This window comes from Pristiophorus japonicus, unplaced genomic scaffold, assembly GCF_044704955.1.
Source record: "Pristiophorus japonicus isolate sPriJap1 unplaced genomic scaffold, sPriJap1.hap1 HAP1_SCAFFOLD_29, whole genome shotgun sequence".
NCBI classification, from domain to species: Eukaryota; Metazoa; Chordata; class Chondrichthyes; family Pristiophoridae; genus Pristiophorus; species Pristiophorus japonicus.
The window spans coordinates 2,304,227-2,376,315 of NW_027252668.1; the positions used below are offsets into that span (position 1 = coordinate 2,304,227).

General features: G+C 47.6%; 2 protein-coding genes across 4 annotated transcripts; one reads left to right on the plus strand and one right to left on the minus strand.

Annotated features, from left to right (window-relative positions):
• Positions 1–15,269: 15,269 nt before the first annotated feature.
• Positions 15,270–53,186, plus strand: LOC139248249 (zinc finger protein 271-like). Of its 3 annotated transcripts, none has more exons than XM_070872000.1 (3): positions 15,270–15,299; positions 44,699–44,785; positions 49,881–53,186. In XM_070872000.1, the coding sequence occupies exon 3, from the start codon at positions 49,988–49,990 to the stop codon at positions 51,359–51,361; it is 1,374 nt and encodes a 457-aa protein (XP_070728101.1). In that variant the 5' UTR covers positions 15,270–15,299; positions 44,699–44,785; positions 49,881–49,987; the 3' UTR covers positions 51,362–53,186. The 3 variants fall into 3 exon arrangements, with proteins under 3 accessions (XP_070728101.1, XP_070728102.1, XP_070728100.1); XM_070872001.1 differs by lacking the exon at positions 15,270–15,299 and adding an exon at positions 35,845–35,873; XM_070871999.1 differs by lacking the exon at positions 15,270–15,299 and adding an exon at positions 41,726–41,866.
• Positions 37,694–38,128, minus strand: LOC139248109 (histone H1-like). The gene has a single exon (XM_070871859.1). The coding sequence runs from the start codon at positions 38,126–38,128 to the stop codon at positions 37,694–37,696; it is 435 nt and encodes a 144-aa protein (XP_070727960.1).
• Positions 53,187–72,089: the final 18,903 nt, after the last annotated feature.

The window sequence follows — 72,089 nt, forward strand, 5'->3', positions numbered from 1 at the left end:
TATAAATATGTGAAGAGAAAAAGATTAGTAAAGACAAACGTAGATCCCTTGCAGTCAGATTCAGGTGAAATTATAATTGGGAACAAAATCAAAGCACATGGTATTGGGGGTAATATACTGACGTGGATAGGGAACTGGTTGGCAGACAGGAAGCAGAGAGTCAGGATAAACGGGTCCTTTTCAGAATGGCAGGCAGTGGGTCTAGTAAGGAAGAGGAACTGAGGGAAATCTTTATTAGTCGGGAAATTGTGTTGGGGAAATTGATGGGATTGAAGGCAGATAAATCCCCAGGGCCTGATGGCCTGCATCCTAGAGTACTTAAGGAGGTGGCCTTGGAAATAGCGGATGCATTGACAGTCATTTTCCAACATTCCATTGACTCTGGATCAGTTCCTATGGAGTGGAGGGTAGCCAATGTAACCCCACTTTTTAAAAAAGGAGGGAGAGAGAAAACAGGGAATTATAGACCGGTCAGCCTGACCTCAGTAGTGGGTAAAATGATGGAATCAATTATTAAGGATGTCATAGCAGTGCATCTGGAAAATGGTGACATGATAGGTCCAAGTCAGCATGGATTTGTGAAAGGGAAATCATGCTTGACAAATCTTCTGGAATTTTTTGAGGATGTTTCCAGTAAAGTGGACAAAGGAGAACCAGTTGATGTGGTATATTTGGACTTTCAGAAGGCTTTCGACAAGGTCCCACACAAGAGATTAATGTGCAAAGTTAAAGCACATGGGATTGGGGGTAGTGTGCTGACGTGGATTGAGAACTGGTTGTCAGACAGGAAGCAAAGAGTAGGAGTAAACGGGTACTTTTCAGAATGGCAGGCAGTGACTAGTGGAGTGCCGCAAGGTTCTGTGCTGGGGCCCCAGCTGTTTACATTGTACATTAATGATTTAGACGAGGGGATTAAATGCAGTATCTCCAAATTTGCGGATGATACTAAGTTGGGTGGCAGTGTGAGCTGCGAGGAGGATGCTATTAGGCTGCAGAGTGACTTGGATAGGTTAGGTGAGTGGGCAAATGCATGGCAGATGAAGTATAATGTGGATAAATGTGAGGTTATCCACTTTGGTGGTAAAAACAGAGAGGCAGACTATTATCTGAATGGTGACAGATTAGGAAAAGGGAAGGTGCAACGAGACCTGGGTGTCATGGTACATCAGTCATTGAAGGTTGGCATGCAGGTACAGCAGGCGGTTAAGAAAGCAAATGGCATGTTGGCCTTCATAGCGAGGGGATTTGAATACAGGGGCAGGGAGGTGTTGCTACAGTTGTACAGGGCCTTGGTGAGGCCACACCTGGAGTATTGTGTACAGTTTTGGTCTCCTAACTTGAGGAAGGACATTCTTGCTATTGAGGGAGTGCAGCGAAGGTTCACCAGACTGATTCCCGGGATGGCGGGACTGACCTATCAAGAAAGATTGGATCAATTGGGCTTGTATTCACTGGAGTTCAGAAGAATGAGAGGGGACCTCATAGAAACGTTTAAAATTCTGACGGGTTTAGACAGGTTAGATGCAGAAAGAATGTTCCCAATGTTGGGGAAGTCCAGAACCAGGGGTCACAGTCTGAGGATAAGGGGTAAGCCATTTAGGACCGAGATGAGGAGAAACTTCTTCACCCAGAGAGTGGTGAACCTGTGGAATTCTCTACCACAGAAAGTAGTTGAGGCCAATTCACTAAATATATTCAAAAGGGAGTTAGATGAAGTCCTTACTACTCGGGGGATCAAGGGTTATGGCGAGAAAGCAGGAAGGGGGTACTGAAGTTTCATGTTCAGCCATGAACTCATTGAATGGCGGTGCAGGCTAGAAGGGCTGAATGGCCTGCTCCTGCACCTATTTTCTATGTTTCTATGTTTCTATGAATGCCGCAGGGCTCAGTGATGGGACCTCAGCTCTTTACAATATACATTAATGATTTGGATGAAGGAATAGAGTGTAATATCTCCAACCTTCCGAAAGTACTAGGGGACAGTGGGTCTAGTGAGAAGGAGGAACTGAAGGATATCCTTATTAGGCGGGAAATTGTGTTAGGGAAATTGATGGGATTGAAGGCTGATAAATCCCCGGGTCCTGATAGTCTGCATCCCAGAGTGCTCAAGGAAGTGGCCCTAGAAATAGTGGATGCATTGGTGATCATTTTCCAACAGTCTATCGACTCTGGATCAGTTCCCATGGACTGGAGGGTAGCTAATGTAACACCACTTTTTAAAAAAGGAGGGAGAGAGAAAACGGGCAATTATAGGCTGGTTAGCTTGACATCAGTAGTGGGGAAAATGTTGGAATCGATCATGAAGGATGAAATAGCAGCGCATTTGGAAAGCGGTGACAGGATCGGACCAAGTCAGCATGGATTTATGAAAGGGAAATCATGCTTGACGAATCTTCTGGATTTTTTGAGGATGTAACTAGCAGAGTGGACAAGGGAGAACCAGTGGGTGTGGTGTATTTGGACTTTCAGAAGGCTTTTGACAAGGTCCCGCACAAGAGATTGGTGTGCAAAATCAAAGCACATGGTATTGGGGGTAATATACTGACGTGGATAGGGAACTGGTTGGCAGACAGGAAGCAGAGTGTCGGGATAAACGGGTCCTTTTCAGAATGGCAGACAGTGACTAGTCGAATGCCGCAGGGCTCAGTGCTGGGACCCCAGCTCTTTACAATATACATTAATGATTTGGATGAAGGAATTGAGTGTAAAATCTCCAAGTTTGCGGATGAGACTAAACTGGGTGGCGGTGTGAGCTGTGAGGAGGACGCTAAGAGGCTGCAGGGTGACTTGGACAAGTTAGGTGAGTGGGCAAATACATGGCAGATGCAGTATAATGTGGATAAATGTGAGGTTATCCATTTTGGGGGCAAAAACACAAAGGCAGAATATTATCTGAATGGCGGCAGACTAGGAAAAGGGGAGGTGCAACGAGACCTGGGTGTCATGGTTCATCAGTCACTGAAAATGGGCACGCAGGTACAGCAGGCGGTAAAGAAGGCAAATGGTATGTTGGCCTTCATAGCTAGGGGATTTGAATATAGAAGCAGGGAGGTCTTACTGCAGTTGTACAGGGCCTTAGTGAGGTCTCACCTGGAATATTGTGTTCAGTTTTGGTCTCCTAGTCTGAGGAAGGACATTCTTGCTATTGAGGGAGTGCAGCGAAGGTTCACCAGACTGATTCCAGGGATGGCTGGGCTGTCATATGAGGAGAGACTGGATCAACTGGGCCTTTATTCACTGGAGTTTAGAAGGATGAGAGGGGATCTCATAGAAACATATAAGATTCTGATGGGACTGGACAGGTTAGATGCGGGAAGAATGTTCCCGATGTTGGGGAAGTCCAGACATAGTCTTAGGATAAGGGGTAGGCCATTTAGGACTGAGATGAGGAGACATTTCTTCACTCAGCGAGTTGTTAACCTGTGGAATTCCCTGCCGCAGAGAGTTGTTGATGCCAGTTCATTGGATATATTCAAGAGGGAGTTAGATATGGCTCTTACGGTTAAGGGGATCAAGGGGTATGGAGAGAAAACAGGAAAGGGGTATGAAGGAATGATCAGCCATGATCTTATTGAATGGTGGTGCAGGCTCGAAGGGCCGAATGGCCTAATCCTGCACCTATTTTCTATGTTTCTATGTCCTATCCACTCTATCTCGGCCCCTCATAATTTAATACACCTCAATAAGTTCTCTCCTCAGCCTCCTCTGTTCCAAGGAAAACAAACCCATCCTATCCAATCATTTCTCATAATTAAAATTGTCCAGTCCAGACAACATCCTCGTAAAACTCTTCTGCACCCTCTCTAGTGCAATCACATATTTCCTGTAATGTGGTGACCAGAACTGCATGCAGTACTCCAGCTGCGGCCTAACCAGTGTTTTATACAGTTCAAGCATAACCTCCTTGCTCTTATATTCTATGCCCTCGACTAATTAAGGCAAGTATTCCACATGCCTTCTTAACCACCTTATCTACCTGGCCTGCTACCTTCAGGGAGCTGTGGACATGCTCTCCAAGGTCCCTCTGTTCCTCTATATTTCTCAGTGTCCTATCATTTAATCTGTATTCCCTTGCCTTGTTAGCCCTCCCCAAATGCATTACCTCACACTTACCCGGATTGAATTCCATTTGCCACTGTTCTGCCCACCTGACCAGTTCATTGATATCTTCCTGCAGTCTATAGCTTTCTTCTTCATTATCAACTACACGGCCAATTTTTGTATCATCTGCAAACTTCTTAATCATACCCCCTACATTCAAGTCTAAATCATTGATATATACCACAAAAAGCAAGGGATCTAGTACTGAGCCCTGTGGAAACCCACTGGATACAGCCTTCCAGTCACAAAAACACCCATCATCCATTATCCTTTGCTACATGCCTCTGAGCCAATTTTGCTTTGCCCTGGATCCCATGGGCTTTTAGAAACATAGAAACATAGAAAATAGGTGCAGGAGTAGGCCATTCGGCCCTTCGAGCCTGCACCACCATTCAATAAGATCATGGCTGATCATTCCTTCAGTACCCCTTTCCTGCTTTCTCTCCATACCCCTTGATCCCCTTAACCGTAAGAGCCATATCTAACTCCCTCTTGAATATATCCAGTGAACTGGCATCAACAACTCCCTGCGGCAGGGAATTCCACAGCTCAACAACTCTCTGAGTGAAGAAGTTTCTCCTCATCTCAGTCCTAAATGGCCTACCCCTTATCCTAAAAGACTATGTCCCCTGGTTCTGGACTTCCCCAACATCGGGAACATTCTTCCTGCATCTAACCTGTCCAGTCTCATCAGAATCTTATATGTTTCTATGAGATCCTCTCTCATCCTTCTAAACTCCAGTGAATAAAGGCCAAGTTGATCCAGTCTCTCCTCATATGACAGCCCAGCTATCCCTGGAATCAGTCTGGTGAACCTTTGCTGCACTCCCTCAATAGCAAGAAAGTCCTTCCTCAGATTAGGAGACCAAAACTGTACACAATATTCCAGGTGAGACCTCACTAAGGCCCTGTACAATTGCAGTAAGACCTCCCTGCTCCTATATTCAAATCCCCTATCTATGAAGGCCAACATACCATTTGCCTTCTTCACCGCCTGCTGTATCTGCTGCCAATGACCAGTCTACCATGTAGGACCTTATCAAAAGCTTTGCTGAATCCATATCCACTACATCAAAAGCACTGCCCTCATCGACTCTCCTGGTTACCGCCTCAAAAAAATTCAATCAAGTTAGTCAGACAGACCTTCCCTTAACAAATCCATACTGATCAATCCATGCCTTTGTAATTGAAGGTTAATCCTGTCCCTCAGGAGTTTTTCCAATAATATTCCCACCACCGAGGTGCGGCTGACTGACCTGTAATTACTCGGTCTGTCCCTTTCTCCTTTCTTACACAAAGGTACCACATTAGCAGCCTTGCAGTCCTCCGGCACCACACCTGTAGCCAGAGAGGATTGGAAAATGCTGGTCAAAGAATGTGCATTCCCTTGCCTTCTTAGCCCTCCCCCTCTGGTGTCCCCCCAAGGATCTATCCTCGGCCTCCTCCTATTTCTCACCAACATGCTGCCCCTTGGCGACATCATCCGACAACACCACCATTGCCCAATTGACTCTTGACGTTGGGTTTCAGACGCTGACATGGTGCAGTGTGAGATGTGTCGCTTGTCCCGAAGATGTATCGTGCTGTGACGTCTGTGGTATGGATGACTGTCGACAAAGGTCTCTGTGACGTGGGCTCCGCCTGTTGCCTCCCGAAATGGCCGTAGATCCCTGGACTGAGCTCTGGCCCAAGCTCTTCAAGGCCCCGTGGAAAGAAGCCTTCATCCGGGAAGAGAAGGTTCAATGGCGGGTGGCGGGGCAGGGTGGGCATATCCCGCTGAGATTCTATCGCCGCTGTTTGAATAATGGGCCGATCTCCGAAATAAAACTCATTGCATTTGTTCCCTTGTTTCTCTGTCTGTATGTGTGGAGTGTCTCGGGATGGGGTTTTCCTTGGGGAGTGGGGAGGGGGGAGCGGGACTTAGGGAGTTGTATGTGTGAGGGGATTGACCCTCGGAAAGAAAGACAAAGAAAGACTTGGATTTATATAGGGCCATTCACGACCACTGGATGTCTCAAAGCGCTTTACAACAAATGAAGTACCTTTGAAGCGTAGTCACTGTTGTAATGTGGGAAACGCGGCAGCCAATTTGCGCACAGCAAGCTCCCACAAACGGCAATGTGATAATGACCAGATCATGTGTTTTTTGTTATGTTGATTGAGGGATAAATATTGGCCGCAGGACACCAGGGATAACTCCCCTGCTCTTCTTCAAAATAGTGCCATGGGATCTTTTATGTCCACCTGAGAGAGCAGACAGGGCCTCAGTTAAATGTCTCATCCGAAAGACCACACCTCCGACAGAGCAGCACTCCCTCAGTATTGCCCCTCTGACAGTGCAGTGCTCCCTCAGTACTGCCCCTCCGACAGTGCAGCGCTCCCTCAGTATTGCCTCTCCGACAGTGCGGCGCCCCCTCAGTACTGCCCCTCCGACAATGCGGTGCTCCCTCAGTACTGCCCCTCCGACAGTGCGGTGCTCCCTCAGTACTCACCCTCCGACAGTGCAGTGCTCCCTCAGCACTGCCCCTCCGACAGTACAGCACTCCCTCAGTACTGCCCCTCCGACAGTGCAGCACTCCCTCAGTACTGCCCCTCCGACAGTGCGGCGCTCCCTCAGTACTGCCCCTCCGACAGTGCAGCACTCCCTCAGTACTGCCCCTCCGACAGTGCAGCGCTCCCTCAGTACTGCCCCTCCGACAGTGCGGCACTCCCTCAGTGCTGCCCCTCCGACAGTGCAGCACTCCCTCAGTACTGTCCCTCCGACAGTGCAGCACTCCCTCAGTACTGCCCCTCCGACAGTGCGGCGCTCCCTCAGTACTGCCCCTCCGACAGTGCGGCACTCCCTCAATACTGCCCCTCCGACAGTGCAGCGCTCCCTCAGTACTGCCTCTCCGACAGTGCGGCGCTCCCTCAGTACTCACCCTCCGACAGTGCGATGCTCCCTCAGTATTGTCCCTCCGACAGTGCGGTGCTCCCCCAGTACTGCACTGGGAGTGTCAGCCTAGGTTTTTTTGTGCTCAAGTCCCTGGAGTGGGACTTGAACCCACAACCTTCTGACTCAGGGCAAGAGTGCTGCCCACTGAGTGACAGCTGACAGTATGGGGATCAAGGGGAGGAGGGAAATGGGATGAGCAGATCGCTCGGGGAAATGTCTGAATGTGTGTGTTGGCGCATTCAGATAGGGGCTGGAATAATAGGCTGGTGTTACTTGACTAGCCATGATGTTATTGAATGGACGAACAGGCTCGAGGGGGCGAGTGACCCAGTTCGAAAACCAGCTCCTCCCACCCTCCCCCTCACTCCCCGTACCCTTTAATATCCCACCCAGTCTAACCCCACTCTCCCCCTCACCCCCTGTATCCTTAATATCTCACCCAGTCTCTCCCACTCTCTCCTTCACTCCCGGAGCCTTTTCATATCCCACCCGGTCTAATCCCAGCCTCCTGCTCCATGTGAGCTCAGTATAAACCAGGATCGTCATCAGATGCCACCAGTTCTGACTGATCGAGGTGTTGCCTTGACAGAAGGCTTCAACAAGACGGCGGTCAGCTCTAGCACACTGTGTTCCCTCCCCACTCTGTGACGGTCAGTAGGAACCGAAGGAGACTCCACGGATCTGCAACGTGAGGCAGGAGCAGAGATCCTGGTAGCTCGCCCTCAAAGACAGAGAATGGCCACCATGCTGTAAAAGGAGACCGTAGCAGCACTGACCAACGGCTCGGTCAAAAAGCTGTCTTTAAGGAGCGTCTTAAGGGGCCCAGACAACAGAAGGCACGGCCACCAATGGTGGAGTGATTATAATCAGGGATGCTCAAGAGGGCAGAATTAGAGGAGCGCATCCATCTCGGGGCATTGTGAGGCTGGAGAAGATTACAGAGATAGGGAGGGCCGAGGATCACGGAGGGATTTGTAAACAAGGATGAGAATTTGGAAATCAAGGCATTGCTTAACTGGGAGCAAATGTAGGTCAGCGAGCACAGAGGTGATGGGTGAGTGGGACTTGGTGCGAGTTGTGTCATGTATTCAACCAGCATTGTAACCCATGTATAAACTGACCTAAGTTGTACACCGTGAGAACACTGACCACTAGGTGGGAGACACTCCTAACCTGGACCTTCAGGTATAAAAGGGGAAGCTCCACCCACCTTCATCACTTGAGTGCTAAGGAATAAAGGACAGGTCACACACTGACCTTCTCTCAAGCATGGGCCTCGTGTGCATTTATACTGTGTAGTAAGGACGTATCAAGTTGGGACACTGGCAGCCGAGTTTTGGATCACCTCTAGTTTATGTAGGGTAGAATGTGGGAGGCCAGCCAGGAGTGCGTTGGAATAGTCAAGTCTGGAGGTTACAAAGGCACGGAGTTGTGAATGAATAATACTGGGATATCCGCTAACATCTGCCCCTCCCTTCAGTCACTGGAGATCAATGTTACCTGTGTAATATCACTTCTCTCCGCCCTTGCCTCAGCTCATCCGCTGCTGAAACCCTCATCCATGTCTCCCCTTCTCTCTGTCTCTCTGTCTTTCTCCCTCTCTCTCTCTCGGTCCCATTTTCTGTCTCTCTCTCTCTCTTTCTGTCTTTCTCTCTCTGTCTCTCTCGCTCTCCATCTCTCTCTATCTTTTGTCTCTCTGTGTCCTTCTCCCTCTCTCCCTCTCTATTCATCTCTGTTTCACACTGTCTCTCTCTCACTCTCTCTCTCTCGGTCTGTCACTCTTTCTCTCTCTCTCTCTCTGACTGTCCCTCTCTTTGCTGTCCCTCTCTCTCTCCAATAGAATCAAATGCAACCGGCCATGTTTAAATGATGTCACCGCTCGGGCGTCCATATTTAAATGATGTCACCCCCCGGTGGCCATGTTTAATGATGTCACCACCCCAGGACGGCCATGTTTTAATGATGTCACCCCCAGGGTGGCCATGTTTTAATGATCTCACCTCCCGAAGCGATACCTCTTGTGGTTGAATAGCCCACCAACGTGCCCCTTTTCTACAGAATCCGGCCTCTGGCGGGATGGGGTAGATACCATCTCCCTGCTGTCACTGCCTGCCTCCGGCCCTCCACTCTAACAGACTGTCAGCACCACTTTCTCTATTCAGTGAGGGCCACAAGCCTGCCTGTCCAAAAGACCCATTTTAGAATTTTATCTTCTGATTTTTTAATATTATTAATTCACAGGATGTGGGTGTCATTGGCAAGGCTGGCATTTATTGCCCATCCCTAACTGCCCTTAAGAAGGTGGTGGTGAGCCGCCTTCTTCAACTGCTGCAGTCAGTGTGGTGAAAGTGCTCCCACAGTGCTGTCAGGGAGGGAGGAGGGGGAGGAAGCAAGGGACACAAATGATGAGAGAGAGGAACAGATAGAAAGCAGGAACAGAGAGAAAGTGATAGAAATCGGGACACAGACAGTGGGAGGGGGAAGAGAGGGAGAGGGGCGAGAGAAAGAGTAGAGCGAGAGGTGGGGAACGAGGGAGTGAGATAAAGGTGAGAATGACTGAGCTGTGATGCCGGGAGACACCAGCAGGGGGAGTGAGATAAAGGTGAGTGAGTGAGCTGTGATACAGGGAGTCACCAGCAGGGGGAGTGAGATAAAGGTGAGAGAGTGAACTGTGATACAGGGAGACACCAGCAGGGGGAGTGAGATAAAGGTGAGAGAGTGAACTGTGATACAGGGAGACACCAGCAGGGGGAGTGAGATAAAGGTGAAAGTGAGTGAGCTGTGATACAGGGAGACACCAGCAGGGGGAGTGAGATAAAGGTGAAAGTGAGTGAGCTGTGATACAGGGAGACACCAGCAGGGGGAGGCAGGGCGTGGATTGTAGAGAAACAGAAAGGCGTTTAATGCAGGAATCCCTGAGAAAATCCTGTCCTGTAATGATGGCGTGTTGTACGGTGAGCTGAAGCTGCCCAGTTACAGCAGACACTATTATAAAGCACACACACGGTGTAATCCTCCAGGGCAGCGACACGACACACACAGTCCGCACACTGTACAGGATGAGCTGGGGAGAGGGGAGAATGCTCAGGGTTAAACAGGGAGGGAGCCAGCAGAAAGGATACAGAGAGGGAATGGGGGAGAACCCCATCAAAGCAGATTTGTGCAGTGAGGGGCCCACGATAATGTACCTGTGTGAGTGAGTGAGGCACCCCACAGTCCAGCAGCCCTGGCTCTGTCTGTCTGCACTGGAGGGAGGGGGAAAGGACAGCACAGACACAGGAAGGAACCATTTGGCACACAGCACCTACCAACGGGTCCCCCCCGGTTACAGACAGATTCACCTTGGGCTCTCCCACTCCTGGGGGGACAGGCTTCACGTGGAGGGAACAGCAAGCTGGGAGGTGGAGGAGCTTTGCACTGGGCGTGGAGGGGTTTGAGTGACAGGGGCGGGCTATTTAAGGGCTCGCTCTCTTAGTCCTGGGATGTGCTGCTCCAGTCAGCAAGGGTGCCTCTGGTCTTTAAACTGCAGTCTCACTGCCCAGGTCGGTGTGTGTGTGTGTGTGTGTGTGTGTGTGTGTGTGTGTGTGTGTGTGAGAGAGAGAGAGAGAGAGAGAGAGAGAGAGAGTGTGTGATAGAGAGATAGATCGCTGTGACGTAATGTGATTAGATATTGCTGTGCCCCGAGTGTGTGTGTGAGTGAGAGAATCCCTGTGTGTGTGAATGCTGCCTGAATCTCTCTCCCTCCCTCTTTCTTCCTTCCTTCCCTCCCTCTTGGCTTCCCTCCCTCCTTTCTATTCCATGCTCCAGGTTCTGTGCCCAGGTGTGGGGGAAAGGTTTTTGAGTTGTGGGACGGTGGAGGAGAGGAGGGAGCACTGACCATGTGTGAGTATGACCTCTTTCTTTTCTCTCTCTCTCTCTCAATTCATGCTGCTTTTTAACTCCTATGCTGCTTCCCTCTCTTCCTCTATATCTCTCTCTCTCTCCACTCGGCTTCTCTCCCTCCCTCTCTCTCTCTCCATGCTGCTTCTTTCTCGCTCACTACCCTCTCCCTCCCTACTGCTCCGTGCTGCTTCCCTCCCTTGACCCTGCCTGTGCTGTTCCCTTGCCTAGTTTGATTTTATCTCTCTATGTTCTCTCTCTTCTCTTTGCCTCTCTCTCTCTCTCTCTCTGGCTCCTAGTTCTCCTTTCTCTCTCTTTTCATTCTTCCTTTCTGTTTCTCTTTCCTCGTCCTTCTCTTTTTTTTCTCCTTTTTAATTTTCTATTTTACTCTTTCTTTCCTCTGCCCATTCTATTTCTCTCCCATCTCTTCCCTCCTTTCTATTCTGTTTCTCCCTGTGCCCGCTCTCCTCCTCTTTCTCCTTTCTCTCTGCTCACTTTTTCTTTCTCATGTTCCATTTTACTTTTTCTCTCTCCTCTTTCCTCGTTCTTTTCCTCATTTTATTCTTCAACTTTTCTCAATCTTGTATTTTGTCTTTCCCTCTTTCTTTTTGCTTCTCTGCCTCTCTTTCCCCACCCCCCCCCACTGATTTCCCCATCACGCCTGCTGATTTCCCCCGCCGCCGCTGAGTTCACCACCCCATCCGCTGATTTCCCCCCCCCCCCCCCTGCAGGCTTGTAGTCTCCATAGGGAACTAGTTTTTCCCCTCTGGCCAATTAATCCATTGGCTCCTCTGCTTGATTGTATCAAAACCCCTTGTCTCGATGTTAATCGGGTCTCACTCCTGACCCCAGAAATTGTATTAATCAGTTTATGAGTCACCACCTGCCCCAGGCTGGCGTTCTTTCTCCCGCCCAACAGTCCCACAGATTTTCATTAAACCATTTTGGCCCATGGCCTCTTGTTGTGCCTTGATCATGAAATGTGTAAACCTTACAGATACAAACATCATAGGCTCCGGTGGACAAAGAATTTCATCGGCAGATGAAGCGGCAGCTTTCGACAGACTTGACGGCAGCACCAAAATCGTCAAATATGTCTAATCCATTCACCTGGGATGAACTAAACGCAGCCCTGTCGACAACCAAATCTGGAAAAGCTGCTGGTCTAGATGGTGTTTACCCTGAACCGTAAATGCACTGGGATCCAAATTGAAGAGATGGTTGACCTCTTTCTTCTCTGAGGTACTGGCAACTGGTAAAGTTCCAACTATTTGGAGGGAGACTAAAATAATTGCCCTCCTGAAGCAGGGGAAGAATGCTTGTGAAGCTTCCAGCTATTGCCCAATCTCCTTACTTTGTACTTGTCATAAAGTGCTGGAGAGACTACTACTCCACAGACTAGCCCCCATCATCGAGCCAACCATTCCTAAGGAGCAAGTGGGCTTCCGGAGTGGCTGTAACTGCTGCGACCAAGTGGTAGCTTTACTAACACACATCGAAGCAGGCTTCCAGTGGCAGTTTAAGACTGCCGTAGCACTCGTGGACCAGTCAGTGGGGTATGACACAGTATGGAAGCATGGACTGCTTTTCAAGCTCTGCATCATTTTACCCTGCACAACAACGATCCATCTCCTCAACTCCATGCTTAGCAACCGACACTTCCATGTGTACTCTGGCACTCAGAAGCACAGATATAGGACATTGAACAACGGACTCCCACAGGTTGTGTCCTGGCACCCATGTTATTCAACTTTTACACCAGTGATCTGCCCAAAACAGAGTCCCGCAAGTTCATATACGTTGATGACATTTCCTTGCCAAGCAAAACCCAAATCTGTCCATCATCGAATGGGCCCTGAGCAGTGATTTACAGAGGATGGAGATCTACTTCCCTTGATGGTGACTCTGGCCAAACGCACAAAAGCCAGTCACCTCGACATTCCACTTCAATACCCATCGAGCAAACCAAGCTTTGAAAGTCTCCGTTTGCGGTGCAGAGGTAAACCATGCCAAAAACTCTTCCTATTTAGGAGTCACGCTTGATCGTACCCTGTCATACATACAACATCTCCAGAACCTATAGAAGGAACTAAAGAGTCAGGTCAACTTGATCCAGAAACTCACCGGATCCACATGGGGAGCAAATGCTCAAACCCTCCGTATGCCAGCACCTCTACACCAGCAAAGACATGTCGATCCAGGCCGACTTGAATAACCTACCACCAGCCCGTCTCACATCTAGAGGCCATTTTGCACCATCCCTGAAGCCCTTCAGCGATCTCCCCACAGCCTTGATGACCGATGGTGAAATACCTGGAAGAACTGCGACATACGGAATGGATTCCTTATAGAACACCCCAGAGTACAACCTGAAGGATCAAACCTTCCTCGCAAACATTGGGCAACCATCAACCGCCTCAGAACTGGTCATCGTAGATGCTGCCACCTTCTCCATAGGTGGAAGAGTAAAGCATCCCCATCATGTGACTGTGGAGCTCCTAATCAGGTCCTGGAGCAAATCATTGAGCACTGCCCTCAGAGGAAATTTGCAGGAAGCCTACAAGATATCCATGCTGTTACATCGGAAGCTTTGGCCTGGGTAACCAACTTGGATATTGACGTTTGATTTGCTTTGCTGCTACCATACGAAAAAAGACTGGACTCATAACTAGCAGAAAGGAAGATGGCTGTGGTTATTGGAGGTCAATCATCTCAGCCCCAGGACATCGCTGCAAGAGTTTCTCCGGGCAGTGTCCTAGGCCCAACACTCTTCAGCTGCTTCATCAATGACCTTCCCTCCATCATAAGGTCAGAAGTGGGGATGTTCACTGATGATTGCACAGAGTTCAGTTCCATTCGCAACTCCTCAGATAATGGAGCAGTCCATGCCCGCATGCAGCTAGACCTGGCCGACATTCAGGCTTCGGCTGATAAGTGGCAAGTAACATTCACGCAAAACATGTATCAGGCAATGACTATCTCCAACAAGCGACAGTCTACCGGCCCTTGACAGTCAACTTCATTAACAGCTCAAAATCCCCCACCATCAATATCCTGGGGGTCACCATTGACCAGAAACTTAACTCGAGCAGCCACGTAAATACTGTGGCAACAAGAGCAGGTCAGAGGCTGGGTATTCTGCAGCGAGTGTCTCACTCCTGACTCTCCAAAGCCTTTCCACCATCTACAAGACACCATCTACAGGTGTGTGATGTAATACTCTCCAATTGCCTGGATGAGCACAGCTCCAACAACATTCGGGAAGCTCGACACCATCCAGGACAAAGCAGCCCGCTTGATTGACACCCCATCCACCACCTTAAAACATCAACTCCCTCCATCACTGGCACAACTTGGCTGCAGTGTGTAACATCTACAAGATGCAATGCAGCAACTCGCCAAGGCTCCTTCGGCAGCACCTCCCAGACCCGCGACCTCTACCACCTAGAAGGACAAGGACAACAGGTGCATGGGAACACCACCACCTCCATGTTCCACCTCCAAGTCACACAACATCCTGACTTGGAAATATATCAGTCGCTGGGACAAAATCCTGGAACTCCCTCCTAACAGCACTGTGAGAGCACCTTCACCACACGGACTGCAGCGGTTCAAGAAGGTGGCTCACTTTCACCTTGTCAGGGGCGGTCAGGGATGGGCAATAAATGCTGGCCTGGAGAGCACCACCCACATCTGGAGAATGAATAAAGAAAGGAATCAAATTAATCAGAATTCACCAAATTAAAGTGACAATTCGGCACTTTCTGGGGAAGTGATTGGCCCAGACACATTGGTACCGAATAGTATTTAGAAAGGTACGGATAAAGGGGCCGGGAGAGCACAGATACAGAGACACAAATATAGACACACGTGTACACAGACACACATATATAACAGACATATATCACACACACAGGTAGAGACATCCCCCAAACACACACACAGCCCGTACACAGACATATATCACACACACAGGTAAACGCACCAACCGCCATCCTGTGGGCTCGGGCCCTCCCCGCCCCTGGTGCCAGCTTACATGACGTCACATAGACAGTGTTGTCAGGTTACCGACGTCACACAGCTTGCGTTGCTGGGTTACGGACGTCACTGGCGGTCAGACCGGTAAAGTGCGGCGCGGATTCAAATCAGGAGCCACGTGACTGGTAGCGGCTCCGACTGTGGGAGTGGGCGGGGCGTTTGTCCAGCTGTGCCGGGCCGCGATTGATGCGGCAAGCTGTCAATCAGCTGCTTGCACCCAATAGTAGCGACGGATCACGTTTGACACGCTGAGCGCGTTCTGCGCATGTCCCGGAAGTTGACGGTTGGTGAAGGAAAAATCAAAATGGCGGAAAGTGAGCGGAGGGAGCACGGCCGGAGGCTGAGGGTGAGTGTCCCGGGGGGAGTGGGAGTGGGAGCCGGGGGCTGAGGGTGAGTGTCCCGGGGGCTGAGGGTGAGTGTCCCGGGGGGGAGAGGGAGCCGGGGGCTGAGGGTGAGTGTCCCGGGGGGAGAGGGAGCCGGGGGCTGAGGGTGAGTGTCCCGGGGGGAGAGGGAGCCGGGGGTTGAGGGTGAGTGGCTGGGGGGGAGAGGGTGAGTGAGCCCGGGGGAGGGGGGGGAGAGGGTGAGTGAGCCCGGGGGAGGGGGGGGAGAGGGTGAGTGAGCCCGGGGGAGGGGGGGGAGAGGGTGAGTGAGCCCGGGGGAGGGGGGGAGAGGGTGAGTGAGCCCGGGGGAGGGGGGAGAGAGGGTGAGTGAGCCCGGGGGAGGGGGGAGAGAGGGTGAGTGAGCCCGGGGGAGGGGGGAGAGAGGGTGAGTGAGCCCGGGGGAGGGGGGGGAGAGGGTGAGTGAGCCCGGGGGGGGAGAGAGGGTGAGTGATCCCGGGGGGGAGAGAGGGTGAGTGAGCCCGGGGGGGGGGGGGGGAGGTTGAGTGAGCCCGGGGGGGGGGGGAGGTTGAGTGAGCCCGGGGGGGGAGGGTGAGTGAGCCCGGGGGGGGGGAGAGGGTGAGTGAGCCCGGGGGGAGGGTGAGTGAGCCCGGGGGGGGGGGGTGAAGAGGGTGAGTGAGCCCGGGGGGAGGGGGAAGAGGATGAGTGAGCCCGGGGTGGGGGGGGGTAGAGGGTGAGTGAGCCCGGGGGGGGTGAGGGTGAGTGAGCCCGGGGGGGGTGAGGGTGAGTGAGCCCGGAGGGGGGGTGAGGGAGGGTGAGTGAGCCCGGGGGGGGGGGGGGTGAGGGTGAGTGAGCCCGGGGGGGTGTGAGGGTGAGTGAGCCCGGGGGGGTGTGAGGGTGAGGGAGCCGGGGGCTGAGGATGAGTGTCCGGGGGGGAGATGGAGCCGGGGGAAGAGGGTGAGTGTCCCGGGGGGAGAGGGTGAGTGTCCCGGGGGGAGAGGGTGTGTCCTGGGATGGGTGCGGAGTGAAGAGGGAGCCGGGACACTTGCTCTTGTGCTAGAGACTGGCGGGTACAGAATATAACCAACACTCACATACCAATTACTGACAGTTACAGCTTTAATCCACACTCACAAACCAGATACTGACAGGTACATATTGAGCACCACGCTCAAATATCAGAAACCGAGATGCAGAATAAATCCCATACTCGCATACCAGTAACTGACAGGTACTGAGTCTTAAGAGAAGTAGCGGCAGGGATTGTGGATGCATTGGTTGTTACTTACCAATATTCCCTGGATTCTGGAGAGGTCCCAGCAGATTGGAAAACTGCAAATGTAACGCCCCTATTTAAAAAAAAAAAAAAAAAGGAGGCAGACAAAAAGCAGGAAACTGTAGAACAGTTGGAGTCCATTATAAAAGAAGCAGTGGCAGGACATTTGGAAAAGCATAATTCAGTCAGGCAGAGTCAGCATGGATTTATGAAGGGGAATTCATGTTTGACAAACTTGCTGGAAATCTTTGAGGATGCGACAAACAGGGTGGTAAAGGGGAACCAGTGGCTGTTGACTATTTGGACTTACAGAAGGCATTTGACGAGATGCCATATAAAAGGTTACTGTACAAGATAAAAGTTCACAGGGTTGGGTGTAATATATCAGCATGGATAGAGGATTGGCTAACTAACAGAAAACAGAGAGTCGGGATAAATTGTTCATTCTCGGGTTGGCAATCAGTAACTAGTGGGGTGCTGCAGGGATTGGTGCTGGGACTCCAACTATTTACAATCTATATTAATGACTTGGGTGAAGGGACTGAGTGTAATGTAGTCAAGTTTGCTGATGATACAAAGATGGGAGGAAAAGCAATGTGTGAAGAGGACACAAAAAACCTGCAAAAGGACATAGACAGACTAATCGAACAGCCCAAAGGATTCCCAAAAGCCACAACAATTAAAACCCCCCACACACCCTAACCAGCAACAAATAACCGTAACAACCCCCCCCCCCCCCCCCAATACAACCAAAACATAACCAATAACTTCACAAACTGTTAATTTAATGAAATCGGTGGATACAGGCCGACCAGCACAACTAAGGCATAACTATCCAGAAATGCACACAAAACCCCAGCAACCCAGATATAACATAGGGCACGGAGGGAATCCCAAACAGACAAAAACAGTAAACAAGAGTGGAAAGTACCAGACTAAAAGAGTTTAAAACAAGGAAAACAACGAAGGATGACTAATCAAAGGGCAAAGGCAAGAAAGGCTGGGTAGTAAACTTTGGAAAGCATGAGCCGACCAAAGCGGCAGTAAGGGATAGAAAATTCCAAAGGGACATTACCCCGCTGTCGGAAACATCAAAAACCATACCAGAGACTGATGGGCACAGGTAGATACATACTCCTATACCAGAGACTGACAGGCACACAGATAGATACACACTCCCATACCAGAGACTGAGAGCACAGTGATAGATACGTACTCCCATACCAGACACGGACAGCACACAGATCGATACATACTCTCCTACCAGAGACCAACGGGCACAGAGGTGGATACATACTCCCAGCCCAGCATCTGACAGGTACAGACATATAGATGTGCTCCCATATCAGACACTGACAGGCACAGATAGATACATACACTCATACCAGAGGTTGACAGGCACACAGATAGATACATACTCCCATACCAGAGATTGACTTGCACAAAGTTAGATACATACTCCCATACCAGACAGTGACAGGGACAGAGATAGATATACACTTTCATACCAGAGACTGACATTGACAGAGATAGATACATACTCCCCTACCAGACACAGACAGCACAGATCGATACATACTCCTATACCAGACACTGATAGTCACATAGATACATACTCCCATACCAGGGACTGACGGGCACAGAGATGGATACATACTTCCATACCAGAAACTGACAGCACAGTTAGTACATACTCCCAGGCCAGAGACTGACAGCACAGAGATAGGTTCATACTTGCATACTAGAGATTGACACGGACAGAGAAAGATATATACTTCCATACAAGACACTGACAGGCACAGAGATAGATACATATTTCCGTACCAGAGACTGACAGGCAGAGATAGATACATACTTCCCTAGCAGATGCTTTGAATCGGCACGAGGCCAAAAAAAAACTAACATGGAATTGAACAGCCCAAAAGATTCCTAAACGCCACACATCCTAACCCGTACCCCGCAACAAGGTACAACCACACAAAAATCAAAATGTTTGAATGTTTTCAAATTGACAAACTCGGCACTATAAAGGGCCAGAACAAAGCATGGCAAGCCACCGCTCGCTACGAGCCCGATAAATAAATAACAGACCCCTTTTCCAGCAACAAATAACTGTAACAAACGCACCACCCCCCAATACAACCAAATCATAACCAATAAATTCACAAATTGTTAATTTAATAAAATCAGAAGATACAGGCCGACCGACACAACTAAGGCGTAAATGTCCAGAAAGACACACACAGCTCCAGCAACCGAGATATAACAAATAGGGGATGGAGGGAATCCCAAACAGACAAAAACAGTAAAAAAAGAGTAGAAAGTCCCAGACTAAAAGAGTTTAAAACAAGGAGAACAACGAAAGGCTGGGTAGCAAACTTCGGAAAGCATGAGCCGACCAAAGTGGCAGTAAAGAATAGAAAATTCCAAAGGGACATTGCCCCACTGCCCGAAACATCAAAAACCATACCAGAGACTGTTGGGCACACAGGTAGATACTATTGTGTTTCTAATACAGATGAGACTGCACACAGGGAGGTTAAAGTAACAGTGACTTCAGTCTTTAATAAGACACTCCAGAGTGAGGAACAGGCCTTAGGGGCCAGCTTATATACAATGCTCCCAAGGGATGCTGGGATCCCTTGGGACTTCAGGGGATGCGCTCCCTGGTGGCGGAATATGGGAGTGCATGATTTACAGATACACAACATCACTCCTCCCCCAAAGTCAAAGTGAAAACAATTTACAAGGTGAGTCGGTCGGGAGCCTTTCTTTCCCTGGTGGACCGCCTCGGTACAAATGTCTGTTCTGGTGTGTTGGCTGTGCCCTCGCTGGGCTGGCGTGTTGTTGGCCCTGCAGGGCCTTGCTGGGCTGTTGGGCGTGATGGGTTCGATTTCCTGGTCCGGGGTGATGTCGTTGATGCTTTGGGTGTGTTCTAGGCTCGAGAAAGGTGGTGTCTGCTGTGGGTTGTTCAGGGCAGTCTGCGAATCGTTTGGTTCAGGTGCTTTCTGCAAATTTGTCCATTGTCTCGTTTCACTACAAACACCCTACTCTCTTTTTTTTAGCTATCACCGTGCCCGCGATCCATTTGCGACCATGTCCATAATTTAGCACATACACAGGGTCATTCAGATCAATTTCCCGTGACAGTGGCGCAACCATCGTTTACACTTTGTTGCTGCCGCCTGCTCTACCTGATCATGCAGGTTGGGGTGAACCAGCGAGAGTCTGGTTTTAAGTGTTCTTTTCATGAGTAGCTCAGCCGGGGGCGCACCTGTGAGCGAGTGGGGTCTCTTGCGGTAGCTGAGCAGTACTCGGGACAGGCGGGTTTGGAGTGAGCCTTCTGTGACTCGTTTAAGGCTCTGTTTGATTGTTTGTACTGCCCGCTCTGGAGGCTGGTTTAAATGGGGCCGAGGTGACATGTTTGATCCCATTGCGGGTCATGGATTCTTTAAATTCGGCACTGGTGAAATGTGGCCCGTTGTCACTGACCAGTATGTCAGGCAGGCCGTGGGTGGCAAACATGGCCCTCAGGCTTTCAATGGTGGCGGTGGTGGTGCTTCCCGACATTATTTCACATTCATTTCATTTTGAAAAAGCATCCATCACCACCAGGAACATTTTACCGAGAAACGGGCCCGCATAGTCGACATGGATCCTTGATCATGGTCTGGAGGGCCAGGACCACAAACTTAGTGGTGCCTCTCTGGGTGCGTTGCTCAACTGAGCACACACGCTGCATTGCCGTACACAGGACTCTAAGTCAGAGTCGATACCGGGCCACCACACGTGGGATCTGGCTATCGCTTTCATCATTACTATACCCGGGTGTGTGCTGTGGAGATCTGAGATGAACGTCTCCCTGCCCTTTTTGGGTAGCATTACGTGGTTACCCCACAACAGGCAGTCTGCCTGAATGGACAGCTCGTCCTTTCGCCATTGGAACGGCTTGATTGGCTCTTGCATTTCAATGGGGATGCTGGCTCAGCTCCCATGCAGTACACAGTTTTTTTTACTAGGGGCAGCAGAGGATCTTGGCTGGACCAAGTCCTAATCTGGCGGGTCGTGACAGGTGATTTATCATTTTCAAACGCTTCCATGACCATCAACAAGTCTGCGGGCTGCACCACCATCAACAAGTTTGCAGGCTGTGCCATTTCCACCCCCGTGGTGGGCAATGGTAGCTGACTGACAGCATCCACACAGATCTTGGTGCCTGGCCTGTGGCGGATGGTATAGTTACATGCTGATAGCGCGAGTGCCCACCTTTGTATGCGGGCTGAGGCATTAATATTTATCCCCTTGTTTTCAGCGAACAGGGATATGAGGGGCTTGTGATCGGTTTCCAGCTCAAATTTGAGGCCAAACAGGTACTGATGCGTTTTCTTTACCCCGACCACACACGCTAATGCCTCTTTCTCAATCATGCTGTAGGCCCTCTCGGCCTTAGACAAGCTCCTGGAAGGTTGCAACTTCCCCGCAACGTTAGCTTGTTGTAATACACACCCGACTCCGTACGACGATGCATCAGATGCTAGCACAAGTCTTTTACACGGGTTATACAATACAAGCAGCTTGTTGGAGCATAAAATGTTTCTGGCTTTCTCAAAAGCAATTACTTGTTTTTTTCCCAGTTCGCACCTTTACGCAATAATACATGTAGGGGCTCTAAGAGGGTGCTTAATCCCGGTAGGAAGTTACCAAAATAGTTGAGGAGTCCCAGGAATGACCACAGTTCTGTGACCGACTTGAGTAGGCTCTCCATGTTTCTCTGGAAGATCGCTGCAGCCGACCAAATTCCAAACAGCATCTGTTGTAGATGAACAGTCCCTTGTGACTGTTGATGCAGGTGAGGCCCTTCGAAGACTCCTCCAGCTCTTGCCGAAGTCAGGTCGAGCTTGGTGAACGTCTTGCCTCCTGCCAGCGTCGCAAATAGGTCGTCTGCCTTCGGTAGCGGGTATTGGTCCTGTAACAAGAAATGATTAATAGTTACTTTATAATTGCCGCAAATCCTGACCGTGCCATCACTTTTGAGTACTGGAATAATCGGGCTGGCCCAACCGCTAAATTCCACTGGGGAGATGATGCCCTCGCGTTGCAGCCTGTCCAGCTTAATTTCCACACTCTTTCCCCCATCATGTGAGATACCGCTCGCGCTTTGTGGTGAATGGGTTGTGCCTCTGGGACCAAGTGGATCCGCACCTTCGCCCTGGAAAAGTTTCCAATGCCTGGCTCAAAAAGGAAAGGAAATTTGTTGAGAACCTGGGTACATGAGGTCTCATCGACATGATGGCGCTCGGATGTCATCCCAGTTTCAGCGGATTTTGCCCAGCCAGCTCCTTCCAAGCAGTGTGGGGCAGTTCGTGCACCGTGCCCTCATAGGTGACCTTGACCATGGCACTGCCCAGGACAGTGATAAGCTGTTTAGTGTACGTTCAGTTTCGTGTGGATGGGCCTCAGGGCTGGTCTGAGTGCCTTGTTGTACCACAGTCTCTCAAACATCTTTTTACTCATGATGGATTGGCCAGCGCCAGTGTCCAGTTACATGGCTACGGGTAAGCCATTCAATTTTACATTTGCATTATAGATGGATATTTCGACCAAAATATGTGCACCCCGCGTACTTCAGCATCTGCCTCCTCTCTCTCAGGCTCGGAATTGCTTTGATCCACCATGGGCCGATCTTCCTCTGCCACGTGGTTGTTAGCAGGTTTTGCAGAGCTTGCAGCTTGTCTGCAAGCTCGTTGGAGGTGCCCCATTGTTCCACAGCTCATGCAAACATACCCTTTGAAGCGGCATGAATAGGGTGAATGGAAGCCTCCACAACGCCAACAAGGTGTGAATTGCCTTGCATATTCATCCTTTGTTGGGGACTCTGAGTCATCTGGGCTACCTGAGGCCGGCTGGCAGTTGCAGACTTGTGGTTTCTGCCCTGTACATTTGTGCTCGCAAACACAGTTCCAGTTAATTTATGAACATTGCTAGCACTTGTGTGCTGAGAGATTTGTTTGATGTTATCACTGGTGGACATAAACGCCTGTGCTATGGCAATGGCCTTACTGAGGGTCGGTGTCTCTACAGTCAAAAGTTTTCGTAGGATGGTCTCGTGGCCAGTGTCCAGTACAAAAAAGTCTGAGCATCTGCTCCAGGTAGCCATCAAACTCACATTGTCCTGCAAGTCGCATTAGCTCGGCAATGTAGCTCGCCACTTCCTGACCTTCAGATCGCCGGCACGTGTAGAACTGATACCTCGCCATCAGCACGCTCTCTCTCTCGGGTTAAGATGCTCCCAAACCATTGTACATAGCTCCTCATATGACTTATCTGTGGGTTTCACCAGAGCCAGAAGATTCTTCATGAGGCTGTAGGTCGGTACCCCGCAGACTGTGAGGAGGACCACACTCCTTTTTGCAGCGCTTCCTTCTCCGTCCAGCTCGTTGGCTACAAAGTACTGGTCTAGCCGTTCGCCATAGGCTTCCCAGTCCTCGCCCTCTGAGAATTTCTCCAGGATGCCCACAGTTTGCTGCATCTTAGAGTTGGATTCGTATACTCGTCGCCAGTTATTGTGTTCCTAACACAGATGAGACTGCAAACAGGGAGGTTAAAGTAACAGTGACCTCAATCTTTATTAAGACACTCCAGAGTGAGGAACAGGCCTTAGGGGCCGGCTTATATACAGTGCTCCCAAGAGATGCTGGGATCCCTTGGGACTTCAGGGAATGCGCTCTGGTGGCGGAACATGGGAGTACATGCTTTACAGATGCACAACAGATACATGCTTCCAGACCAGAGACTGACAGGCACAGATAGATGCTTACTCCCATACCAGTAACTGACCGGCAGAGATAGATACATACTTCCATACCATACACTGACACGAACAGATAGATGCTTACTCCCATACCAGAGACTGATGGGCACAGGGATAGATACATTCTCCCATACCAGAGACTGATGGGCACAGAGTTAGATACAAACTACCATACCCGACACTGACAGGCAGAGAGAGAGTTACATACTCCATACCAAAGAAGGACAGGCACAGAGATAGATACATACTCCAATACCAGACACTGACAGGCACAGAGATAGATACAAACTCCCACATCAGAGACTGACAGGCACAGAGATAGATACAAACTCCCACACCAGAGACTGACAGGCACAGAGATAGATACATACTCCCATATCAGACACTGATAGGCACCGAGATAGATGCTTACTCCCATATGAGACACTGGCGGCGCACAGATAGATACATACTCCCATACCAGAGACTGACAGGCACAGATAGATACATACTCCCATACGAGATTCTGACAGGCACAGAGAGAGAGAGATTTATACTCCCATACCAGACACTGACAGGCACGGAGATAGAAACATATTTCCATACTAGAGACTGACTGGCACAGAGTTAGATACATACTCCCATAGCTGAGATTTACAGCACAGAGATAGATACATACTTCCATACCGGGGATTGACAGGCACAGAGATAGATACGTACTCCCATACCAGAGACTGACAGGCACACTGATAGATACTTACCACCATACCAAAGAATGGCAGGCAGAGATAGCTACGTATTCCCACACCAGAGATTTGTACGCACAGAGATGGATTTCCTCTTGCATACCAGAGACTGATGGACACAGAGATAGATACATACTCTCATACCAGGGACTGACAGGCACAGAGATAGATACATACTCCCACACCAGATACGGACAGCACAGATCGATACATACTCCTATACCAGACACGTACATCATCATAATATAAGAATTAGGAACAGGAGTAGGCCATCTAGCCCCTCGAGCCTGCTCCGCCATTCAACAAGATCATGGCTGATCTGGCCGTGGACTCAGCTCCACTTACCCGCCTGCTCCCCACAACCCTTAATTCCTTTATTGGTTAAAAATCTATCTATCTGTGATTTGAATACATTCAATGAGCTAGCCTCAACTGCTTCCTTGGGCAGAGAATTCCACAGATTCACAACCCTCTGGGAGAAGAAATTCCTTCTCGACTCGGTTTTAAATTGGCTCCCCCGTATTTTGAGGCTGTGCCCCCTAGTTCTAGTCTCCCTGACCAGTGGAAACAAACTCTCTGCCTCTATCTTGTCTATCCCTTTAATTATCTTAAATGTTTCTATAAGACCACCCCTCATCCTTCTGAACTCCAACGAGTAAAGACCCAGTCTACTCAATCTATCATCATAAGGTAACCCCCTCATCTCCGGAATCAGCCTAGTGAGTCGTCTCTGTACCCCCTCCAAAGTCATCATCACAAAGCAGAGGTGGGCTGATACAGAATAAAGTCCATAATCACAAACCTGGTTCCAATACAGTACATAGAAACCCCCCACAATAATCAGAGAATGTGTGTAAAGATTAAAATCCACACTCACAAACGAGAAATTCACAGGTATTGATTAAAACACTCACTCATATATCCCAAACAGAAAGTGGATTAAAATTTGACTGGATCCGACGGCCGTGAATTGAACCCAGATCAACTAGCTTGGAAGGCAGCTGTGCTCACCACTGTACCACCATCACATGCATCAAGTGGGAAAGCATCCCTTTCTGTTTTTACACGTGCCTGTCAATCCCACACTGACACACTGTACCAGAGAGTGACAGATAGTGTCTTTACTATACTCCTAGTCATTCCCACACTGACACACTGTACCAGGCAATGACAGATACAGTGTCTTTACTATACTCCCAGTCAATCCCACACTGACACACTGTACCAGACAGTGACAGATACAGTATGTATCCTACACTGACCAGTGAATCCCACATTAGCACACAGTACCTGAGTGACAGAGGCAGTGCCTGTCCCACACTCAATGATTAACCCCAGCACAGTACACGACTCTGCAAAGACACATTTGGTTGAAATGGATTGCCCAGTAATGTCTATCCCACACTCAGTGATTAACCCACTGTTCACACTAGAATCGGGTGAGCGCCTCCACCTGCGTTTAATGGTTGTTTGGAGTTTTCAGCCGGATCAATAAAATACTTTGCAATAGTTTAAGTTGAACATAAACCTGGTTCTGAGCGATCTCTGGAATTTAAAATGGATTGAGGAGGCTGGAACTTGGAGCAGCGCGAGTCCGGGGAGTCAGAGAGGCTTATAAAGGCCAGCGGGAGTTCGAGCAGTCAGTCAAGGAGGCGGGAGCTTAGAGCAGCGCGAGTCCGGGGAGTCGGGAGGCCTATAAAGGCCAGCAGGAGTTCGAGCAGTCAGTCGAGGCGGCGGGAGCTCGGAGCAGCGCGAGTCCAGGGAGTCGGAGAGGCCCACCGACCGGTGCAGCTGCAGCAGGGAGAGAAAGCAAAAAAAGTAGCAAGAAATCGAAAGGTGATGTCACAGCCAAGGGGGTAAGTGATTGGTGAGTAGTTTTTCTTTTTCTTTCTATATCAGTAAGTAACATTTAGCATTATTGTTGCCAAATTAAGTGTATCTAAAGGTTAGGTTAAGTCATGGCAGGAGAGCTCGGACACGTGTTATGCTCCTCCTGTACTATGTGGGAACTCAGGGACGCTTCCGGTGTCCCCGACGACTACGTGTGCGGGAAGTGTATCCACCTGAAGATCCTGACAGACTGCATTGCGGCACTGGAGCTGCGGGTGGGTTCACTTTGGAACATTCACGATGCTGAGAATGATGTGAATAGCACGTTTAGCGAGTTGGTCTTACCGCAGGTAAAGGGTACACAGCCAGATAGGGAATGGAAGACCAACAGGAAGAGCAAGGAAGGTAGTGCAGGGGTCCCCTGCGGTCATCCCCTTACAAAACAGATACACCGCTTTGTGTACTGTTGAGGGGGATGACTCTTCAAGGGAGGGCAGCAGCAGCCAAGCTCATGGCACCGTGGGTGGCTCTGCTGCACAGGAGGGCAGGAAAAAGAGTGGGAGAGCTATAGTGATGGGGATTCGATTGTGAGGGGAATAGATAGGCGTTTCTGCGGCCACAACCGAGACTCTAGGATGGTATGTTGCCACCCTGGTGCAAGGGTCAAGGATGTCTCGGAGCGGGTGCAGGACATTCTGAAAAAGGAGGGTGAACAGCCAGTTGTCATGGTGCGTATAGGTACCAACGACATAGGTAAAAAAACGGGATGAGGTCCTTCAAGATGAATTTAGGGAGCAAGGAGTTAAATTAAGAAGTAGGACCTCAAAAGTAGTAATCTCAGGACTGCTCCCAGTGCCACGTGCTAGTCAGAGTAGGAATCGCAGGATAGCTCAGATGAATATGTGGCTTGAGCAGTGGTGCAGAAGGGAGGGATTCAAATTCCTGGGCCATTGGAACTAGTTCTGGGGGAGGTGGGACCAGTTCAAACCAGACGGTGTGCACCTAGGCTAGACCGGAACCAATGTCCTTGGGGGAGTGTTTGCTAGTGCTGTTGGGGAGGAGTTAAACTAATATGGCAGGGGGATGGGAACCTATGCAGGGAGACAGAGGGAAATAAAATGGAGTCAAAAGCAAAAGATAGAAAGGAGAATAGTAAAAGTGGAGGGCAGAGAAACCCAAGGCAAAAAACAAAAAGGACCACATTACAGCAAAATTCTAAATGGACAAAGTGTGTTAAAAAGACAAGCCTGAAGGCTTTGTGCCTCAATGCGAGGAGTATTCGGAATAAGGTGGACGAATTAACTGCGCAGATAGCAGTTAACGGATACGATGTGATTGGCATCATGGAGACATGGCTCCAGGATGACCAAGGCTGGGAACTCAACATCTAAGGGTATTCAGCTTTTAGAAAGGAAAAGGAGGCGAGGTGGCGTTGCTGGTTAAAGAGGAAATTAATGCAATTGTAAGGAAGGACATTAGCTTGGATGATGTGGAATCGGTTTGGGTGGAACTACGGAATACCAAAGGGCAGAAAACGCTAGTGGGAGTTGTATACAGGCCACCAAATAGTAGTAGTGAGATTGGGGACAGCATCAAACAAGAAATAAGAGATGTGTGCAATAAAGGGACAGCAGTAATCATGGGTGACTTTAATCTACATATTGATTGAGCTAACCTAACTGGTAGCAATGCGGTGGAGGAGGATTTCCTGGAGTGTATTAGGGATGGTTTTCTCGACCAATATGTCGAGGAACCAACCAGAAAGCTGGCCATCCTAGACTGGGTGATGTGTAATGAGAAAGGACTAATTAGCAATCTTGTTGTGCGAGGCCCCTTGGGGAAGAGTGACCATAATATGGTAGAATTCTTCATGAAGATGGAGAGTGACAAAGTTAATTCAGAAATTAGGGTCCTGAACTTCAGGAAAGGTAACTTTGACGGTATGAGGCGTGAATTTGCTAGATTAGACTGGCAAATGATGCTTAAAGAGTTGACGGTGGATAGACAATGGCAAACCTTTAAAGATCATATGGATGAACTTCAACAATTGTACATCCCTGTCTGGAGTAAAAATAAAACGGGGAAGGTGGCTCAACCGTGGCTAACAAGGGAACTTAATGATAGTGTTAAATCCAAGGAAGAGGCATATAAATTAGCCAGAAAAGGCAGCAAATCTGAGGACTGGGAGAAATACAGAATTCAGCAGAGGAGGACAAAGGGTTTAATTAAGAGGGGGAAAATAGAGTACGAGAGGAAGCTTGCCAGGAACATAAAAACTAACTGCAAAAGCTTCAATAGATATGTGAAGAGAAAAAGATTAGTGAAGACAAAATTAGGTCCCTTGCAGTTGGATTCGGTTGAATTTATAATGGGGATCAAAAAAATGGCAGACCAATTGAACAAATACTTTGGTTCTGTCTTCATGAAGGAAGACACAAATAACCTTCCGGATGTACGAGGGGACCGAGGGTCTAGTGAGAATGAGGAACTGTAGGATATCCTTATTAGGCGGGAAATTGTGTTAGGGAAATTGATGGGATTGAAGGCCGATAAATCCCCAGGGCCTGATAGTCTACATCCCAGAGTACTTGAGGAAGTGGACCTAGAAATAGTGGATGCATTGGTGATCATTTTCCACCAGTCTTATCGACTCTGGATCGGTTCCGATGGACTGGAGGGTTGCTAATATAACACCCCTTTTTAAAAAGGAGGGAGAAAGAAAACGGGTAATTATAGACCAGTTAGCCTGACCTCAGTAGTGGGGAAAATGTTGGAATCAATTATTAAGGATGAAATAGCAGCGCATTTGGAAAGCAGTGACAGGATTGGTCCACGTCAGCGTGGATTTATGAAAAGGAAATCATGCTTGACAAATCTTCTGGAATTTTTTGAGGATGTAACTAGTAGAGTGGACAAGGGAGAACCAGTGGATGTGGTGTATTTGAACTTTGAAAAGGCTTTTGACAAGGTCCCACACAAGAGATTGGTGTGCAAAATCAAAGCGTATGGTATTGGGGGTAATGTACTGACATGGATAGAGAACTGGTTGGCAGACAGGAAGCAGAGATTCGGGATAAACGGGTCCTTTTCGAAATGGCAGGCAGTGACTAGTGGAGTGCCGCAGGGCTCAGTGCTGGGACCCCAGCTCTTTACAATATATATTAATAATTTAAATGATGGAATTGAGTGTAATATCTCCCAAGTTTGTAGATGACACGAAACTGGGTGGTGGTGTGAGCTGTGAGGAGGACACTAAGAGACTGCAGGGTGACTTGGACAGGTTAGGCGAGTGGGCAAATACATGGTAGATGCAGTATAATGTGGATAAATGTGAGGTTATCCACTTTGGGGGCAAAAACACGAAGGCAGAATATTATCTGAATGGTGGCAGATTAGGAAAAGGGGAGGAGCAGCGAGACCTGGGTGTCATGGTTCATCAGTCATTGAAAGTTGGCATGCAGGTACAGCAGGCGGTGAAGAAGGCAAATGGTATGTTGGCCTTCATAGCTAGGGGATTTGAGTATCGGAGCAGGGAGGTGTTACTGCAGTTGTACAGGGCCTTGGTGAAAATTATAAATCTGGGTTAAGAGTCAATAGAAAAATGGGGTGAAACAGTTGGAACTTTGAGGGTGTAGTATAACCAGTAGCCTTTATTGTGTTCAGTTTTGGTCTTCTAGTCTGAGGAAGGTTGTTCTTGCTATTGAGGGAGTGCAGCGAAGGTTCACCAGACTGATTCCAGGGATGGCTGGACTGACATATGAGGAGAGACTGGATCCACTGGGCCTTTGTACACTGGAGTTTAGAAGGATGAGAGGGGATCTCATAGAAACATATACGATTTTGACAGGACTGGACAGGTTAGATGCGGGAAGAATGTTCCCGATGTTGGGGAAGTCCAGAACCAGGGGACACAGTCTTCGGATAAGGGGCAGGCCATTTAGGACTGAGATGAGGGGAAATTTTTTCACTCAGAGTTGTTAACCTGTGGAATTCCCTGCTGCAGGGAGTTGTTGATGCCAGTTCATTGGATATATTCAAGAGGGAGTTAGTTATGGCCCTTACGGCTAAGGGGATCAAGGGGTATAGAGAGAAAGCAGGAAAGGGGTACTGAGGGAAGGATCAGCCATGATTTTATTGAATGGTGGTGCAGGCTCGAAGGGCCGAATGGCCTACTCCTGCAGCTATTTTCTATGTTTCTATATTTCTCTGCTGAATGATTGTCACTTGTTGCAGCACTGGCTTTCAGCCAGGAGATGGCAGCAACCTCTAACAGTTTGGAGTGTGCAGACTGTTCACATATCTAGACAGCGATGAATCTGGTACTGCCCAGGGAGCTGGCCAAGCACACCAGCTCCAAGTAAATCTCCACAAATTACTGACAAAAAAACAGAAAACACCACAATTTACATACAAGAAACTGACACATGCAGGTTAAAATCCCAACTCCAGTGATTCACAACCCTCTGAGTGAACAAATTTCTCCCAATCTCAGTTCTATTTCATTGTACCAACGCTATCTTACTCCAACCCATTAAGGGCTAACATACCATTTATCTTCCTAATTGTTTGCTGTAACTGCATGTTAACTTTCTGTGATTCATGTACAAGAACACTCAAATTCCACTCAATAACATTTACTAGTCTTTCTCTTTTTAAAAAAAGTTAGTTTCATTCATATAAAATAAAATCCACACACACACCTCAGAGTCTGAACAATACACAATAAAACCCACACTCACATATCAGTGAAGTGACTGTCAAGGACAGAGTAAAACACACACTCACATAACAGAAACTTACAGGTAGAGAGTAAAACATGCATTTGCATAACAGAAACTGACAGGTACAGAATAAAACCCACACACACATCCCAGGGGACAGCGAGATACTGTGAAAATCACACTCACATACTCGAAGCTGACAGGTGTATAATGAAACCCAAATTCGCCTAGCAGAAACTGAAGAAAAAACAACACTCATATACCAGAGACTGACAGCTGTAAGAAATAGGAGAAGGCCATAAGGCCCCTCGAGCCTGCTCCACAATTTAATAGGATCATGGCTGAACAGCCAAAAATCCACGCGGTGCTCCTGACAATGAAATCCAATGCTGGGCCCAGCAAGAGCAAATAAAGTGGACAAGATTTAATCTAATACCGCGTTGGTTCTTTTCAGAGCCACGCACTCCATCTGTGAAAGGGCTGGTTACTGTCTGAAGAAACTGATCTATTGATCACAATCTTATCAGCTGTGCTTCAGTAGGTAGCACCCTCGCTTCTGAGTCAGAAGGTTGTGGGTTCAAGTCCCACTCCAGGGACTTGAGCACAAAAATCTAGGCTGACATACCAGTGCAGTGATGAGGGAGTGCTGCACTGTCGGAGGTGCCATCTATTGGAAGAGACGTTAAACCGAGGCCCGTCGCTCTCTCAGGTGGATGTAATAGATCCCATGGCCACTATTTTGAAGAATAGCAGGTCAGTTATCCCCGGTGTCCTGGCCAATACTTATCCCTCGATCAATACAACACAACAGATTATCTGATCATTATCACATTGCTGTTTGTGGGAGCTTGTTGTGCGCAAAATTTCTGCCGCCGTTCCTACATTACTACAGTGTCTACACTTCAAAAAGCACTTCATTGGCTGCGAAGCACGTTCAGAAGTCCGATGGTCGTGAAAGGCGCTATATAAATCCAGGTCACTATTTCTCTACTTGATATTAAATCCCTACGGTTGATAAACTGGGAGTTTCCTGACCAGAAGTCACCCTCAGTCAATCTCGGTTATAAACCGGTCAATGTCTGTTGAACATGTAAAAATCTAGATCGACAAACAGAGCAGCGAGTTTGCTGTTCATAAGAACATAACATAAGAACATATAAGAATTAGGAACAGGAGTAGGCCATCTAGCCCCTCCAGCCTGCTTCGCCATTCAACAAGATCACTGCTGATCTGGCCGTGGACTCAGCTCCACTTACCCGCCCGCTCCCCCTAACCCTTAATTCCCTTATTGGTTAAAAATCTATCAATCTGTGACTTGAATACATTCAATGAGCTAGCCTCAACTGCTTCCTTGGGCAGAGAATTCTACAGATTCACAACCCTCTGGGAGAAGAAATTCCTTCTCAACTCGGTTTTAAATTGGCTCCCCCGTATTTTGAGGCTGTGCCCCCTAGTTCTAGTCTCCCCGACCAGTGGAAACAACTTCTCTGCCTCTATCTTGTCTATCCCTTTCATTATTTTAAATGTTTCTATAAGATCACCCCTCATCCTTCTGAACTCCAACGAGTAAAGACCCAGTCTACTCAATCTATCATCATAAAGTAACCCCCTCATCTCCGGAATCAGTCTAGTGAATCGTCTCTGTACCCCCTCCTAAGCTAGTATATCCTTCCTTAAGTTATCTGACCAAAACTCCAGGTGCGGCCTCACCAATACTCTATGCAGTTGCAGAAGGACCTCCCTGCTTTTGTACTCCATCCCTCTCGCAATGAAGGCCAACATTCCATTCGCCTTCCTGATTACCTGCTGCACCTGCAAACTAACCTTTTGGGATACCCTGCTCGCAGCGATTCAAAAGAAAATATTTCATTCTTTGCTTTGATCAATGGAATCTGATCACACTTCTCTCCATTGTCTTTTAACTCAAAAGAGTTTCATGCACAAGGACCCCCAGGTCTCTCTGCACCGCAGCATCTTGTAATTTCTCCCCATTCAAATAATATTCCCTTTTACTGTTTTTTTTCCCCTCGGTGGATGACCTCACACTTTCCGACATTGTATTCCATCTGCCAAACCTTGGCCCATTCGCTTAACCTATCTTAATCTCTTTGCAGCTTTTCTGTGTCCTCTGCACAACCCGCTTTCCCACTAATCTTTGTATCAGCTGCAAATTTTGTTACACTACACTCTGTCCCCTCTTCCAGGTCATCTATGTATATTGTAAATAGTTGTGGTCTCAGCACCGATCCCTGTGGCACACCACTAACCACCGATTTCCAACCCAAAAAGGACCCATTTATCCCGACTCTCTGCTTCCTGTTAGCCAGCCAATTCTCATCCATGCTAATACATTTCCTCTGACTCCGCATACCTTTATCTTCTGCAGTAACCTTTTGTGTGGCAACTTATCGAATGCCTTTTGGAAATCTAAATACACCACATCCATCGGTACACCTCTATCCACCATGCTCGTTATATCCTCAAAGAATTCCAGTAAATTAGTTAAACATGATTTCCCCTTCATTAATCCATGCTGCGTCTGCTTGATTGCACTATTCCTATCTAGATGTCCCGCTATTTCTTCCTTAATGATAGTTTCAAGCATTTTCCCCACTACAGATGTTAAACTAACCGGCCTATAGTTTCCTGCCTTTTGTCTGACCCCTTTTTTAAACAGAGGCATTACATTAGCTGCTTTCCAATCCGCTGGTACCTCCCCAGAGTCCAGAGAATTTTGGTAGATTATAACGAATGCATCTGCTATAACTTCCACCATCTCTTTTAATACCCTGGGATGCATTTCATCAGGACCAGGGGACTTGTCTACCTTGAGTCCCATTAGCCTGTCCAGCACTACCCTCCTAGTGATAGTGATTGTCTCAAGGTCCTCCCTTCCCACATTCCTGTGACCAGTAATTTTTGGCATGGTTTTTGTGTCTTCCACTGTGAAGTCCGAAGCAAAATAATTGTTTAAGGTCTCAGCCATTTCCACATTTCCCATTATTAAATCCCCCTTCTCATCTTCTAAGGGACCAACATTTACTTTAGTCACTCTTTTCCGTTTTATATATCGGTAAAAGCTTTTACTATCTGTTTTTATGTTGGGCAAGTTTACCTTCGTAATCTATCTTTCCTTTCTTTATTGCTTTCTTAGTCATTCTTTGCTCAGATTATTGAATATATACTAAAAGATTTATGAACCTTGCTCATAAGATTTTTGCCTGATAACAGAATAGAAATACATAAAGAACGGAGTAGAAATCCGGAGGTGTTGTAACTGATGACCTCAGTCAAGAATTTGAGATTGTGGCGAGCAACAAATCTGATTGGACTCTTTAAACATCCAATCACAGAGATACAGAACAATGGTTTTGACAAGCCAATCACAACCATTGCCTTCACCCATCCCTCATTAGCATAGGGCTGTGGGCGGAGTGTGGGGCTGCCGATATAATGCGGGCTCGGAGCAGAGTTTCCCCAAATCTGCGCCTGACTGAACGAGACGATGGCTGATGAAAAGAAAACAGGTCCCGCCAAGAAAGGCGCCAAGAAAATAATCAAGAAAACCCCAGCGAAGAGTGGCAAGAGGCGCAGAAAGTCGAGGAAGGAGAGTTACTCAATCTACATCTACAAAGTGATGAAGCAGGTTCACCCCGACACCGGCATCTCCTCCAAGGCCATGGGCATCATGAACTCGTTTGTGAAGGATATTTTCGAGCGCATCGCAGGTGAGGCTTCCCGCCTGGCCCATTACAACAAGCGCCGCACCATCAGTTCCCGGGAGATCCAGACCTCCGTGCGCCTGCTGCTGCCCGGGGAGCTGGCCAAGCACGCCGTGTCGGAAGGGACAAAGGCGGTGACCAAGTACACCAGCTCCAAGTGAGACTGCCCGCTGTCCTGACAGATCAAACCCCAAACACAACGGCTCTTTTAAGAGCCACCCACAACCTCTCTGAAAGAGTTGCACAAACGCATCTCCCTTTACACTCTGTTTACTGTAATTATTTCCTGAACAAGTATGTTTGAGAACTTTTACACTTCCAGCTGTAGATTTAGTTTTGAATTCTCAGATATCAGTTTCACTGTCCGGTTCCACCTTAGCGTCGCTGGAATTTTCCGCCAACTACAAACTCGGTCCTTGGTCGCTGTTTCCCTTTGCTCTCAGACCCGTTCATTTACACCGCCTGCCGAATTAAGAGCTTGTTGAGGGGTTGAGACTCAGATTTCAGTCACACATTCTCTCTCGCAAGCCCTTTTCAAGTTTATTTTTCAATTCCTGTTGCGGGTCAGTCCGTTTATTCAACCGACACTCCCCGCAGTGTCACAACCCAGAATGGGAGTTCTTACAGAGATCAGAACCGGGGCAGTTTGAATACTCTGTCCCTCTTCTCTTTTCACAGAAGGGCCCCCAGTTCTGGGCTCACTCCCGCCTTTGCAGGGGATCGATCGATAATCTGTGAAACACAACTTTTACAAAGATTGAGTTGGAATGTGTCCCGTTACAGAATTGGTGGGGATTGATTCCCGCCCATTAGACAGTTTGAAATAGTACCCGAATTTAATCCTGATTGTAACAGCCTGGGACTTGCAAGGGGAATATGTAAAAGACAAAATTAATTAAAACGTGTTGGGAAATCTTTGACTAATGGTGAATTTATATTCACATAAGCCGCTATTTTAAAATTTCTTGGCGGGGTTTTTGAATTAAAAATCGTTATTCTGACTGTTGGAGACAGTAATTTCCGCCCTACTTTCATTGGTGGGATAAACAGACTGTGATTGGTCACCTGGAAAGACCAATGAAATTCACCACCGAGCGACCAATCACAAATTCGCTCCCTGCATTCCTCCAGAAGGTATAAGAAAGGCAGATGTGGGAGGAGTTTCTCATTCTTTCTCTGAACGTGTGGATTGTGGAAATGTCTGGGAGAGGAAAAAGCAGCGGTAAAGTTCGGGCCAAGGCCAAGTCTCGCTCTTCGCGGGCCGGACTGCAGTTCCCTGTGGGCCGTGTTCACAGGCATCTGCGAAAGGGGAACTACGCTGACCGTGTGGGTGCCGGAGCCCCGGTCTACATGGCTGCTGTGCTCGAGTATCTGACCGCTGAAATCCTGGAGCTGGCCGGCAACGCGGCCCGCGACAACAAGAAGACCCGCATCATCCCCAGACACCTCCAGCTGGCCATCCGCAACGACGAGGAGCTCAACAAGCTGCTGGGAAAGGTGACCATCGCTCAGGGCGGGGTGCTGCCTAATATCCAGGCTGTACTGCTGCCCAAGAAAACCGCCAGTGCGCCCAAGGGCAAGTAAAGCGGACAGGATTTAATCTAATAACCCAAAGGCTCTTTTCAGAGCCACCCACAGTATCTATGAAAGGGCTGCTTTCTGTTCTGTGAATAACAACTGTCCCAGATTTAATTTAACATACTTGACTATAATTAAGCTGGAAGTTTGCTGATCAGAAATGAGCCTCAGACGTTCTTAGTTATAAGCTTAACTATCTAGAAGTGTGGATTTTTAAACGGTGCCGCATGTTTGCTATTAGCCGATATTCGGATCAGTAATTTAATATAGAGGGTGACTGGCTTCCGAGAAATACAAAACAGACGGACGGAGACTGTATTCCCCCCGCCCGCTCATTGTGACCGGTACACCAGGAGTTCCTGATCTCATAAAAATATTGTTGTAAATATTTAATAATTCCCATATTCCTACAGCCACTACACTGGAAAAGTACTTCATTGGCTTTGAGAAGTCCGATGGTCGTCTAAGGTACTAGAAAAATCAGTGTTACTGTACATTAATTAAAAATCTGAAACAATTTCCCAACCAAACTGTCCACACTGCCATCCCCAGGTCACTGCTCTCTCTCTGAGGCGGTGGGTAGCTCTTAAAAGAGCCTTTGTGTTGTGCTGGGTGGAGTTGTTCAGCCGCCGAATCCATAGAGAGTGCGGCCCTGCCGTTTGAGAGCGTACACCACATCCATGGCAGTGACCGTCTTGCGCTTGGCGTGCTCGGTGTAGGTGACGGCGTCCCTGATGACATTCTCCAGGAAAACCTTCAGTACCCCGCGGGTCTCCTCGTAGATCAGGCCCGAGATCCGCTTGACACCGCCACGGCGAGCCAGGCGGCGGATGGCGGGTTTGGTGATGCCCTGGATATTATCACGGAGCACTTTACGATGCCGTTTGGCTCCGCCTTTACCGAGTCCTTTGCCTCCTTTACCTCGCCCAGACATGATGATTCTTCACTCAAACTGTCGCTGAATGAGGAACCAACTGCTCCTGGCTCCTTTTTTTATAGAGCCGGCCCCGACCTGACTGAGAAAGCGCAGAGTGAGAGAGCCGGGAAGGGCAGGAGACAGAGTGAGAGGTTAAACAGAGAGCGCGGCAGGGGAGGAGACAGAATCAAGATTGAGAGACAGAGCAGAGCGCCGCCTCTGATCTTCCAGCTCCACCTCCAGCTTTCTGCAACCGCCAATTTCAAATTGTTTTCTCCACAATACAACCGATACACAGCGCTCCGCACAAACCCTTACAGACTCGGAATTCATATTCAAGGCTTCCAGGGACCAGAAGCTTTTAAATACGGTCCCGGTACAATTAACAATCAGGAATATTCTCGCCTATATAGTCCGTTCACTGTCAATCGCAGACCTTATTCCATCTCCTCTCACAGACCGGTTCAGCAGTTTACAAACACCTTATTCCAGCTGATTTGGAGAATCTGGAGTTTGGTGTTTGAGTTGTGAGGCGGGGTATCGCTGCCAGTCCCATCGTCTCAGAGAGACTCTTCCCCCTGAATCTGTGAAATGACAATGACCAGGAACTGAGACTGGAGCCGGACTCAAACCCCAGTTACAGTGAGGCCCGGGCCGGACATCCCATTCTGTGTGTTTTATTGTGGGCACTGGGGGAGGTGTGGGTGCAGACACTGGGGGAGGGGTGGGTGCAGACACTTGGGGGAGGGGATCAGCTCTTTTCTGAGAGGCGTGGGTGGCTCTGAGAAGAGCCTTTGGGTTTAAAGGTTTAGAAGTTGCCTTTCTATTTACTTTTTGGGCGCTGCTTTCTTGCCCTTTGCTGATTTGGGCTTGGCCTTGACCCTCGGGTTCTCCACCTTTTTTGGCCGCCTTCACTTTCTTGGGCTTCTTCGCCGCCGCCTTCTTCCCAGCCGGCCCTTTCGCTATCTTTTTTTGTCGTTGGCGCCTTCTTGGTGCTCGTTTTCTTGGCTGCTGCTTTCTTTGCTGGACATTTCTTGGCTGCTGCTTTCTTGGCTGCTGGCTTCTTCACCTTCTTTCCCACTTTCCCCTGGGGACCAGTCTTAGCGGTTTTGAAGGAGCCCGAAGCGCCCGTGCCCTTGATCTGCTTCAGGGAGCCATTCATCACATTCCTCCTGGTACTGAACCTGATCTGGGACCCGCGCTTCTCCACATCGACGCGTTTGGCCGCCAGAACCTTCTTTATCGCGGGCAGGGACATCCCCTGCGATCCTTGCCATCGGCCACAACCTTGAGGATCTGGTCGCCAAACTTTGGACCGGTTGGCCCGGAGCGGGGAACCGCGTTCTTCTTCTTGCTGGGAGTCTTGCTTTGAGCAGCGACGGCAAGAGGAGCCGTTTCGGCGGCTGCAGTATCAGTCATGTCGGCGACTCTGGAAAATCTCTCTGACAGTCAGAGCTGGGTCAGAAATGAAACGAGAGGCGGCGACACAGAGCAACTTAAAGGCAGCGAGCGGACGGGGTGGAGACATCCTGCTGTCAGCTCCCGGCCCCTCCAGCCTCTCTCTGTTTCTCTCTCCTCACTAACTCTCCGATTCCAATTCAACTCGGGCCCTCCACATTCCCAGTCTGGCCTCTTTCTGTCCCGAAGACCGGGATGTTTGCTGCCGAGAAAGTTCCATCCGAATTGAAGGCAGCAATTTCGATTTAAACCCGTTTCATTGCTGCACTGGTCGCGCTCTCTCAGCCGATCGCGGATATTTTCTCTGCTTTTTGACTGAAATTTGAAATCAAATCAAACTTTCTGATTCATTCCCACTTCAGGCCTGAGCAGGGCAGCAGGGCGATCCTGTGACAGGGAAATCTTTGAATTTTACACAAGAGGGACTCTGAAATCCGGCGATGAGAGCGGACACACAAACACAGTGACATTAGTCTAACCCGCCCGTCCCTTTAACACACTCTCGCTCACACAATGTTGAAATCTGCACATTCACAGCACAAACTGTTCCCAGATTTACAGTTCCCAGCACAGGTTTTCCTCTCCGCTCGGCTGTGCTGCCGATTCTCGGGTCAGTTGTAGTTTCCCAGCTCAGTAAGTGTTAAACACTCTTGAGGCCGGCGCTCCTCACAGTGTCTGTTCCCAGATTCAGGGGCAGGAGCCAATCACAGCTGTGGCTGGCTTAACCTATATCTGCTTTTAAGTTCTTATATTGTTCGAATGCAGAAATACGTTTGACTTAACATGAAAATACAAATTATTTGCTCACCTCCCCTGCAGCCTCTCTTTGTCTCTCTCTCCTCCGAAAATGAGGGACATATAATAGTAACTGGTGTCTTATCCATCCCATACTCAACAACCAGAGATGGCTATCAGAGAGAGCGACAGAGGGGCAGACACAGTATCAGTCTTAAACTCCCGAACTGTGTCTCCATATTACGCTCAATAATATTATCACACATTAATGTACAGCACCAGCGGAAAAGACACAGAGACAGATACAGTATCAGTTTTACACTTTGTATCAGTGTCAGAGGGTCTAGTAAGGAGGAGGAACTGAGGGAAATCCTTAATAATCGGGAAATTGTGTTGTTGAAATTGATGGGATTGAAGGCCGATAAATCCCCAGGGCCTGATGGACTGCATCCCAGAGTACTTAAGGAGGTGGCCTTGGAAATAGCGGATGCATTGACAGTCATTTTCCAACATTTCATTGACTCTGGATCAGTTCCTATCGAGTGGAGGGTAGCCAATGTAACCCCACTTTTTAAAAAAGGAGGGAGAGAGAAAACACGGAATTATAGACCGGTCAGCCTGACAACGGTAGTGGGTAAAATGATGGAATCAATTATTAAGGATGTCATAGCAGCGCATTTGGAAAGAGGTGACATGATAGGTCCAACTCAGCATGGATTTGTGAAAGGGAAATCATGCTTGAAAAATCTTCTGGAATTTTTTGAGGATGTTTCCAGTAGAGTGGACAAGGGAGAACCAGTTGATGTGGTATATTTGGACTTTCAGAAGGCTTTCGACAAGGTCCCACACAAGAGATTATTGGGCAAAGTTAAAGCACATGGGATTGGGGGTAGTGTGCTGACATGAATTGAGAACTGGTTGTCAGACAGGAAGCAAAGAGTAGGAGTAAATGGGGACTTTTCAGAATGGCAGGCAGTGACTAGTGGGGTACCGCAAGGTTCTGTTCTGGGGCCCCAGCTGTTTACAGTGTACATTAATGATTTAGACGAGGGGATTAAATGTAGTATCTCCAAATTTGCGGATGACACTAAGTTGGGTGGCAGTGTGAGCTGCGAGGAGGATGCAGAGTGACTTGGATAGGTTAGGTGAGTGGGCAAATGCATGGCAGATGAAGTATAATGTGGATAAATGTGAGGTTATCCACTTTGGTGGTAAAAACAGAGAGACAAGCTATTATCTGAATGGTGACAGATTAGGAAAAGGGGAGGTGCAACGAGACCTGGGTGTCATGGTACATCAGTCATTGAAGGTTGGCATGCAGGTACAGCAGGTGGTTAAGAAAGCAAATGGCATGTTGGCCTTCATAGCGAGGGGATTTGAGTACAGGGGCAGGGAGGTGTTGCTACAGTTGTACAGGGCCTTTGTGAGGCCACACCTGGAGTATTGTGTACAGTTATGGTCTCCTAACCTGAGGAAAGACATTCTTGCTATTGAGCGAGTGCAGCGAAGGTTCACCAGACTGATTCCCGGGATGGCGGGACTGACCTATCAAGAAAGACTGGATCAACTGGGCTTGTATTCACTGGAGTTCAGAAGAATGAGAGGGGACCTCATAGAAATGTTTAAAATTCTGATGGGTTTAGACAGGTTGGATGCAGGAAGAATGTTCCCAATGTTGGGGAAGTCCAGAACCAGGGGTCACAGTCTAAGGATAAGGGGTAAGCCATTTAGGACCGAGATGAGGAGAAACTTCTTCATCCAGAGAGTGGTGAACCTATGGAATTCTCTACCACAGAAAGTTGTTGAGGCCAATTCACTAAATATAGTCAAAAAGGAGTTAGATGAAGTCCTTACTACTAGGGGGATCAAGGGATATGGCGAGAAAGCAGGAATGGGGTACTGAAGTTGCATGTTCAGCCATGAACCCATTGAATGGCGGTGCAGGCTAGAAGGGCCGAATGGCCTACTCCTGCACTATTTTCTATGTTTCTATGTGTCTCCATAATACGCTCAGTAACAGTGCCACACCTTCACGTATTGCACCAGAGAGAGAAACAGAGACATTATCCGTCTTGCACTTCCAACAGTGTTTCCACATCACGCTAAATAACAGTATCCCGCTTTCACAAACAGTACAAGAGAGAGCGGATAGAAACAGAGAGGCAAAGGGAGGGGAGAGAGGAGAGGGCTGAGCGAGAGACAGGAATGTGTACCAGAGACAGACACATTGACACTATCCCGCAGTGTGGGATTAATGGAGAGTGAGAGAAACAATGTCCCACATTTAATCCTCGCCTGCCTGGTGTACTCTCTGCAATCTTGCAGCTCAGGGCCGTTCGATGTTACTCACAGTGACAGAGTGTTTGACTCTAATTAAACTAATCTCAGGCTGTTTCTGTCAGATATTAACTCCTGCACGGTCCCAGCAAACACTTCCACTCCCTCGTCCCTCCGATGTTTCTGCAGGATTGCTTTGTGAAGACGGGCTCATGGAGAAACACCCTGCACTGAATGATTCCAAATTGAGCATCTCCAACGGACAAGGTTCCCAGCTTTAATCATTCTCTGTCCTTTCCCCCCAGGCCCAGGTCCTTTGTTCAGATTTGGGTAAAGTGCACTTTGATTTTTACAGGCTGAATTATTGCAGACTGCCGCGCATGCCCCGCCTCCAGTGTCGATTCCCAGTGAGCAGAAGAGCGCATGCGCCCTCCCCTCCCCCAGTCCTGCCTGTGATCGCCATTCACTCAGTGAGCGGAAGAAGATGGTTTCAAACAGCCGGAAATAGAGAGCCCGCAGCCCCGGGGTAAGGCAGCGAGCAGCAGCGCAGCGCTTTGGGAGCGTGTCCGCAGATGGGCTCAGAGACCGGCACTGAGTCCGGGGGGAGTCGGGGGCTGTGTGTAAGGGGCGGAGTGGAGCAAGAACCAGTGTCAGTGCGTGGTGTGAGTGGGGGGGGATGGAGAGGCCATTCTCGGGCTGTGTGTGGACAGTGTGTGTCCAGGGGGAAGGGAGACAGAATGGGCAGAATCTGCTGTTTACAATCATTGCTGCTTTCTCTCTCCTAACCAGGACTGAACGTTCCTGGTTTAGTTCCGTCGGGGGCTGTTTGTTTGTCAGAGGCAGAGTGGAGCAGGAACTAGTTCCGGAACATGGAGTGAGTGGGGGAAGGGAGAGGCCATTCTCGGGCTGTGCGTGGACAGTGCGAGGTCATAAGACCATAAGAAATAGGAACAGAAATAGGCCATACGGCCATTCGAGCCTGCTCCACCATTCAATAAGATCATGGCTGATCTGATCATGGACTCGGCTCCACTTCCCTGCCCACTCCCCATAACCTCTTATCCCCTTATTGTTTAACAAACTATCTATTTCTGTCTTAAATTTATTCAATGTCCCAACCAACACAGCTCTCTGAGGCAGCAAATTCCACAGATTTACAAACTTCAGAGGAAATTTCTCTTCAGCTCTGTTTTAAATGGGCGGCTCCTTATTCTAAGATCGTGCCCTCTAGTTCTATTCTCCCCCATCAGTGGAAGCATTCTCTCTGCACCTTGTCAAGCCCCATCATAATCTTATGTGTTTCGATAAGATCACCTCTCATTCTTCTGAATTCCAATGATTGGAGGCCCGACCTACTGAACGTTTCCTCATAAATCAATCCCCTCATCGCCCGGAATCAACCTAGTGAACCTTCTCTGAACTGCCTCCAAAGCAAGTATATCCTTTTGTAAATATGGAAACCAAAACTGTACACAGCATTCCAGGTGTGGCCTCACCAATACTTTATATAGCTGTAGTAAGACTTCCCTGCTTTTATACTCCACGAGACCGGGGAATTAGTTATGGGGAACATGGAGATGGCAGAAACTCTGAACAAATATTTTGTATCCGTCTTTACGGTAGACGCTGACAATATTCCAACAGTGGATAGTCAAGGGGCTATAAGGGGGGAGGAACTTAACACAATCACTAAGGAGGTGGTACTCAGTAAGATAATGGGACTAAAGGCAGATAAATCCCCTGGACCTGATGGCTTGTATCCTAGGGTCTTAAGAGAAGTAGCATCAAGGATGGTGGATGCATTTTTGTAATTTACCCAAATTTTCTGGATTCTGGGGAGGTCCCAGCAGATTGCAAATGTAACGCCCTTATTTAAAAAAAGGAGGCAGACAAAAAGCAGGAAACTATAGACCAGTTAGCCTAACATCTGTGGTTGGGAAAATGGAGTCCATTATTAAAGAAGCAGTAGCAGGACATTTGGAAAAGCAAAATTTGGTCAGGCAGAGTCAGCATGGATTTATGTTTGACAAATTTGCTGGAGTTCTTTGAGGATGTAACAAACAGGGTGGATAAAAGGGAACCAGTGGATGTGGTGTATTTGGACTTCCAGAAGGCATTTGACAAGGTGCCACATAAACGGTTACTGCACAAAATAAAAGTTCACAGGGTTGAGGGTAATATATTAGCATGGATAGAGGATTGGCTAACTAACAGTGAACAGAGAGTCGGGATAAATGGTTAATTCTCTGGTTGGCAACCAGTAACTAGGGATCAGTGCTGGGACCCCAACTATTTATAATCTATATTAACGACTTGGAAGAAGGGACCACTTACAACTTAGCCAAGTTTGCTGACGATACAAAGGTGGGAGTAAAAGCAATGTGTGAGGAGGACACAAAAAATCTGCAAAAGGACATAGACAGGCTAAGTGAGTGGACAAAAATTTGACATGGAGTATAATGTTGGAAAGTGTGAGGTCATGCAAAATCAAAGAGCAAGTTGTTATTTAAATGGAGAAAGATTGCAAAGTGCCGCAGTACAAACGGACCTGGGGGTACTTGTGTATGAAACACAAAAGGATAGTATGCAGGTACAGCAAGTGATCAGGAAGGCCAATGGTATCTTGGCCTTTATTGCAAAGGGGGTGGTGTATAAAAGCAGGGAAGTCTTGCTACAGCTATACAAGGTATTGGTGAGGCCACACCTGGAATATCGTGTGCAGTTTTAGTTTCCATATTTAAGAAAGGATATACTTGCTTTGGAGACAGTTCAGAGAAGGTTCACTAGGTTGATTCTGGGGATGAGGGGGTTGACTTATGAGAAAAGATTGAGTAGGTTGGGCCTCTACTCATTGGAATTCAGAAGAATGAGAGGTGATCTTACCAAAATGTATAAGATTGAGGGGGCTTGACAAAGTGGATGCAGAGAGGATGTTTCCACTGATGGGGGAGACTAGAACTAGAGGGCATGATCTTAGAATAAGGGGCCGCCCATTTAAAACAGAGATGGGGAGAAATTTCCTCAGAGAGTTGTAAATCTGTGGAATTCACTGCCTCAGAGAGCTGTGGAAGCTGGGACATTGAATAAATTTAAGACAGAAATAATCAGTTTCTTAAACGATAAGGGGTTATCGGGAGCGGGCGGGGAAGTGGAGCTGAGTACATGATCAGATCAACCATGATCTTCTTGAATGGCGGAACAGGCTCGAGGGGCCGTGTGGCCTATTCCTGTTCCTATTTCTTATGTTCTTATGTGTTGCTGGTGATCGAGAGATACATTGTCGCTCCCTCAGATACATCATATTCTCCCCCGCATCCATATCTTAGAACTAATAATGTTCTCGTATTATTATTCTCAGAGCAAAATTCTTCAACTAGCCAGAACAAATGTGAGCTTTCCTCCACCCGGAACACGAGGAACAGTGCAGGCAACTCCTTCTCACACAGTAAGTAGATTATCGCTCACAGAGCGCAGACACACAAAACTGACCTCAATCATATTGTTACAGGCAGCAGAAACTGTCAGTCCCACAGTGATCTGAAGTGGCAGAGTTACATTGTGAATTGTACAGCCACATGGAGCAGTAGAATCAGATGCTGTTTCACCATTGAAACCGATCACACTGACTGGTACATTAAACACCCACACTCACTTGCCAGAAACTGGCAGGTAGAGAATAAAACTCTCAATCACCTATCAGAAAAAATGTCAAATAGATAGTATAAACCATACTCACATATCAGAAGCTGACGGGTACAGAGCAAAAGCCATATTCATGTTTCAGAATCTGACGGATTCAGTATTTAACCCCCCGAATATACCAGAAGATGACAGGGGCAGAATAAAACCCACATTCCTGTACCATAGACTGACAGATACAGTATACAACACACACCCACATATATAACAGTAACAGAATAAATTTCACATTTACGTACCAGAGAGTGACAGGTAAAGTGTAAATCCCATGTGCACATATCCAAAAACTGAAAGGTAGAAAGTAAAATTGGTACTTGCATCGCAGAAACTGATAGGGGCAGAGTAAATCCCACACGCACACATCAGAAAAATGACAGGTAGAAGGCAAAATCTTCACTCACATATCAGAGAAATACATGAGAAAAGTAAAATTGATTCTCACGTTCACATGCCAGAGACGGGCAGATACAGAGTAAATTCTGCACTCACACAGCAGGAACTGACAGGTACAATCTAAAACACACAATCAAGTAGTAGGATCAAATATGTGCAGATTAAACCCAGACTAAAATACCAGAAACTGAGAAGCACAGATTAAACCTTAACACACATACTAAAACCTGACAGTTACAGAAAAATACACACACTTGCTTATCAGAGACTGAGAGATACAGTATAAAACCCACACTCACACGTCAGAGGCTGACATATTAAAATCCCTATTCCCATTACATAAATTGACAGACACAGTGAAATGCCAATACTCACTTACCAATAATTGCCAGATACAGGGTAAATACCTCTCTTCCATATCAGAAACTGACAGGTACAAAGAAAAGCCCACTCAATTAAGCAGAAACTGGCAGGTAGAGAGTAAGGCCCACAATCACACATCAGAACTTGACAGGTACAGAATAAAACCCAGACTCCCATAACAGAAATGGAGAGATACAGAGAAAGGCCCACATCCACATACCAGAGACAGAGTGAAACTCAGACTCATTTGCCAGAGACCGACAGATTCAGCATAAATACTCGCCTCCATAACAAAAATTGACAGTTAGAAAGTAAAACCAATACCCTATCAGGAATTGGTGGTATACAGTAAAACAATACTAACATACTGGAGAATGACGGGTATGGAGTAGAGCTCACATTCACATAACAGAGATGGACAGATACAGCACAAAACACACACACACCAGGAATGGAAACCCACAGGCAGTTACCAGAAATTGACAGGTACGGGATAAAACCCACACTCTTATCAGAAACTGACACAGAGTAAAACCCTCATTCACATACCAGAGATGGACAGATACAGAGTCAAATCCACACTCCCATACCAGATACCCACAATATAAGAACATAAGAAATAGGAGCAGGAGTAGGCCGAACGGCCCCTCGAACCTGCATCGCCATTTAATATGATCATGGCTGATCTGACCATAGACTCAGATCCACTTCCCTGCCTGCTCCCCATTACCCCTTATTCCCTTATCTCTGTATTCAATTTATCCAATGTCCCAGCTTCCACAGCTCTCTGAGACAGCGAATTCCACAGATTTACAACCCCCTGAGAGAAGAAATTCCTCCTCATCTCAGTTTTAAATGGGCGGCCTCTTATTCTAAGATTAAACCCCCTAGTTCTAGTCTCCCCTTTCGGTGGAAACATCCTCTCTGCATCCAGCTTGTCAAGCCCCCTCATAATCTTATACGTTTCGATAATATACCTCTCATTCTTCTGACTTCCGATGAGTAGAGGCCCAACCTCCTCAACCTTTCCTCATAAGTCAACCTCCTCATTTCCGGAATCAACCTAGTGAACCTTTTCTGAACTGCCTCCGAAGCAAGTATATCCTTTCATAAATATGGAAACCAAAACTGCACGCAGTATTCCAGGTGTGGCCTCACCAATAACCTGTATAACTACATCCCTGCTTTTATACTCCATCTCCTTTGCAATAAAGGCCAAGACTCCATTGACCTTCCTGATCACTTGCTAACCTTTTGTGTTTCACGTACAAGTACCCCCAGGTCCCACTGTACTGCAGCACTTTGCAATCTTTCTCCATTTAAATAATAATTTGATCTTTTTTCTGCCAAAGTGCATGACCTCACACTTTCCAACATTATACTCCATCTGTCAAATTTTTGCCCACTCACTTGGCCTATTGCAGATTCTTTGTGTCCTCCTCACACATTGCTTTTCCTCCCATCTTTGTATCGTCAGCAAACTTGGCTACGATACACTCGGTCCCTTCTTCCAGGTCATTAATATAAATTGTAAATAGTTGGGGTCGCAGTACTGATCCCTGTGGTATCGCACTAGTTACTGATTGCCAACCCAAGAATGAACCATTTATCCCGACTCTCTGTTTTCTGTTAGTTAGCCAATCCTCAATCCATGCTAACCTATTACCCACAACCCCTTGAACTTGTATCTTGCACAGTAAGTTTTTACGTGGCATCTTATCAAATGCCTTCTGGAAGTCCAAATACACCACATCCACTTTATCCACCCTGTTCGTTACATCCTCAAAGAATTCAAGCAAATTTGTCAAAGGTGACTTCCCCTTCATAACTCCATGCTGACTCTGCCTGACTGAATTATGCTTTTCCAAATGTCCTGCGACTGATTCTTTACTAATGGACACCAACATTTAACCAACCACAGATGTTGGGCTAACTGGTCTATAGTTTCCTGCTTTTTGTCTGCCTCCTTTTTCATCAAGTGTGGTTCTCAGGCCCAGAGTCAGAGCCGCCGGGCCCACTCCTTTCGAAGGTGCTGACCCTGGCTGGGTTTAGTTCTACACTCACTGGTTCCCCTCCCTCACCTCCCCTGAAGCTGCTGACTCTGGCTGGGTTCAATTCTACACTCACTGGTTCCCCCTCCCTCTCCTCCTCGGAAGGTGCTGACTCTTGCTGGGTTCAGTTCTGCACTCACTGGTTCTCCCTCCCTCTCCTCCTCTGAAGGTGCTGACTCTGGCTGGGTTCAGTTCTGCACTCACTGGTTCCTCTTTCTCTCCTTCCCAAAAAGTGCTTACTCTGGCTTGGGGTCAATTCTACATTCACTGGTTCCCCCTCCCTCTCCTCCTCGGAAGGTACTGACTCTAGCTGGGTTCAGTTCTAGGCTCACTGGTTCCCCTCCCTCTCCAACCCTGAAGGTACTGACTCTAGCTGGGTTCAGTTCTAGACTCACTGGTTCCCCTCCCTCTCCAACCCTGAAGGTGCTGACTCTGGCTGGGTTCAGTTCTACACTCACTGGTCCCCCTCCCCTGAAGGTACTGACTCTGGCTGGGTTCAGTTCTACACTCACTGGTCCCCCTCCCCTGAAGATGCTGACTCTGGCTGGGTTCAGTTCTAGACTCACTTGTTCCCCTCCCTCTCCTCCCCTGATGGTGCTGGATGGTGCTGACTCTGGCTGGGTTCAGTTCTACACTCACTGGTTCCCCTCCCTCTCCTCCCCTGAAGGTATTGACTCTGGCTGGGTTCAGTTCTACACTCACTGGTTCCCCTCCCTCTCCTCCCCTGAAGGTATTGACTCTGGCTGGGTTCAGTTCTACACTCACTGGTTCCCCTCCCTCTCCTCCCCTGAAGGTATTGACTCTGGCTGGGTTCAGTTCTACACTCACTGGTTTCCCTCCCTCTCTTCCCCTCCCCTGAATGTGCTGACTCGGGTAGGGTTCGGTTCTACATTCACTGGTGCCCCTCCCCTGAAGGTGCTGACTCTGGCTTGGTTCAGTTCTACACACTTTGGTTCCCCCCCACTCTTTTCAAAGGTGCTGAATCTGGCTGGCTTCTGTTCTATGCTCATTGGTTCTCCTTCCTCTCCCTCCATTGAAGTTGCTGACTGAGAATGCATTCAGTTCTACACTCACTGGTTCCTCTCTCTCTCTCTCTCTCTCTCCTCCCCAGAAGGTGCTGATTCTGCCACCCTGCCCACGCCCCCCCCACCCCGGGCAACACCGAGTGCGGCTCTCGGGGCCCCGGGCAACACCGAGTGCGGCTCTCGGGGCCCCGGGCAACACCGAGTGCGGCTCTCGGGGCCCCGGGCAACACCGAGTGCGGCTCTCGGGGCCCCGGGCAACACCGAGTGCGGCTCTCGGAGCCCCGGGCAACACCGAGTGCGGCTCTCGGGGCCCCGGGCAACACCGAGTGCGGCTCTCGGGGCCCCGGGCAACACCGAGTGCGGCTCTCGGGGCCCCGGGCAACACCGAGTGCGGCTCTCGGGGCCCCGGGCAACACAGAGTGCGGCTCTCGGGGCCCCGGGCAACACCGAGTGCGGCTCTCGGGGCCCCGGGCAACACCGAGTGCGGCTCTCGGGGCCCCGGGCAACACAGAGTGCGGCTCTCGGGGCCCGAGTCAGAGCCTCCGTGCCCGGCATCAGCAATCCCTGGGGACAGCACCTCCCCAACATCAGGAAAACAACAACTTGCATTTATATAGCAGGCCCAGCAATTCCCAGCCGCTCTGTATCAGGGAGGGCGCTGGATGTGGAAGTCACTCCCTGACCACCTGTGTGGGTCTGTTCGTTGCATCAGTTTGAGCTGGATGGAGACGGGGGAGAAGCTGCTGGGTTTCACCCCCAGTACGTCTGGGCCCAGTGGGACCAACAATTTCACATGTGGGACTGTCACGGGAGGTGGGTTCCCTTCCCTGAAGGATAGTCGTGACCCAGATGTGTTTTTACGACAATCCAGCAGCTTTCATGGTCTCTTTTTTTTTTTCTAGTGCCAGCCCCACAAATGACAAATTAAGCTCAATTTCACAACCTGCCTTTGTGTTTTTGTGGGTTCTCTCTCACACTCCCTTATTCCTGTTTGAAATTCACTTTACAGGGTGTTAAAAGGGGAGGATTTGTAGACTGGAAGCTCAAATCAAACATCACTTCAAGATCTGACAGTCACTCGATACATCGGGACCGGAATACCATCAGCTTTTGACCATGGAAGCAGAAGGCACCGTTCACAGTGGGGAGAAACGGTACATGTGCTCTGTGTGTGGACAAGGCTTCAGCCAATCATCCAACCTGGAGAGACACAAGCGCAGTCACACTGGGGAGAAAACGTGGAAATGTGGGGACTGTGGGAAACGATTCAACTACCCGTCCCAGCTGGAAATACATCGGCGAGGTCACACCGGGGAGAGGCCGTTCACCTGCTCCGACTGTGGGATGGGATACACTACATCATCCAACCTGCTGATACACCAGCGAGTTCACACTGTGGAGAGACCGTTCACCTGCTCAGACTGTGGGAAGGGATTCACTACCTCATCCAACCTGCTGATACACCAGCGAGTTCACACTGTAGAGAGACCTTTTAAATGTTCTGACTGTGAGAAGAGTTTTAAAAGCAAACAGCACCTGCTGATGCACCAGCGAGTTCACACTGGGGAGAGGCCATTCACCTGCTCCGACTGTGGGATGGGATTCACTACCTCATCCAACCTGCTGATACACCAGCGAGTTCACACTGGGGAAAGACCGTTCACCTGCTCCGACTGTGGGATGGGATGCACTACCTCATCCAACCTGCTGATACACCAGCGAGTTCACACTGGAGAGAGACCTTTTAAATGTTCTGACTGTGAGAATAGTTTTAAAAGCAAACAGCACCTGCTGAGACACCAGCGAGTTCACACTGGAGAGAGGCCATTCACCTGCTCCGACTGTGGGCAGGGATTCACTCGGTCATCCTACCTGCTGCAACACCAGCGAGTTCATACTGGGGAGAGACCTTTTAAATGTTCTGACTGTGAGAACAGTTTTAAAAGCAAACAGCAACTCCTGACACACCAACAAGTTCACACTGGGGAGAGACCTTTTAAATGTTCTGACTGTGAGAAGAGTTTTAAAAGCAAAGAGCACCTGCTGAGACACCAGCGACTTCACACTGCGGAAAGGCCGTTCACCTGCTTCGACTGTGGGAAGGGATTCACTCTGTCATACCACCTGCTGAGACACCAGCGACTTCACACTGGGGAGAGGCCGTTCACCTGCTCCGACTGTGGGAAAGGTTTCACTCAGTCATCCCACCTGCTGATACACCAGCGAGTTCACACTGGGGAGAGGCCGTTCACGTGTTGTGAGTGTGGGAAGGGATTCACTCAGTTATCCAACCTGCTGACACACCAGCGAGTTCACACTGGAGAGAGACCGTTCCCCTGCTCTGACTGTGAAAAGAGATTCACTCTGTCATCCGACCTGCTGAGACATCAGCACAGTCACACTGGAGAGAGGCCGTTCACCTGCTCTGAGTGTGGGAAGGGATTCATTCGGTCATCCCACCTGCTGAGCCACCAGCGAGTTCACAAGTGACTGCAGGGGCTGCTGTTAATCACATCCAGGACTGAATCGTGTTCATTCTGACAGTTGGGGTTTATAACTCCTGTAACGCTGATAATTCCTGTAGCTGGACTGGAATTTAATATTTGGGATATAGACACATAAATTAGTGTTGCTTTCAATACATTGTTGTGGATTTTTGTCTTTCTATCCTGAGTGTTTAGCATCACCTGGCTGGAGCTGAGAAAGGACAATCTGGGGGGAGGATCTTACAGGGGGAACAAAACTTCAGCCGGACACAGTCCTTCAGGGCCACACTAAGATCACCTCATTCCTCTGAACTCCAACGTGTATAGGCCCATCCTAACGTGAAAAGTCAACCCCCCATCATCTCCGGAATCAACTCCGGAATCTACAGCAGACATGAGCAAGGACCTGAGGCTTATTAAAAGACACATTTCATTACAGACAAGCTTACACTGGGAGAAATGTTCAGTTAGAACATAAGAACATAAGAAATAGGAGCAGGTGTAGACCATTTGGCCCCTCGGGCCTACTCCGCCATTCAATAAACTCATGGCTGATCTGATCATGGACTCAGTTCCACTTCCCTGCCCACTCCCCATAACCCTTTACTCCCTTGTCACTCAAATATCTGTCTATCTCCGTCTTAAATATATTCAAAGACCCAGCCTCCACAGCTCCCTTGGGCAGAGAATTCCATAGATTTACAACCCTCAGAGAAGAAATTGCTCGTCTCAGTTTTAATTGGGTGGCCCCTTATTCTAAGACTATGTCCCCTAGTTTTAGTTTCCCGTATGAGTGGTGTAAGGGCGAAAAACCTTAATTAGGGGTAAAGTAAATCGGTGTAATTAAAATAAAGTAAGAAAGACAGGGTAAGGTTTAAAATGTGTTCATGGTAGAATAGCTGAATTGGGCAGAAAAACTAAGGTCAGAGAAATTCTCTTCGGAGATAAGAATACCCGCAAGATTTACGTAGACAGCTCACAGAAATCATGAGAGAAGGCCACGATGCTCCAGACACAGGAGATAAGAGGGACAAAAGCCTCTTTAAAGCAGAGTGAAACCAGACTCTGCCAAAGATAACAAGCCTGGGAAGATGTTCCCAGGAAAATACACATAACCTTCAGGGGCTGTTCCCTAGCAACAGCTGTCAGAACTGAATAGAATCATGAGAAATTACTGTAACCAATTAAATTGCCTGTAACTTGTATCAACCAATGTATTAGTAGTAGGTGGGCGGTACTGGTGGCAAATAACCAATGGAACACTTCCCCGCCTAGTTTCTGTATTTCGACTCTATAAACATGTAATTGCACCCGCCTGTCTTGTGAGATCGGTGTGGAGAGCACTCAGTAACGGTACTGATGTGGCCAGATCTGCCTTGATTAATCAGGTTTTAATAAACAACTCTTTTCTCAATAAAAGACCTTTTGTGTGAGTGTTATATTTTTAATACTCCACAACAAGTGGAAATATCCTCTTTGCTCTCAACCTTGTTGAGCCCCCTCATTATCTTATGTTTCGATAAGATCACCTCTCATTCTTCTGAACTCCAATTTGTATAGGCCCAACCTATCTTCATAAGCTAACCCCCTCATCTCCGGAATCAACCTAGTGAGCCATCTCTGAAAAGCCTCTAATGCAAGTATATCCTTCCTTAAATACAGAGTCCATTACAGGCAAAATGCCGAGCAAACCAGCAGCACACTGGCACCTTAACAGTGTCTCATCGGTCTACAGGCTTTTCTTAAATAGATTTGCTGAGTGGATATAAACTTAAACCAGGTTTGCAGGTGTGATGCTCTATTCACATATTAAAGGCAGAAGAGATGCTGTGGGGTATATGCTAAATCCAGTAGCTGAAAGTGATTAACAGACTGGGTTTTGTGTTTAGTGAGCCCGGGCGTGTTACCAATACCAGCAAAATCGAAACCCATAGAATAATGGGGGCAGTGGCAGCATGGATATGAAAGTGGCTAAGTGACACAAGTAGAGTAGTGGTGAACGGTTGTTTTTCAGACTGGAGGAAGTGGTGTTCCCCAGGGGTCAGTACTGGGGCCACTGCTTTTTTTGAGCTATATTAATGACTTGGACTTGGGTGTACAGGGCACAATTTCCAAATCTACAGCTCACACAAAACTTGGAAGAATAGTGAACAGTGATGAGGATAGTGATAGACATTAGAAAGACATAGACAGGCTGGTGGAATGGGTGGACATGTGGCAGATGAAATTTACCGTAGAAAAGTTCAAAAGTGATACATTTTGGTAGGAAGAAAGAGGAGTGGAAATATAAACTAAAGGGTACAATTTTAAAGGGGTGCGTGAACAGAGAGACCCAGGAGTATATGTGCACCAATTGCTGAAGGTGGCAGTGTGAATATCTGAACGGAATATATGGAATTAAGGACAGTAAAGTAAACGGGATATATGAAAATGTATAAGCCATGGAAGAATAGCTGGGAGAATGTCAGATTGCAAATAGTGCAACATCAGCATAGCTAACAGTCTGTTTCAAGGTTTCAAGTCACTACTCCTGCCAATAACATCTAATTGTAACATAAAATAAATCTGCAGAATTGCAAGGTCTCAATTAGTAGTCACACCATTAGATTGAAACATTTAGAGGCAATACTTGAGCTTTCAAGAAAAACATCTCATATAGATTGACTAATGAGTGGCTGAGTTAGACTGTCAATCCATTTGTATTTTGTTATCTGATTTCAAAACTGTATAACTGTTAACGCTTTACGATGTAACTTCACCTATCCGTAGGGAGTGTGTACGCTCTATCCAGAGAGTATATCTTCTGTCTGATAGGTCTTACTGGCCGGTAATAAAGACTGCTTTGTTCAAAGCACAAGAGGTATTCGACTCAGTAATTTTACTGAACCAGATTGAGGTAAAAGAATCCAGGAATTTACATTTGGTGTCAGAAGTGTGATCTCAACGGACGACTGCCGAAAACTTGCGAATTAAGAGCCAGACTAGCCTTGGACGAGACGAGGGGAAAGTGGCCACTGGAGTGAGTATGATTTCAATACTGCTCCAGTTTCCCCCGGTTTCAAAAGTCTGAGGAAAGTTTAGCCACTCGCTGGTTCTCAGGTAGTGTCTGAACGAGATCCAGGACAATCTGGTGAATATCTTTCAAACTTAGAATAGGGATAGAGATAGGGAAATTGCGCGATGACGCAAACCAAGCGGCGACTTGGAAAGATAGGTTATAGTTAGAGCTAGATAGGGATAGATGATCAATCATGGATCCAAAAATTAATAGGAAAGAAAAGAGACTCTTGTGAATGTCTGTTTAAATGAGAAATGCTTCTGTGATTTTTACTGTTTAAAAAAAAAAGCCGGGGAGTTGTGGTTTGTGTTATCTCAAACAGAATGAAAGTTTGTTTTAACCCTTCGTAGTGTTGTCCTGTATGTGGGAAGTTTAAGAGTGTGAACCTTATTGAATTGCGTATATTCGGATGATAAGTTATGGAGCCAGGAAATGCACAAAGGATAGGTTTGTTAAAAAAAAAGAAAAAATTACATGGTCCCGGTGGTTTAAAAAAAAAGAAAAGCTTGTTGAAAGAAAACATTCAGAGAAGGCACAGCAAAACAACTGAGATGGATTCAAAAGGATTTAAAAAAAAAAAAATTATATTAAATAACACGACCTTGAGGCTGGAACAATTGAGATAACGAAAAGCAGTCCACAGCCTACGTGCCAGACTTCTCTCTAGTCATGGAAAAAAAAGTAACGTACTAAATAGGTGCTGAAAGAAAAAATGTTCTGAGATTTTAAATTATGAGAAAAATTCCACTGCAGTAAAAAAAAATCACTCCTGTCCAGTTGGCAGAAAAACTCCATTAAATTAGGGCTTTCATTGACTGATTAAATTTAAACTGCGCAGTAACGCGAAAGGATAGGGAAATTTGGAAACTGAAAGAAATTAATTGAGGCTCATAAGAGATCAAAATTAGAAAATTAGGCTCACAGGGAATAAAATGGGGATTTAAATAGAGGATAGGTGTTCAACTCAGGTACGACGTCGACCTTGTATATCACTTGGCCCGTCTAGGCTCTGATTGAATTAAAAAAAAACCCCCGCAGCAACTCGGAAGGTAGGGCCGACGCGAACGCGCAGCGGCGCAGACGCACAAACAACGCGAGACGCGCAGCGGTGCGAGCGTGCGGCCGAGAGGAGAAGGGCCGAAGCGAACGCACAGTGACGTAAACGCGCAGTGACGCCGACGCGCAGCAACGCGAATCGCGAAAGTCAGTGCTAATGTCAGTAAGTCTTTGTAAGTCTTAAGTGTTTAGAGTTTTAAGTAAAGTTTTAAGTATCCTAAATCGCGCGGCGACGCGGGTAAGTGTTAGAAGTCTTTGTCTATCTTGTATTGAAATCGCGTGGCGACGTGAACCGCGCGGCGACGCGGGTAAGTGTTAGAAGTCCTTGTTTATCTTTTAAAGTTTTAAGTATCTTAACTCGCGCGGCGACACGAGCCACGGGTCGACGCGGATTGCATGGCGACGTGAACTGCGAGGCAACGCGGATTGCGCGGCGACGTGAACTGCGGGGCGACGGAGTTTTAAGTATCGCGCGGCGACACGGGTAAGTGTTAGCATTAGTAAAGTTTGGTTATTTGGAGTTAGTTAAAGTCAGTGTTAGTTTCTGTAAAGTCTGTGTCTATTTTTAAGTTTGTTTAAATTGCATGACGACACGAACGCGTAACGACACAGTAATACGAGGGGCAGTGTGAAAATGGGTAATCAGTTAGATAAAACCACGGATGCGGATAGTCCGCTACAAATGTTATGTGAGGAATTCCCCCAAAGAGCTGAAGACTTTAGAAAATTATCAGGAGCCCTGAATAAATTATTAGGGGATGACCAGTGGCCTCTAGGTGGCACTAGAAGCGTAGAGGTAGTAAAAAAAAAAGCACAGGGATTGTTAAAAAAAAATTAATTAAAAGATGCATCACTTCTGTCAAGTTGGCAAACAAATGCTATTAAATTAGGACTTGCATTGACAGAGGGAACACATGTTAAAACTGTAGACGTCTTAAAGAAAGAATGTGCGCACGAGAAACTTGCTAAGAGATCCTCTGGGACCTCTGAGAAAGGTATTGATCAACTACGAGTTAAAATGGCTGGCTTTGTGTTAACCGAGGCTGATGATGAAATGGATGAGTGGCCACTGACTCAGCGCTCAACGGCGCCTCCCGCACCCCCTGGCCTCTTGCTCCAGTCCTCTTCCCAACACCCTCCACCTTACACTCCGGCGAGAGGAGTTAAAAATAACCCCATACCACCAAAGCAACAAACCCAAACTGACTCCTCATCCTCTGATAGCGATTCGGATCCCCAGTTTACAAGCAATATAGCCGAAAGGACCAGATCTCACACTCGAAAGGGCAGAACTATATCTCAACATCACAAACAGTCCCGTAAATCTTATAGTCAATCTACCAGTCCAAGTTGTGAAAGACATAGCAAACACCCCCGCCGATCGAGACGCAGAACTGTCAAGCAGTCAGACAGCTCCGAAACATCCTCCGACCTAGAAATGATTTCCAAGATCCCAAAGTCCCAACACCAATTCCCTGTCAGACCAATGCCAAACCCTGATGCACAACAAGCTACAGACCACCTCTCTATAGATGTCTGTGATCTTCAAACAACTATTTGATTGCTCACGCTATCCGGACAGATGGAGAGGACAGTTAGATATTATTGGCAGGAAAAGAAAGGGGAGGGGGGAGGTGCGCCCCCAACCCGGGTCAAGACTGAATGCATGACTAGAAAGGAAGAGCCATCTCGGGAGGAAGGATCAATAGAACCGTAGTGTTGCATACAGGATTGGATGGATAAGCAAGGATACGGTTATACTAAACAATCAAATGGCCCGAGCCCTGCTAATAAACCTCCCTATTGTCCCCGGCATGGTATGGGAAGAGGCCGGGACTGGGTAAGAGGAATTGACTGTCTTAATTGTGGGCAGGAAGGACATTGAAGTAAAAATTGCCCCTACCGTCAGCATGGAAAAGGAAGAGGAGGAAGAGGAGGGAGGCAAGGGGGGAGAGGAGGATCTTACACTAACTTCTCCCAGAAACAACCCCTTTGGTCAATTGTCCCCCAATTAACTACACAGCTTGATTGTGCAGGGATCCTCCCCGGACGACGAACCCATTCTGAATGAGTGGCAACCCTTTTTGATAGATACGGGAACCTTCATGTCTTCTGTACAATCAAAGCTTAAACTCCCTGCCTCTACTGAAACACAGGAACTTTCAGGATTCCTGGGACAAATCTCGACATTCCCAGTGTCAGAACCGGTTAAAATGGGTTACCAGGAAGAATCGGTGGAACATCGAGTTGTTATCACAACTAATCTGGACTGTAACTTGATGGCTAGAGACCTCCTTTGCAAATTCCAGTTGCATTTGGAGTGTGGAGATAATGGGATTATTGTAAAACAGGAAACCCTTAAGCGGCAGTATTATACCACTAGAACCCCTCAGTGGTGGTCTCTGGACCTGCCGCAGGCTCCCTATCACGTGACCCTAGCATACGATCCCAGTGGAAAGAATCAGGACCTGCAGAACTTTTATCAGGATCACGAAGGGGAAGTGAAGGGAATTCTATTAAGGGCTAGAGTGACTGGACTGGAAAGAGAGGCAGATTTTGTGGAAGTGAATAAGAATCTGTGGAAACAGCCCCTAACAATGGCACCGCATATTGCTCGTGATTAGCCCCTCACCATGCTAAAGATTTGGGAGTTATGGTACGCAAGGCCATAGATGAGGCTGACCCTACCAGCCGGGATGTGCAAATCGTAAAACATGGCCGAACAGTCCAATTTCATGGGGACCCCGAGAAGGTCTTAACGACTCTACAGCATCATACTGGCTCGGACATACCTGACTATGTGGATCCTCATGTGTGGGCAGAGGACCCCTCCCAAGTGGGTTATACTCTCATTAATTGAGATCCCAGTGCAGGGCAATGTGGACTGGCCCTCTATCCGACAGAACCCACTGAAATCACAGGCAATCCTAAACTGACCTTTCGGCACTGTACTGCAATTAATCCGGCCTGTTTTCTTACTGAGCCACCCCAAGATGAGGAAGAACCCAGTCATGATTGTTTATGTATGTTGACGGGAGTACTTCTATTAATCCAGAAGATACACGAATCTCAGGATACGCCATTGTAAACCAGGAGAATCAGGTCTTGGAATCTGCCGCTTTTGAAACCGCCTATTCTGCTCAACAAGCTGAACTATTCGCCCTCACCCGAGCCTGTATCTTGGCCAAAGATCTCAAAGTCAATATCTATACCGACTCTAGGTATGCCTTTGGGGTGGCCCATGATTTCGGATAATTATGGAAAAATAGGGGATTCCTAACCTCACAGGGGAATGAGATATCTCATAAACAGTTAGTATCTGATTTGTTGCAAGCCCTCATGTTCCCCAAACGCATTGCCATTGTCAAATGTACCGCCCATACTACCGGAAATTCTCTGGTTGATATAGGGAATCGTTGTCCTGACCAAGAGGCCAAACAGGCCTCTCATGACCAACAGATGGTAGTGCCCAAAATTATGAGTCAGACTAAAAATCCTGCGAAGGATAAGTTAGCCTCGGAAAAACCAATGCCAACCATCCAAGATGTTATAAAAGCACAGGAGGACGCTCCTGAAAAAGATAAACTGTTGTGGAAATATTATGCATGTACTTATGACAATGTTTCTAAACTCTGGACCACTCCCGCGGAACAGACTTGCATGTCTGACGAGTTGGCCTCATGGGTTATAGAATGTCTGCATTTTGCTACTCATTGTGTAGCAAGGGCAACAAGTGATACGCTTTTGACTACTTGGTGGCACCCTAGACTCCAGGCGCTCACCCAGAACATCAGTAGTCGTTGCCTGGTTGGCCAGCAACATAATCCAGGGAAGGGAGTCCCCTGTGATTGGGGTAAAACGCCCCTACCCGAAGGTCCCTTTGAGACATTTCAGTTGGACTACATTGAGTTGCAAAAAGTTCAGTGTTACAAATATGTGTTAGTAATAGTAGATGTGTTTAGCAGATGGATTGAAGCCTGCCCTAACCTGGACAATAAGACTCAGACTGTTGTTAAGGTGTTAATGAGGGAAATTGTTCCTAGATATGAGATCTCAGCTCGACTGATGACCACCTATGTTCTTTCTCTGACTCAGGCTCTGCGACTAGTTCACAACCAGGTTCAAGATGCTCACCTCGACCTCCCAGTTTTACCCGAATTGTCCCTCGTGGCACCAGGGAAGTATGGATTCGGAAGGGATTAGAGCCACAATGGGAGGGGCCTTTTTAGGTGTCACTCACTACCCCCACTGCAGCCAAGGTTGAGGGGAAAAGTGCCTGGGTTCACCTGCACCACTGCAAGCTCATCACCATTTAAACAAATTTTGCTGGTTAGTCTAATTCTTGTTTCTGTTCCAGATCTCCTCTTCCCCATAGCTGAACAAGGCAGTTGAAGGAGGATCAGTTTGAACTTTTACCCGTAAGACAGCCAAATACACTGACGGAGACCTGAAGAAGGGAAACGGGAAAACAGAACTCTTTTTATCAGCTAAATAATTGGACTATTTATAAGATGAGACTGTGTCTGTATGCCACTGTCTGCATAATAGTGTTGATATGACAGTTTTGGCGCACGGGAAGGAAGACAAAGGCGAGAGCTCCATGTAAACACCTTTTTGTATATATCTTACGTTTATGCGGAAAAAGGGCACTTCACTAGATGCTGAGTGTGTTCACATATCCCTATACATTCCAAAGGGGGAATTCCTTTGCGCACCATTCCCCTGACCCTAACTGAGACTGTTCGATGGATTCAAAGAAACGATATTGGAACAGGTAGCTAACCGCACTGCTGAGGCTCTGGAGGGCATCACAGCTGAAATGGTAGCGATAAGGACCGTAGCATTACAAAACCGAATGGCCCTCGATTACCTGTTAGCTGAGAAAGGGGGAACGTGTGCCCTGATAGGATCTGAATGTTGCACTTACATTCCTGATAGTTCAGAAAACATAACCCACCTTGCCGATCACATAAGGAGGGAGGTGAAAAAGTTATCCACACCAGCAAAAGAACTTAGCAGGTTTGATTGGTTTCTGGGTGGATCTTGGAGATCCTATCTAATACATGGGGCAATTGTTCTCATCGTAATAATTACCTGCTTTGATTGTTGGTTGCCTTAACCTCTGCTGTAAAGTAATGATGACAAGGTTAGCAGACCCTCTTGTGGTCAAGGGTTCCCGGGTTATGATCCAACAAACTAGAGAACTACTCAACAATGCAATACTCCTAGAATGATCCTAAATGTTATCATAGAATGATAAAAGGAGGGATGTGGATATCTGAACGGAATATATGGAATTAAGGACAGTAAAGTAAACGGGATATATGAAAATGTATAAGCCATGGAAGAATAGCTGGGAGAATGTCAGATTGCAAATAGTGCAACATCAGCATAGCTAACAGTCTGTCTCAAGGTTTCAAGTCACTACTCCTGCCAATAACATCTAATTGTAACATAAAATAAATCTGCAGAATTGCAAGGTCTCAATTAGTAGTCACACCATTAGATTGAAACATTTAGAGGCAATGCTTGAGCTTTCAAGAAAAACATCTCATATAGATTGACTAATGAGTGGCTGAGTTAGACTGTCAATCCATTTGTATTTTGTTATCTGATTTCAAAACTGTATAACTGTTAACGCTTTACGATGTAACTTCACCTATCCGTAGGGAGTGTGTACGCTCTATCCAGAGAGTATATCTTCTGTCTGATGGGTCTTACTGGCCGGTAATAAAGACTGCTTTGTTCAAAGCACAAGAGGTATTCGACTCAGTAATTTTATTGAACCAGATTGAGGCAGGTTGAGAAAGCAGTTAGAAAGGCTTATGGGATCCTAGGCTTCATGAATAGAGGTATAGAGTAAAGAAGTGTGGATATTATGATGATCCTGCATAAAATATTGGTTCAGCCTCAACTGGAGTATTGTATCCAATTCTGGGTAGCGCATTTTAGTAAGTATGTGAAGACCTTCGAGAGGGTGCAGAAAAGATTTACGAGAATGATTCCAGGGATGAGGGACTTCAGTTATGTCAATAGTTTGGAGAAGCTGGGGTTGTTCTCCTCAGAACAGAGAAGATTGAGAGGAGATTTGACAGAGGTGTTCAAAATCATGAGGGGCCTGGACAGAGTAGATAGAAACTGTGCCCATTGGCAGTAGGACCGAGAACTAGAGGACACAAATTTAAGGTGATTAGCAAAAGAACCAAAGGCAACATAAGAAAAATATTTTTTACGTAGCTAGTGGTTAGGTTCTGGAATGCCCTGCCTGGAAGGATGGTAGAGGCAGACTCAATCACGGCTTTCGAAAGGGAATTGGATAAGTACCAGGAGAGAAATCTGCGGGCTATGGGGAAAGGATGGAGGAGTGGGACTAGCTGAAGGTCTTGCAGATAGCCGGCATAGGCTCGACGGGCCATTAGGCCGCCTTCCATGCTGTAACCAGACTCTGATTCTAAGATGGTGAAAAACCTGTTACCCAGGATGCTCCATCTCCCGGGCACTGGGTCCAGTAGGGAACAGAGATGCTGAAGCCCCATCCATTCTCTGTTCCTGAACCAACATGGTCGCGCATGCGCCCTGATCCCGCCCTGTGCAAGATGGCGGCCAGTGACTCAGCTCACCCGGGCCTGTCGGCTCTAATTCAGGGCCTGAGGCCAACACCAGATGTTTACAGAGCTGCCCAGCCCATCCATGGGTCCAAGTCCTGCCCTGCGGCCACAATCTCCTCCTGTCTCCCGGAACCGCCTGTCTGACCGAAGGCCGTCTCCACCGCCTGCGCATGCTCAGACAGTGAGAGATCCTGGCTCGGCCCTGCTCACCGAGCTCAGTCCCGCCCACTGGCGGGGTGGGGGGTGGCGGCAAGCCCCACCCCTTGTACACACCGATTGGTTGGAGGACCAACTGCCCCGTCGGTCCTCCAGCCCCGCCCCCACTCTTCAGAGTTGAGCATGCACGGCGAGTGAGAGATGGGTGGGAGGGAGCGGGTTAATATACCCCAGGGGCACGCGGGCTTCACACAGCCCGACTGCGGGCCCAGGCCCTGCCTGCCCACCCGGGAGAAAACACTCTCTATCATCCACTTTACACACACCCACGATGGGCCTCAGGCCCCGAACAAGAACTGCGGCCAGATGCCTCCCACCTGAAAAATTTCTACGAAACTACCTGATGGTCCCGGAGGAGCGTGGGATTCCATTTGGGGGGCCTTCTCTTCCCGCGCTGCAAAGCGGGCTCCCGTTCTCCAGGTTCCCACACAGAAGATGAGGTCACGTGTGACTGCTCAACCAATCAGGTACAGTATTCTCAATTAATAGCAACGGGAACTCCGTATCTACAAGTTCTCATTGCTATTAATTGAGAAAAGAAACAAGCACAATAACACCAGGTTAAAAATTAAAAACACACCTCACATAATTAAAATGAATTGAAAACGACAATAATAAGTATCTAAGCGAAAATAACATTTCTGAGTTTTTAAAAAAGTTTTTTTTAAATTATGGCAGAGTTTTAAAAATAAAGTGTTTTTTAAATGTTATTTTCTATGTTTTAATTGTGTTTTAAAACTCTTATGACTGTAAAAGTAGGCTATGTGCCTACTTTTATCAGGTGCAAGAGTTTTGAGGGCATTTGCTGGGCAATATAGGTAAATCCCACAATCTTGTCCTCGCTCCCGATTTGCTGGTTTTCAGCACATATGCTGTGCGCTGGAAACCGGCTTTTGCGATGCCTTCCTGGGTCCATAGACACTGTACGGACCTGGGGAGGCCGGGATTTCCAGGCCAATGCTGTGAGTTTCTATCCTGGACTCTCAGTGATGGCTTTTGTAAACTCTTGTTACAGGCTGTGAGAAGGGCAGCATTTACAGATGGCACACTCAAACCCAAAATCACATCAAGGTCTGACAGAGTCACTCCATTCATCAGGGCCCCAATATCATCGGCCTTTGAATGTTCGTCTGTTCTGTCTGTGGTAAAAGATTTCAAACATCAGTGTGACTGGAAAAGCACTGAGACGCACACACACCGAGTGAGAGTGTTCCAGTGCACTGACTGTGGAAAGAGCTTTTACCAGTTACACAGCCTGAAAAAACATCGCACCATTCACAGCGAGAGAAACTATACAGGTGTTGTGTGTGTGGACAAGACTTCAACTGATTGTCCAACCTGAAGAGACACGACACCCGCACCACGGAGAAACCGTGGAAATATGAGGACTGGGAAGGGATTCTCTGAACAGCCTCCAATGCAAGTATATCCTTCCTTAAATACGGAGACCAAAACTGTACGTAGTACTCTCGGTGTGGCCTCACCAATTGCAGCAGGAACTCTCTGCTTTTATACTCTATCCCCCTTGCAATAAAGGCCAACATTCCATTTTCCTTCCTGATTACTTACTGAACCTGCATATTAACTTTTTGTGTTTCATGCACAAGGACTCCTAGGTCCTTCTATATTGAAGCACTTTGCAATTTTTCTCCATTTAAACTATAGTTTGCTTTTCTATTTTTTCTGCCAAAGTGGATAAACTCACACTTTCCCACATTATGCTCCAGCTGCCAAATATTTGGCCACTCACTTGGCCTGTCTATATCCCTTTGCAGATTTTGTATGCTCTCCTCATAATTTGCTTTCCCACCCATCTTTGTATCATCAGCAAACTTGGCTACATTACACTCGGTCCCTTCATGCAAGTCATTAATATAGATTGTAAATAGTTTGAGGACCCAGCACCGATCCCTGTGGCACCCCACTAGACACTGTTTGCCAACCGGAAAATGAGCCCTTGTTTTCTGTTAGTTAGCCAATCCTCTATCCATGCTAATATATTACCCCCAAACCAGTGAACTTTTATCCTGTGCAGTAACCTTTTATGTGGCACCTTATCAAATGCCTTCTGGAAATCTAAATACACCACATCCACTGGTTGCCCCTTATCCACCCTGCTCGTTACATCCTCAAAGAACTCCAGCAACTTTGTCAAACTTGATTTCCGTTTCATAAAAGGTGTTTGATTGATTGAATTATGCTTTTCCAAATGTCCCGCTACTGCTTCCTTAATAATGGACTCCAGCATTTTCCCAAGGCAGATGTTAGGATAACTGGTCTATAGTTTCCTGCTTTTTGTCTGCCTCCATTCTTAAATAGGTGTGTTACATTTGCAATTTTCCAATCTGCTGGGACCGCCCCAGAATCCAGGAAATGTTGGTAGATTACAACCAATGGATCAACTATCTCTACAGCCACCTCTCTCAAGACCTGAGGATGTAAGCCATCAGGTCCAGAAGACTTGTCTGCCTTTACTTCCATTATTTTACAGAGTACTACTTCATTAGCGATAGTCATTTAATTGAGTTCCTCCATCCCTATAGCCCCTTAATTATCCACTATTGGGATGTTTTTAGTGTCTTCTACCGTGAAGACTGAGACAAAAATATTGTTCAACATCTCTGCCATTTCCCTGTTCCTCATTATTAATTCCCCAGTCTCATTCTCTAGAGGACCAACATTTACTTTAGCCACTCTTTTCCTTTTTATGTAATTGTAGAAACTCTTACTATCTGTTTTTATATTCTATGCCTGTTTACTTTCATAATCTATCTTCCCTATTTTTCTTATTTTTTTAAGCTGTTCTTTGCTAGCTTTTAAAAGTTTCCCAATCCTCAGGCCTCCCACTAATCTTGGCCACATTGTATGCACTTGTTTTCAATTTGGTACTGTTATGTATGTATGTAAGACTTTCCACCAGGGGCACACCTGTGGGAGACCTAAGGGTCACCTGTGCACCTGGGCAAGCAGGTATAAAAGGTGATTCACCATGCTGCTTCCTCACTCGAGAGTCTGAAATAAAAAGACCAAGGTCACAACAGTTTGAGCTTACAATATAGTCCTGTGGACTTATTCTGAACATAACAAATTGGCGACAAGTAACGGATCACGAACTTTCACGCGGTAATGGCTGCCATTGGCATTCTTGAGAGATTTGTTGAGGGTGATGATTGGGAAGCCTTCGTTGAGCACCTCGACCAGCACTTTGTGGCCAATGAATTGGACAAGGCTGAGACGGAGGCCAAGCGCAGGGCGATTCTCCTCACCCTATGTGGGTCATCAGTATATGGCGCCCTAAAAAACTTGCTGGCACCGGTCAAAATAACGGACAAATCTTACGCAGAGCTGTGTGCGCAGGCTAAGGAACATCTCAAGCCAAAGGAAAGCATCCCGATGGCCGGGTACCGCTTTTACACGCAACGTCGCTCCGAGGGTCAGAACGTGGTGAGTTTTGTCGCCGATCTAAGGGCAGTGTGACTTTGCAGGATCCTTGGGGGAAATGATGCGGGACTTTTTCGTGCTTGGAATTGGCCACGAGGTCATCCTTCGCAAACTGCTGTTTGCCGAATCCCTAGATCTGAGCAAGGCCATCACAATAGCCCAGGCCTTTATATCCACGAACGATAACACGAAACAGATATCTTCACAGAATCGAAGCTCACAGACGAGCACCATGACAAATTCATGTTTGCAGCAGGCAGAACGGCACAGGGCAGGGCCCACACAGTTGCAGAGGCCAGACCTAGGCCTAGAGTGACTCAGAGTCCACCGTGGGGCGTGAATGCAGATCAATTAGTACCATGTTGGCACTGCGGGGCAGCCATAGAGCTCATCAATGTCGATTCAAGCCCTATGTGTCCAAGGGCAGTGGAACAATGGGGCACCTCCTGCGAATGTGTAAACGATCTCTGACTCACCACGTGGCAGAGTCAGGAGAGGACAACCGATCCAGCGAGGATCACAATGAACGAGCAGGAGAGGCAATTGAACCTGAGGATGAAGAGGAAGAATATGGGATACACACCTTCACCACCAAAAACCCTCCGATAATGTTAAAAGTTGAACTTAACAGCACTCCAGTCTCCATGGAACTAGACACGGGGGTGAGTCAATCAGGCATGAGCTAGAACGCTTTCGAGAGGCTGTGGAGCAACGAATCCAAGCGACCCGAGTTGATCCCGATTCAGGCAAAGCTGCGCAACTACACCAAGGACCTGATACCAGCTTTTGGCAGTGCGGATATAAGAGTATTCCATGAGGGAGCAGTGCATGAATTACCACTGTGGATTGTCTCAGGTGATGGGCCAACGCTGCTTGGCAGGAGGTGGATGGGGAAGATTCGATGGAACTGGGAAGACTTCTGTGTACCCTCTCCGGCAAACAAGGCCTCCCTTTCCCAAAAGCCAAGCAAACCCCCACTTCCAGCTGAACCAGGCATCTAAGTGCAGATCCCCGAAGCACAGGCCGCTCATCACAACCACAAGGAGGTAAAGTTCAACTGAGCAGAGGTACAGGCACTGTACCCACCACTCGAAGCCGCCGACACCTTCACGACGATGGAAGAGGCTCCAGGTCAACCATGAGGAGTTGGACTCCGGCCGAAATGATCCAAATGCGTCTTCCTGACGCCAGAGGCAAAATACCTGGGGATGAAGATCATGGCAGTCGGCATCACGGACACTGACAAGAGACCACGGGACGAATGTGCGTCCAGGCCATAGGACGAAGGTATGTCCAGGCCACGGGACGAGAGAGAGCGTCCAGACCACGGAAAGTCACTGCAACAGAACGGGGTAATGTGTCGCCCAGCAAGGAAGACAACTGGCTTTGGGGCAAAGGTAAAGGGGCGGCCGCGGTGAAGGCCAGGAACTCACCACACTCAAATAAATTGTGTGCACCATGTAACCCGTGCGAGCGGTCCTTTGCGGCCAATGATGTACCATTGTATGGGGTTGGGGGTACCTTACAACAAGCCAAAGTAGCGGACAAACACCAACCGGTCGTATATGCATCTGACAAAGTACTTGTAACAAGTAATGTGTTATCACACGGGATCGGGTTTGTTGTACAGCAAGCCAAAGTAGTGGGCGAACCCCAACCAGTTGTATATGTATCTAACAAAGCATTCGTAGCAAGTAAGATATTACCCCACGGGGTCAGGAGTGTTGTGCAGCAAGCAAAAGTAGCGGGCGAGCCCCAAATGATTGAACATGTATCAAATAAGTTAAACAAAGCAGCAGCCTGTGTTCACGGGATTAAAGTGTCGCAATGTGTGCTCGCGTCAGACAAGCTGCTCATCCCACAAGCTTGGGAGAGCAGAGACACCATTATCGATGCGTTGTTTCGTGAATGTCCAACACTGTCTGTGCACTGTAACATGATCCGCCACGGGCCAGGCACAGAGAACGGCACTCATGCTCTCAGTTGGCCACCGTTGCCCACGTCCGGGATGGAAACAGCGCAGCCTGCAGACCCACTTACGGTCGTGGAAGTGCTAGAAAGCGAGGGGTCAACCGTAAGGGCCCCCCAGCTTAGGATCTGGACCAGCCAGGATCCCCACGTCACCGCTGGCCAAAGGTGAACTGCTAGACGGGATGTGGCAACGTATCCGCCAAAAGACGATAGACCTATCCCAACGTTGCAAAGCAAAGCAGGGCGGCTACACGCAGTCGGTGGTCCAGGGCCCCCATACTATGACCCAATGTCCACGGGGACCACTAGACCTCCCGTCACTACAGAAAGTCTCAAGGCCATTGCGGCCATCCTGGGCTTGCCAGACCTCAGGGTCAGCACCCAAATCACTAAACCTAGCACCATGTGTTACACGGTGGACTCCCTACAGACCCGGCTATCCTGGGTGTTACGCAATCACCAGACTGAATCACTCAGAACCGAGCCTTCCGTAGGCCATCAGCAGAGAATCACGGCCCCTCCACGCGACATCAGAATAAGTGATGTAGACCATGTTCAGGCCGCTAGCACTGCATTAGCCAAGGGGGGGGAATGGAATGTATGTGATGAAAACTGAGTGTTTGATTGTGAAACCATGTACCGAACTAACGAGTAAAGCACTGGGAAGAGACCAAACTGCGAATGACAGATAACCAGGAACCACATCGTAAGGACCTGGTCCCCAGCGAACCCAAGACTTCAACCCAGGTGATCGCCCGGGGGTGCGGGGTGGCAAATCGCCTCAACTTGCAAATAACTTGCACAATAAGACTTTGGGGGAGGAGTGATGTTATGTATGTTTGTAGACCTTACCCAAATGTAAGACTTGCCACCAGGGGGCACACCTGTGGGAGACCTAAGGGTCACCTGTGCACCCTGGGGGAGGCAGGTAAAAAAGGTGACTCACCATGCTATTTCCTCACTCTAGAGTCTGAAATAAAGAGACCAAGGTCACAACAGTTTGAGCTTCCAATATTGTCCTGTGGATTTATTCTGACCATAACAGGTACCATCCCTTATTTCCTTAGTTAGCCACGGATGGTTATCCCTTCTCTTACAGTCTTTCTTTCTCATTGGGATATATTTTTGTTCCGAGTTCTGAAATATCTCTTTAAATGTCTGCCACTGTTCATCAGCTGTCCCATACTTTAATCTATTTTCCCAGTCCAGTTTAGCCAACTCCGCCCTCATACCTTTGTCGTCTCCTTTATTTAAGCTTTGGACACTGGTCTGAGAACCAGCTTTCTCACCCTCTAACTGAATTTGAAATTCAAACATCTTATGGTCACTCATTCCTAAAGGATCCTTTACTACGAGATCATTTCTTAATCCTGTCTCATTACACAGTACCAGGTCTAAGATAGCCTGTTCCCTGGTTGGTTCCACAAGGTACTGTTCAAGGAAACTGTCCTGTATACACTCTGAGCTCTTCCTCAAGGCTACCCTGACCAATTTGCTTTGTCTGATCAATATGAAGGTTAAAATCGCCCATTATTATCGTCGTTCCTTTATTACAAGCCTCCATTGCAGAGAAACCAAAGGCAAGAAACACAAAGGACCACTGAATATAAAAGGGCTGCAGGAGGGGTCAAAACTAAAAATCATGGTTTAAAAACTAGGATGAAAACATTCTACCTAAATGCACGCAGCATTCGAAATAAAGTAAATGAGTTGACGGCACAAATCATTACAAATGGGTATGATTTGGTGGCCATTACAGAAACATGGTTGCAAGGTGGCCAAGACTGGGAATTAAACATACAGGGGTATCTGACGATTCAGAAAGATAGACAAGAAGGGAAAGGAGGTGGGGTAGCTCTGTTAATAAAAGATTATATCAGGGCAGTTGTGAGGGATGATATTGGCTCCAATGAACAAAATGTTGAATCATTGTGGGTGGAGATTAGAGATAGTGAGGGGAAAAAGTCACTGGTCGGCATAGTTTATAAGCCCCCAAATAATAACTTCACGGTGGGGCGGGCAATAATCAAGGGAATAATGGAGGCATGTGAAAAAGGAACGACAGTAGTCATGGGGGATTTTAACCTACATATCGATTGGTCAAATCAAATCGCACGGGGTAGCCTGGAGGAGGAATTCACAGAATGCATACAGGATTGTTTCTTAGAACAGTATGTAACAGAACCTACAAGGGAGCAAGCCATCTTAGATTTGGTCCTGTGTAATGAGACAGGAAAAATAAACGATCTCCTAGTAAAAGATCCTCTCGGAATGAGTGATCACAATATGGTTGAATTTGTAATACAGATTGAGGATGAGGAAGTTGTGTCAGAAACGAGCGTACTATGCTTAAACAAAGGGGACTACTGTGGGATGAGGGCAGAGTTGGCTAAAGTAGACTGGAAACAAGGACTAAACGGTGGCACAATTGAGGAACAGTGGAGGATTTTTAAGGAGCTCTTTCATATTGCGCAAGAAAAATATATTCCAGTGAAAAAGAAGGGCGGCAAGAGAAGGGATAACCAGCCGTGGATAACCAAGGAAATAAAGGAAAGTATCAAATCAAAGGCCAATGCGTATAAGGTGGCCAAGGTTAGTGGGGAACTAGAGGATTGGGAAAATTTTAAGCAATAGCAAAGAATGACTAAAAAAGCAATAAAGAAAGGGAAGATAGATTACGAAGGTAAACTTGCGCAAAACATAAAAACAGATATTAAAAGCTTTTACAGATATGTAAAACGGAAAAGATGACTAAAGTAAATGTTGGTCCCTTAGAAGATGAGAAGGGGGATTTAATAATGTGAAATGTGGAAATGGCTGAGACCTTAAGCAATTATTTTGCTTCTGTCTTCACAGTGGAAAACAAAAACAATGCCAAAATTTGCAGGCCACAGGAATGTGGGAAGGGAGGACCTTGAGACAATCACTATCACTAAGGGGTAGTGCTGGACAGGCTAATGGGACTCAAGGTAGACAAGTCCCCTGGTCCTGATGAAATGCATCCCAGGGTATTAAAAGAGATGGCGGAAGTTATAGCAGATGCATTCGTTATAATCTACCAAAATTCTCTGGACTCTGGGGAGGTACCAGTGGATTGGAAAGCAGCTAATGTAACGCCTCTGTTTAAAAAAGGGGGCAGGCAAAAGGCAGGTAACTATAGGCTGGTTAGTTTAACATCTGTAGTGGGGAAAATGCTTGAAACTATCATTAAGGAAGAAATAGCGGGACATATAGATAGGAATAGTGCAATCAAGCAGACGCGGCATGGATTCATGAAAGGGAAACTTACTGGAATTCTTTGAGGATATAACGAGCATGGTGGATAGAGGTGTACTGATGGATGTGGTGTATTTAGATTTCCAAAAGGCATTCGATAAGGTGCCACACAAAAGGTTACTGCAGAAGATAAAGGTACGTGGAGTCAGTGGAAATGTATTAGCATGGATAGAGAATTGGCTGGCGAACAGAAAACAGAGAGTCGGGATAAATGGGTCCTTTTCCGGTTGGAAATCAGTGGTTAGTGGTGTGCCACAGGGATCAGTGCTGGGATCACAACTGTTTTACAATATACATAGATGACCTAGAAGAGGGGACAGAGTGTAGTGCAACAAAATTTGCAGATGACACTAAGATTAGTGGGAAAGCGGGTTGTGTAGAGGACTCAGAGAGGCTGCAAGGAGATTTGGATAGGTTAAGCGAATGGGCTAAGGTTTGGCAGATGGAAAACAATGTCGGAAAGTGTGAGGTCATCCACCTTGGGAAAAAAAACAGTAAAAGGGAATATTATTTGAATGGGGAGAAATTACAACATGCTGTGGTGCAGAGGGACCTGGGGGTCCTTGTGCATGAAACTCTTGTGCATGAATCCCAAAAGGTTAGTTTGCAGGTGCAGCAGGTAATCAGGAAGGCAAATGGAATGTTGGCCTTCATTGCGAGAGGGATGGAGTACAAAAGCAGGGAGGTCTTGCTGCAACTGTATAAGGTATTGGTAAGGCCGCACCTGGAGTACTGCGTGCAGTTTTGGTCACCTTACTTAAGGAAGGATATACTAACTTTGGAAGGGGTACAGAGACAATTCACTAGGCTGATTCCAGAAATGAGGGGGTTACCTTATGATGATAGATTGAGTAGACTGGGTCTTTACTCGTTGGAGTTCAGAAGGATGAGGGGTGATCTTATAGAAACATTTAAAATCATGAAAGTGATAGACAAGATAGAGGCAGAGAGGTTGTTTCCACTGGTAAGGGAGTCTAGAACTAGGGGGCACAGCCTCAAAATACGGAGGAGCCAATTTAAAACCGAGTTGAGAAAGAATTTCTTCTCCCAGAGGGTTGTGAATCTGTGGAATTCTCTGCCCAAGGAAGCAGTTGAGGCTAGCTCAT

Coding starts and splice junctions, on each gene's coding strand:
- LOC139248249 (XM_070872000.1), top strand. CDS start 49,988: ATGGAAGCAGAAGGCACCGTTCACAGTGGGGAGAAACGGTACATGTGC.
- LOC139248109 (XM_070871859.1), bottom strand. CDS start 38,128: ATGTCCCTGCCCGCGATAAAGAAGGTTCTGGCGGCCAAACGCGTCGAT.